The 60,948-nt window shown below is 38.1% G+C and overlaps 5 protein-coding genes across 5 annotated transcripts; all 5 read left to right on the forward strand.

Annotated features, from left to right (window-relative positions):
- The first annotated feature begins 16,503 nt into the window (after positions 1-16,503).
- LOC116204133 lies at positions 16,504-17,499 on the forward strand. The gene has a single exon (XM_031536211.1). It carries the CDS (start codon positions 16,504-16,506, stop codon positions 17,497-17,499), a length of 996 nt encoding a protein of 331 aa, XP_031392071.1.
- Positions 17,500-40,716: 23,217 nt separating this feature from the next.
- Positions 40,717-42,823, forward strand: LOC116205888 (50S ribosomal protein L18). Its single transcript, XM_031538581.1, has 2 exons — positions 40,717-41,152; positions 42,312-42,823. Exons 1-2 carry the CDS (start codon positions 40,982-40,984, stop codon positions 42,705-42,707), a joined length of 567 nt encoding a protein of 188 aa, XP_031394441.1. The 5' UTR covers positions 40,717-40,981; the 3' UTR covers positions 42,708-42,823.
- A 150-nt stretch (positions 42,824-42,973) lies between these two features.
- Positions 42,974-43,641, forward strand: LOC116205889 (succinate dehydrogenase assembly factor 1, mitochondrial). The gene has a single exon (XM_031538582.1). It carries the CDS (start codon positions 43,183-43,185, stop codon positions 43,462-43,464), a length of 282 nt encoding a protein of 93 aa, XP_031394442.1. The 5' UTR covers positions 42,974-43,182; the 3' UTR covers positions 43,465-43,641.
- A 1,983-nt stretch (positions 43,642-45,624) lies between these two features.
- Positions 45,625-51,958, forward strand: LOC116203742 (O-fucosyltransferase 9). Its single transcript, XM_031535637.1, has 11 exons — positions 45,625-45,821; positions 45,946-46,424; positions 46,860-46,932; positions 47,628-47,704; positions 48,165-48,253; positions 49,042-49,239; positions 49,761-49,965; positions 50,080-50,247; positions 50,387-50,554; positions 50,683-50,873; positions 51,587-51,958. The coding sequence occupies exons 2-11, from the start codon at positions 46,041-46,043 to the stop codon at positions 51,753-51,755; spliced, it is 1,722 nt and encodes a 573-aa protein (XP_031391497.1). The 5' UTR covers positions 45,625-45,821; positions 45,946-46,040; the 3' UTR covers positions 51,756-51,958.
- A 3,314-nt stretch (positions 51,959-55,272) lies between these two features.
- Positions 55,273-57,001, forward strand: LOC116203744 (transcription repressor MYB6-like). The gene is made up of 3 exons (XM_031535638.1): positions 55,273-55,718; positions 55,825-55,954; positions 56,060-57,001. Exons 1-3 carry the CDS (start codon positions 55,586-55,588, stop codon positions 56,652-56,654), a joined length of 858 nt encoding a protein of 285 aa, XP_031391498.1. The 5' UTR covers positions 55,273-55,585; the 3' UTR covers positions 56,655-57,001.
- Positions 57,002-60,948: the final 3,947 nt, after the last annotated feature.

Consider the following 60,948-nt stretch of genomic DNA (forward strand, 5'->3'; position numbering starts at 1 on the left):
AGGACAAGATCAAGACGACGTTCATTACAATGTGGGGCACTTTCTGTTATCGAGTCATGCCTTTCGACCTCAAAAATGCCGGGGCAACATACCAAAGGGCCATGGTCACGTTATTCCACGATATGATGCATAAAGAGATCGAGGTCTACGTCGACGACATGATTGCTAAATCAAAAGAAGGAGAGGATCACCTCGTTAATCTAAAACGCCTCTTCGACCGACTCAAGAAATACAAGCTTCGACTTAACCCGGCAAAGTGCACATTCGGCGCCAAGTCAAGGAAACTGTTAGGATTCGTGGTCAGCGAACGAGGTATCGAGGTCGATCCCGACAAGGTGAAGGCAATCAGGGAGTTACCTCCACCATCGACAGTCCGCGAAGTACGAGGCTTCCTGGGACGGCTGAACTACATTGCGCGTTTCATTGCAAACCTGACAAACAAATGTCAACCACTCTTCCGCTTGCTTCGCAAAAATGCAGCGATTAAGTGGGACGAAGAATGTCAGAAGGCCTTCGACACTATCAAGGCATACTTGGTTCAACCCCCGGTATTGGTCCCGCCTACTCCAGATCGCCCTCTTATTCTCTATCTGACAGTGCGCCGGCAATCCCTAGGATGCATGTTAGGGCAGGAAGACGAGTTCACGCACGCAGAACACGCCATTTACTATTTAAGCAAGAAGTTCACCGAAGGGGAGTCCAACTACCCAGAGATTGAGAAGATGTGCTGTGCGCTAGTGTGGGTCATGCAGAGGCTCCGGCAGTACACTCTCTATCATACTATCCGCTTATTGTCAAAAGCGAATCCCCTGAAGTACTTGCTCAATAGTCCATCTTCCATGAAGAACATTTCAAAGTGGCAATGTCAGCTGACGGAATACGACATTGAATATGTGCCCCGCACGTCGATCAAGGGGCAAGCAATTGCGGATCACTTAGCGGAGTTCCCAATCGAAGACGATACGCCGATCAACTCTGACTTCCCGGATGAAGGGATTCTCCAAGTGGACAGTGAGGAAACAAATTCGCATGGAAGATGAATTTCGACGGCGCAGTAAATTCCACTGGGTCCGGCATTGGCGCAGTGCTGATATCCCCTGACGGGCGCTACTATCCGGTTGCAGCAAAGGTTGATTTCCCCTGCACTAATAACGTGGCCGAATACGAAGCGTGCATCCTCGGCCTGCAAGCGGCGATCGACTTCAAGGTGAAAGAACTGGAAGTGTTTGGCGATTCTATGCTTACAATTTTCCAGACGTTGGGGCAATGGAAGACGAAGGACGCGAAGCTAGTGCCATATCACGAGTATATCGAGGAGTTAGCGGAGAACTTCGAGAAAATCTCATTCACATACACGCCGCACATCAAGAACCAATTTGCAGATGCACTTGCAACGCTTGCATCCATGGTGAGCATCACGAAAGAAAACCTCATTGAGCCACTCGAAATCGAGATTGCCAAGGGCCCTGCTCACTGCGACGCAATCGAGGCAACTGACGAACAGCCGTGGTATGAAGACATCAAACATTTTCTGCAAACCGGCCAATACCCGACATTCGCCAACCGGCGCGACAGAAAAACACTTCGGCGACTCGCAGCACATTACTTCCTGAGTGGAGAGGTTCTTTATCGTCGTTCCTTCGATGCCACACTACTCGGGTGTGTCGATGAAATTGAGGCACAAAGCCTTATGGAAGAGATACACGAGGGAAGTTGCGGACCCCACATGAGCGGGCTCATGCTCGCTAAGAAACTTATGCGTTTGGGTTACTTCTGGTCCACCATGGAGACCGACTGTGCCAAACACGTCAGACACTGCCACTTGTGCCAAGTCTACGCCAACCAGATCAAAGCACCCCCCAATGAGCTACATCCAATGGCGGCCCCGTGGCCCTTTTCAATGTGGGGCATAGATGTGATCGGCCCTATCAATCCCAAAGGATCCAACGGACACCTTTTCATTTTGGTGGCAATCGACTACTTCACCAAGTGGATCGAGGCCATAATGCTTGCTTTGGTCACCGCAAAGGCCGTGGCACGCTTCCTCAAGTGCAACATCATCGCCCGATACAGAGTCCCCGCGACAATCATCACTGACAACGCTAAGAACTTGAACAACAAGATCATCGATGAGCTCTGCGAGCAATTCAAAGTGCAGCATCGTAACTCCACACCGTACCGTCCCCAAATGAACGGTGCGGTGGAAGCTGCGAACAAGAACATCAAGAAGATCATCGAAAAAATGACGGTGACCTATAAGGATTGGCACGAGATGCTCCCTTTTGCTCTCTTAGCATACCGAACATCTATCCGCACTTCAACCGGGGCAACTCCGTACTCTTTGATCTACGGCATGGAAGCCGTCCTCCCAATCGAGGTGGAGATTCCATCCATGAGGGTCCTTGCTGAGTCTGAGCTCGAAGAAGCAGAATGGGCGAAACAGCGCTACGAACAGCTCAATCTCATCGACGAGAAGCGGCTAACAGCGTTATGCCACCGCCAATGCTACCAACAAAGAATGGCTCGAGCGTTCAATGCAAGGGTCCGTCACCGCGAGTTCAACCCTAGTGACCTTGTCCTGCGAAAGGTTCTTCACATTACACCTGACTCTCGGGGCAAGTTCGCATACAAATATGACGGGCCCTTCGTCGTCAGAGAAACCTTCTCTGGAGGGGCAATTATCTTAAGCGACATGGACGGGACCGAAAACGCGCTCTCAGTCAACGCCGACACCCTCAAGAAATACTATCCCTGATAGCCTTCTTCGTCATTCCGCAGCCTCTTTATGTCCTCGCCAGTTGCAAACCACATTTCCGACCTTTGTCTTCTTCTGTATTCTTCAGACTCCATGCTCATACCGCTTCAGCGCATCCTGTCATCAGTACTTGTACTCTTTTCATCTAAGATCACCTTTGAGAGAAAAGAATAAATTTCCCGCTAGGTTGAAAACCTCCTCGAGGCGACCTAGGCAAAAGTTAGGGAACGAGGGGCACGGCTTAAAATCCCGTAAAGGGGAGCCGTGGCAAAAGGAGAGCATAAATCATATCCTTGCTAGGCTGAAAACCCGTAAAGGGCAGTCTAGGCAAAAGTTAGAGGAATCGAGAGATGCGATCGAACCTTATCTTGGGCGGTCGTAGTAAAAGGAGAGCATTCATGAGAGGAAAGTCAAAATAAAATACCCCGTCAGGTCGTCACGTGTTTTGCGGCCTGGGCAAAAATTAGGGGCAATTGTCGGTTCGACCACAAAAGAACAGCAGCACCCCGCGTGAAGCTACAACTAGTAGTGGTTCGGCAGTTCTCAACGCAAACAAACTCTCCTCGACTCTCAAGGCTCGAGACGCGCCTCGAAATGGGGTCGAATCGTCGTATCCTTGATTTGGAGGATCCTAAAGATCCTTCCCTTTACCCTTATTCAAAGTTCCGTGGGCCATGCCCTCATTTTGCGAAAAGCCTTTCTTTTGGTCAAACATGAATTCGGGACACGGCCACCCCTTAAATGGTCACCAAGTTCAGATCCCCGAAGCATCATTACATAGATTTCCTTTGCACATCGTAATTCCAGCAGTTTCACGCGACTGACAACGGCCGTTAGCTGTCACCCTCCTATGCAGGTACGGGCATGTGGATCCTAAGAGGCGTCTCTCCCTGATGGACTCATGTCTGCCTCATGCGACAAGATCGTCATCTCAAACCCGAGCAAAGGGCCCTCAAGGAGACACCTAGCACCATCATCTGACAAATCCGTTGGCATTATCGGACCCAAGTCAACTCTCTCGCGTTCTCAGGCCATCCTCGATGACCGAACCCACTTTTACTGCTTTGGGTTTGGACACCCGCCGTTTACTGCTTTGGGTTTGGACACCCGCCTTTTACTGCTTTGGGTTTGGACACCCGCCTTTTTCTGCTTTGGGTTTGGACACCCACTTTTACTACTTTGGGTTTGGACACCCACATTTTACTGCTTTGGGTTTGGACACCCACCTTTACTGCTTTGGGTTTGGACACCCACATTTACTGCATAGGTTTGGACACCCACCTTTTACCGCTTTGGGTTTGGACACCCACATTTACTGCTCTAGGTTTGGACACCCATCCTTTACCGCTTTGGGTTTGGACACCCACATTTACTGCTTTGGGTTTTGACACCCACCTTTTTACTTTCTTTGGGCCCGTAAACCCATCTTTACTGCTTTCAGGGCCATAAGCCCATCTTTATTGCTTTCGGATCCATAAGTCACATTTTCACTTGTTTTCAAGTACATACATTTATCCAACTCCCTCCCATTTATCCAAAACCAGAGAGAACAAGTGGCTATGGGGAAAGATGCCGGAACGGTCGCCGAGATCAGACGGGGTGCTTCTCATGGTCTTTGGCTGCATCCTCTATCTGAGCACGCAACCAAAGAGGGGCAAGCTGTAAGCACCCTATTTCGGTCCACCGGCTCCAAAACGACAAAATCTTCACTTTGTCACCCTGTATGAGGGAAGTATTTCTAACAAATTGCCCGAGCATTCATGGCCTTTGAAAAAGTGACATTTTTCTAATTTAACATCAATTTTATAAAATATTTTACAGGGTGTCTTTGAATTTTGCGCGCGTCGACGTCAATTTTCAAATCCGGGAGAAAACTCAAGGCCGAAAAATATGTTATTATATAATAGTGATCCGTAAATTTTTCTGAGCACAATGCCGGTCCTGGATCATTTTTTGGACATCCAATTGTAAAGACGTGAATTTTAATTTCGACGCGCGTCAAATTAAAAAAAAAAAAAAAGTCAGGTCGGTCAGAAACTGGTCTGACCGACGTGACGGATGGGTCAGGGTCGGTCAGACCGCTAACCCAAAAAAAAAAAAAGGGTCAAAGGCAACGGTCAACTGACCGTTGCCTTTTCTTCTTTCTCCCCCCGATTTTTTGTTTTTTTCTGCTTTCTTCTTCTTCCTTCCTTCCTTCTTCTTCTTCTTCCTGAGCCAAAAAAAAAAACCGAGAAGGAAATAAAATTTCGAATTCGATCTTTCCTCTTCTTAGCTGATTCTCCGCGATTTCCAGCTAGCCCCTCCCTCACATTCGAAAACCCTAGCCGCGCTCCTCATCATCCTTCCGTTATTTTCCGTTCTCGGTTAAAATGGAAATGAAAGGAAAATATGGAAGGAGAGAACAAATAAAGAAAAAATCCGAACGGCATGGGCGACGATCTCGGCATTCTCGGATCGGACGCACAAAAAAAAAAAACCTAGCATCGACTCCCTCAAAAAGGAGAATCCCTAGCTCGTAGAAAAAAAAAAAGGAGGAGAGGACGGCAGCTCAAAAAAAAACCCGAAGCTCCTCCCACAGCTCGGGCTCGCCGGAAAAAAAAAAAAAAAAACCCACAGCTCGTCTTCTCGACCTCTCCCTTAGCTCGGAACTAGCCTCCACCTTCACGGATTGATTTGATTTTCCCTCAACGCCCACGGCCGACTCCTCAGCCGAATCCCGTCCTTCCTCGGACCTCCTCGTCTTCCATCTCGCATCATTCCCCGACTCGACGACCGGACGACCTTCGACTCCAACGACCGCCTTCCTCGCGCCAAGGGTCACGTGCGATCGTGTCACACCACTCGAGCCACCCAGACCGCGTAGCCTCCCCTCAGTTCCATTTTTGTTCTAACCGGGTCGATTTATTTTTCGGGTCATACAGGCATCGCCCGTGAGCAGCCAGGACGGACGCACGACGACCCAGCTTGTGCCCAGGAGCCCAACTTGGCCCAATCCAGTCCAACAGCCAACGGCCCGTTCGGCCCAGCAGCCCACTCGACCCAATCCGGATGGCAAAGGCTCAGTTCGGCCCGCGTCCCAGTTTGGCCCAGTTCGTCCCCGTCGGCCTGGTCCAGCCCTTCGGCCCAGTTCGGCCCACTTCCCAGCAGCCCAAGTTGTCTGACGAAATTTTTCTTTATTTACAGATCTGCCTCTATTCTTCTCAAACAAGGTAAATTCCCAACTTAGCGGCATGTTTAGGGCTCCATTTTTGAATACTAATGATTGCTTGATGGATATAATGTGAAATGAGTGTTCTTGGGTTGCGTGGGTGATCGGATTTATCCCGAACTCGATTTTACGAACTTTACGTTTTGTCACATTTCTGTCCAGAGGACGCATTTCATTTTTTTCAGATCTGCCCCGAATTTCAAAATTTCTTTTCAATCAAGTCCCGGTCATTTTACTATTTTCCAATCAGTCCTTGGATTTTTTCAGAATTTTTCAAGCACCCCAAGGAACTTTTCAAGTTGTTTCAGTTTAGTCCCGGGGCCATTTTTCACCTTTTTCAGATCTGCCCCCGAATTTCAAAATTTCTTTTCAATCAAGTCCCAGTCATTTTACTATTTTCCAATCAGTCCTTGGATTTTTTAAGAATTCTTCAAGCATCCCAAGGAACTTTCTAAGTTGTTTCAATTTAGTCTTGTGGCCATTTTTTTTTTTCGTTTCCAGATCAGTCCAGATTTTCAAATTCGTTTCAAACAAATCCTGGGACATTTTCAGTAATTTTTACACAGTCCCCAATTTTTCATAATTTTCAAATTGGTCCCCAGACTTTATCCGAATTTGCAAATCAGTCCCTAATCTTTTAAAATCGTTCAATTCAGTCCCCTGGACATTTTCTAAAAAATATCCGACCCTTTCCTACTTGGATCACCCACCGATAATGTATGTGTCCCATTTAAATATTTTATTTTTGTAATTATATGTGATAATGTCGGAAATTAAAGTTTATCGGGCGGTCAACCAAATGGCTATCTCGACGACTCGAAACCCGTAAATCAAAGCATTCGGTAAATTTCTAATTAACCTAAAATTCTACATACGGGGTAATCGGGACGTTGAATTTGGCTAAATTAAATCACTTGACTCTTTTAAATAAATGGTACGAATTGATTAATAATCTGTAATCACGTCGCCAGTTCAAGAACTGTTAGCCATGCCCTTTTCAAATTCACAATTTCAAAAGTACCGAGATACGTGCAACGTAATCTTGATTTTCATACACACACATATTTACAGATTCAAGGGCATGATTACCGGTTTTTGTCCTGCCGTCACTCTAGTGTGGGTTTGTGTTTAGAACGGGTTAAAACATGAAAAAACGGATTAATCACAAACTCGGCATAATCAACATGGGTAAATAGTCAAGTAGAGGGCTAGGTTTTGGGTTTTAGGTGAAAACACTTTTAATCTATAAAAGTCATATTGTCACGATACAGAATAATCTAAAAATAACCCACATTCGAGACTCGACCACAGACGTCATGTCTATCGGGTCCGTTTTAGATAATGCAGATTGCTACATACCCTATCCATCATCCTTTTGTTTGTTTTTTTAAGGTAGGATTTGTATGCCAAGATATCCCGGATAATAATTGATTAACTCACGTAAATTCGGCAACAACAAAATCTCATTGTTTGTTTATTTGCGCTTACTTGTTACATTTTTTTTGTTATGCGGGTCGAGCCCGATCCTTTAGGATACGATTCACATGGGGTCCAACGCCCCAATCGTAGATTACGGGATCTAATCCCCTAAACACCGAGTGCGCACCTTAATTTCAATTTCAGTCTTTTCAAACCACACGGTGAGCATGAGTTGGATAATGACCGAACGCGAACCGACCGGGATTCAGTTGTTGTAATTTGTATTTTATTTATTTGAGAGAACAATGTAAGGATTTATGTTGTACGTTTATTCATGTAAGAACCCCGGTCGGAGAGCGGACAGTCGGAGTGTTTATTCGAATTTACGGTGTCAAAACGCGTAAGATGAGCGGAACTTAATTAAGCGGTAATTAAATAAAAATGGCAAGCCTAGACAAGCTAGAGTACCGATAGGGCATGCGAGATATAGGCTCGCATGTAACAGAACCCCCGAATTCGGAACCTCGGGTTTCGCAAACCATATGCCTTAGCAATTAGGTGTACCCCGTACCCCTAGACCGGGCAACTCACCGGCCCTCGACCTTCGGGTCGTAAACAAGTAGTGGCGACTCCTTCTCACGTGCGTCCGTCGCGCGTCCCCGGAAAGGTGGACACTCCCAAGCCGCGTTGCATTTAGGTGCGCGCATGCGTGCCCCGACGAGACGAAATTCAGGTGCGCACAACATCAATCTATGAAAATTGTACGGCAAAAAACTGGCTCGCAAGTGTTTCTTCATCTCCTCCCACGTTACAATTTTTGGCTTGCCCAATCTGCCTCTGGTTAAAATGACCTGCTGCCACCATGCCGTGGCCCTGTCTCGCAATCTAATTGCCACCAAAGGTACATGTTTATCTTCGGGCACTCCTTTAAATTCCAAGATCTCCTCGACTGTGGCCAGTCAATCAAGAAACTCCTCGGGCTTAAAGCTGCCATGAAATTCTGGAATTTCAGTCCACATCCTAGACTCCCAGCGCCTCCTGTCATCCTCGATAAGACGCCTCATGTCATCATCAATAGGACCCCTTTGTTGCCTACATGGGATTTTCGCAAAATAATTCTCTTCCTCCGAATCCTCACTAGACTCCTCTTGATCAGGGTTAGGGTTAGGGTTAGGGTTGGGGTTCGGATTAGGGTTTTCTCAATTTTGGTTCCTGATAAGTGCAACCATCCTCTGCGTTAGCTACTCCATCATACGATCCATCCTCTGATCAACGATTTGCTCCAACCTCTATTCTAGGTGTCGCAGGTTGTCATGGTCAAGAACATCGCCCGCGTGATCCCTTCTCTTGGGTGGCATGGTTGTCCAAGATCAAACCGTAAGCTCTGATACCAACTGACGTAACGTACACGCGAGCAACTGTCACAGATCCGTTTATTCCGCATAATACCGAAACTATGACCATCAATCTCCTATTGATTCTTCGAATTCCTAGAAAACCAACATCAAACTCGAATCGAATCCGAGAATGGGCGAAAGAGCACGGTAGCTCCAAAACTTTATTGATAATCCAAAAACTGTCTTAGCCCTAAGTCTTACATTGTTTAAATAGAGAAAACGAAAATATAACAAAAAAATAAAATATTCTTTAAAATAAATTATTTCCTAAAATAGCAAAAAACGCCCTAAATAATATAAAATTCCTTGTTTGAGGTCCTAAACGATGGAATTCGGCCTAAATCTCGTCTTTTCATCGCCTAAGGCGATGAGTTATGTTCCGAAGGCCGTTTCCCTCGAAACGGGGTAATTAGAACCTGTTTTTTTCAAGGTACCGATTTACCGTTTTTTCTGCCGCATCATTGATCAAGTTGCAAAAGTTTATATGCTTGAAAAGGACGGCAGCTCTAGGCGAACAGACCCAATAAAACTACATGTCACATAATATTTCGTTGATATGAAGTTTCTTTTCTCTCGTCAACGATTATCAAAATAAAAACTTATTACGTTATAAGAAGTACAATAAAATAGAAACATAATTCATTGAGATAACCTTAAAGTAACTGAAGCTCATAAAAAGGGGAGAGGGAAGATTCAAGTTCTGCAAACAAGGTCAAGTGGTCAACAAATTGGTGTTCCACTAAGTGATTGAACTTGAACCAACTCCTCCCCAGTTCGAATCTACGGCAGATAAAGTGGTAGCAATTGCAAGTTGGATTGGTTTTTCCACAAAGGGGTCTTCCACTAACTAATAGGTGGATTGGTTTCAACTCAGCAGCACCACTCAAGCTTCCCGTTTCAATACGGCTTTTCCTCTTCCCCCTCCCCTCGAACTTGTACATTTTCCTCTCCTTTCTCCTCTCGAACTTGTACATTTTCCTCTCCTTGGTTCCTCTGCTACACCCAGAGTTGACACCGCCTCTTTCACTGACTATAAATTTGTTTGCCAATTTATGTTTAAATTAATCTTCGATCTGATAAAAACATAATATGTTTTGTTTTCACCTAAGTATGTGTCCAAAATGGATGACCTTTTTTTTTCGCGATTGCAGCATGTAGTAATCAATCACAAGGACAACATGCACTGTTGTTAGTGCCATGACTATTGTTGTGCTCAGAAGGCTTTGCAAGTCTTGATGGTCATAAAATCATGACTAATACGAAATTATTGGGGGTCTCCCTTGTTTGTGCATGTCCCCTGCGCACCAGATATGGAGTGAAGATGCAGAGAGGCCGCCAGTGAAAATCTAGCAGCAGGACTACTCCCACCGGAAAGCTGGAACTCCATTTGATAAGTATAGACGAATTGCGAATATTGGGTTATTGAGAGTGTGGTTGTTGCTTGTTGAGTATAGATCAAGCTGCAAAAGTCGGTATGCTTGAAAAGGAAGGCAGTTCTATTAACTGGTCCCTTCTGGTAGTGACTTCACTTTCCTGTATCTCTTATTGTGCTTGGAAGATCTCAGTATTTGTAGCTACCTCATATTAAACTAGTTATTTGCCTGTGCTTTGCACAGGTTGATTAGATAACATTTGTTTCACATGATCAAATTAATATTGAAAATTAATTCTTATTTTTGTACTTTTTAGCTAAATGCATCCAGAAAGGTGAATATAGTACATATTTTTCTGAATGCATTTAACTAAAAGAAAACAAGTTAAAAGGAAGTCGTATGTAATATATTAGGGTTCATAATCAACTAATTATAATTTTATGTCAATTAGCCAATTTAATACCCCACATTCAACAAATCAAAATTTTTTTCTAAAAGAGGAAGGTTGACGTAATTATTAGTTATAAATCATATTTTTTATGAGTTAAAATCAAAATGAAAATAAATAATTTACTATATATACCAACCCAATAAAGAAGAGGATAAAAATAAATAATCACAAACTGAGCACCTACTAACTATAACAAAAAAAAGAGGACAATCTTATTTTTGAATCAGTCACCCTTATTAAAAATAAGATCATTACGTTTATTTCTTCAATGCTAAATAAATATTACATAAGTTCACTTTTTTATTAGTTGTCATATGTCCAAAATGTAAATTGATGCAAGTAATAATCCAATTCTCGTGGTATATGTTATATAACTCAACAGCCAAAAGATAAACTTATTTAGCGAGGTGGGATATAACTTTATTTACTATCCTAATCCTATCTAATAGGGTGGGATACAAATTTATATATATACACATATTATAATCATAGTAAATGTGTATGAGCATAAGTGTATAAAATAAAAAAATTATATTATGTTTTGAAAGCGTAAAGTAAATAAAGAAATACAAATTTCAATAATCTATTATATAAATAAATCTATAATGGATTTTCATTTTTTTATTATCTTTATTTTTCTTTAAATTTCTATCAAAAGTTTTCCACAAATAGTATTTTTTATTTTTAAAAATTATATATGTGGAACAATATATGTAAACCTTTTCAATCTTACATTATTTTAGTATTTACCTTTATAACCCCATTTATTGCATTGGATAGAACAAAAAAATCCATATTATATTTCGGTAGCATAATGTAAGTAAAGAAATACAAAATTTATCATCATTTCATTATTTATTTTCTTTGAAAGTTCTATCAAACTTTTTATACAAATAGTATGTACTAAAGATATAATGCATTTACCTTTTTAACCTTACATTATATAGATATTTACCTTTGAAGTCATATTTATTGCATTCTTTCTCTATATATATATATATATATATATATTATACATACTAGATTTTTTATTACATGCATTGCGCGGATTCGTTTTTATATATCTCTATATCATTTATTATGGTAATTATTTACCTTTTCAAACACCAATTTTTTTATTAAATAATAATAACTGTGAATTATTAATTTTAATTTACAAATAATAACATTCAATAATTTTTATGTTATAAATTAGTCTAAGTTAACTATTACAATAATACTTTAAAACTAATTATTTCAATGATTATGTCTCATATTTTAAATAAACTGTTAACATAGATCTATTGCATATAGTAAGTTTTGTAATTATGATAAAAATTTGTTTTGTCATTTTGTTAAACATTGTTTAAGAGATCCTTAGTTTCAAGATTAACCTTTATGATCTTTTATTATTTAGAAAATTATCATATTTATTATGCGGGTTACAACATTATGTGTTTGTGCATGTGTATGTGTTTTGGGGGTCTGAAAATGACTGATATATACAGAAGTATTGGTAGCTACATCAGATTAAATGTTCAGTTTCTTTTGTCAAAGCAAAATGAGAAATCTGCAATGAAAAACTCAGATAAACAAAGATGCAAATTTTTTGCCACCTTTTATAAAATTTATGAGATGAGAATTGAAAGACCTTTGTTAAGACACCTCTTGAAAACTTATGGGGGAGCCAGTATATAAATAACATAAAATTCATAAAATGTAAAAAATAGAAACTAAAAATGCCCTCATAAAAAAGTTAAAATGCAATCGAAAAATTAAATAAAAGGCAAAAATTTCAAATAATAAAAAATAAAAAATAAAAATATTAGAAAGTTCGAACTGAACCAAAAACAAAATTTAGATATAACTGGAAATTTTTGCAATATTAAAAATTTTATATTGATATAATATAAATGAAAATTAACAAGACAAATGAGACAAAATTAAAAAAAAATAAAAGAAAATTTGTACAAATCAAGGCTCATACTTTCCTCAATTATCGAGTAGTTGTAACTTTTAAGGGTTTTCTAATATTTTTATTTTTGATGTTTTGTTTATGCCGTTTTATTTTATTTTTCAAACAGCATTTTATATGTTTTGAACTTTTTTTGCTTTATATTCTTTTACATTTTCTGAATTTTATGTTAATGTTCTTCTAATTCTTTATATATTTTTAAAAAAAATTATGAATTTCCAATGATATCTTTTATTTAATATTAAGATATATTTTTTATATTAATATGTTACTTTTATGACTTTTGCATAAATTTTCTGAATAATATTTCATTTAAATTTTTAACTATTCTTTAAAATTTTATTATTGTTGTTTTGTTTTTCAAGTATATTTAGATTTTAATTTGATACTTTTATGATTCCGAATAAGTCTTTGATTTGTTACTCCATGGAAAAGAGAAGAAAAAGAGAGAAAGAGGAATCTCATCTCATGTATGTGTCCATATACACTCAAGGAAAATATAGGCCTTACCCAGCAAAAAAGAAAAAAGAAAAAAGAAGGAAAATATGGGTCATTGATCTTTACTAGGGCACGTATCAACTCTTGGTCAAAGGGACAAGAGACGGAGAGAGGTAATGGGGACAAAGGATTTGAGTGGGGAGGGAAGGGAGAATTAAGAGAAAAAATAGGAGAGTAGGCGGAAAATAAGAGTTAGTGGGTAGCTATTATTACGAAATTTACTATCTTAACAAGGTCAATTTAGGAAAAATAAAAGTTACACCAAATGATCTTTAAGTAATGTCTTAGATTCAAGTTCTGTGAATTAAAAAAATCTGAGTTAGGAGAGTTTATTCCTTATTGGATCGACTCATTTCAAACTAAATTAGTCGAGACCCATTGAACTTCAAGATACGAGAGTACAAACAGGAAAAAAAAAAAGATACAGAGGTAGTGATTAGTCGTTGTAATTTTACAATTTTATCCTTAATTTAATGGTTGTTATTATTAGAGTAATGCAGTGTAGGGTTAATATAGGGAATGGAAACTGAGACAGAAGTCCCACCTCTAGCTTTATATTTAGTATAAATATGTACATATGACTAACCACGCCAACTGCAAGTGCAAATCCACATTACATCAACTAGGCCACCATACTGTAAATAAATATATATATATATATATATATATATATATATATAATCTCTTTCAGCCTAATTCATATTTTTTTATTCAATATTGTTCTCAACGTGACGCAAAGTTCACTTTAGTCTTGCCGTTTGAACTTACCTCCAATCTCCATTGACATATGTATTGCTCATGAATGAAAAATATTTTCTGGTAAAGTGAGAAATTTTAAGATAAAACAGTGGTCGTAGCTATTCCATCCAAGATCACCGACGGTTTATTAAAGCCTTCAGTTATCCAGGGCAAATGTGCCGATTGACAAGGCCCAACCCCTTAACATTGATGTTCCAAATTGGAATCTCTATATACGTCTTAGGGATTGTGGCCTCATTTGCGGCCACACCACCACCCCAGATTATTAGATGACAGTGGAATTGAACTTCGTCGGGAGATGGTAACCAGTTGTTGCGGAACCACGCTTTCCCATATAAATTTGCTAAGATGAGCTTTTTTGTAAAATAAAAAGAATCAGGTTTTAAAAATTAATAGAGGAAAAATTCCATCATAAAGCACAATTATTATCCCTTTTTTTTCACAGGACAATAAAATTTACTTTAATATTACGCCATAGCACGAAAATTTTGAACTTTTCACCATATCAAACAACGTCTACTTTTCACAAAAAATATTATGAAAAGCTTACGTGGCACCACACGTGTGTATGAGGTGGACAACTCCAATGCCACGTTTATTTGGAAAATTACGTCAGATGGTACGGATTTTACCCTTTTTGCATGGTTAACATGATGTTTGAAAAATTAATATCATCATGAGTTTATCTTTCACGTATGCACGATTGTCCAAAAAAAATGATACCCTATTAGCTTTCTTTCACATTTTCTTATGAAAAGTTGATGTCGTACTATATTGTAAAAAAATTCAAAATTTTCATGCTATTCCATAAAATCAAAAGAAACTGCAAGGCATAATTAAAAGAGGCAAAAAATTGATCTATATTTTCCAATTAATAAATGAAAGAAGGAGAAGTAAGAAAAGGAGTGGCGGGCTACCACCAAGAAGAAGTCGCGGGAAACCCTATCTGGTGGCCGTGATCATGGGCTGGTTTTAATCTTCTACCTATATTACAAGTTGGGGAGGTAAGACAGTTGTGATAACTTTCCTCTCCCAAAAGTACTCTTCACAAAATAATATTAATCACTTATAATAGCTATTAAATTATTGCCTGTCAAAAAAAATAGTTTGTTAACTATTTTTTAATTTATTCCATCAACGAAATGTACAAAATTCACCACTAATCATCAGAAATTCTAAATTTTGGTAAATTTAAACTTTTACTAACCACAAAAAATTCCTCTCATCTCCCATTAATTTCTCTCTTCTCACTTCCCTTATCATTCCCTCCCTTCGCTCTGTCCCTTCTCAACAATTTATTTTTATTAATTTTATTTTGTAATATTAAAATTAATAAAAATATATTCTTTTAACCTTTACGGAGATTGTAAACGAATGACAAAAGGAACACAAACCATGCTTAACGAGGGTACGTGGTCCACTTATTTAAGATGACATACTGCATACCATGAACATTGTTGTATGTATATCAAGGCCCAATTTTGAAGCATATCGTGGGACTCGGTCGAACCTTAATTCTGTAAAGCCCAGCTTCTGAAAAATGCCTCGCATAAAGCCCAATAAAAATTCCAGTCCCAATAATCTAACTATTTGCAAAGCCCAATAATTATCTTTTGACTCCATATAATATAATTAAATAGACCTCCCGTCCAAAGACTCATCCGCACTAGCACCAATGATCATGACTTGTGGTATCGAGCCCTTGGCTTGACGAGTTTACATCGACAAGTGGTCGTTTTAATATAACATGATAACCCAATGACGTTGATGCGTCTCGAATCATTGAATAGAGTTTAAGTGACTCCAGATCTAATATTACAGTTAGTTTCAATATGATAATTTTGAATTGTGATTGGTTCATCATCATATGCATTGTACATAGGTTGAAAATGGATGTTGATGGTATGGAAACCTTCAAATAAACTCGACCGGTCTTTCGCGGCCAAAATGGAAAAATTAAATGCCTTTCCGAGGATATATTAATATTAATATTTGTAATTGGAAATGGGCGTGTTGACTGGGAGGGACGCCGTGGGTCGCCCAAAGAACGTTGACTTCCCCAGATGCTCTGACCCAGTCATCACGGCCATTTCGCAAAAATAAAATGGGAATTATGATTTCAAACAAGATGTGGAAAAAAAAATCAAATATTATATTAAAAAATTGCAACTAGCTTAGTATATTGTCTATATGACATTGTCTATTGTTGACCTCTCCTATACGTTCTTAGTACATGTTCCAATCATCAAAAAGAAGTGGATCAATTTCATATAGTGACACTCGAAATCAGTAAATCGTCTAGGTCTGCTCTAATCGAGATCCTGTATTTTATTGATGGCAAGAGCGTAGCTCACCCAATCCTTTTTTTTTTCCATCCCTGTTTGATCGAAATAACAAATAGCTAGTGGGTTTAGTGCAGGAGAAGTCGGGCAGAAATGGGCCATTGACTTCTTCAAATTTTATAATTCATCGTATATTGATTTTTTTTTTTGGGGGGGGGTGTGTGTGTGTGAATATCATACATTGAATTTTCAACATTAATGAATTGCCTCGATGTTTCACTGATAAGGACGCGACTGGTTTAATTGCTTCCATAGGAACTGAATCTCATCGCCTATCCAGAAATCAAAGAAGTTCACTCCGATTGGCGAAGAAGAAGAAGAAGGAAGAATTAAGGAAAGAAGAAGCAATGGACAGAGAGCATGAAGAGATGCAGTTTCTGGGCCTCTTTGGCATCTTCAATGAGTCCTTCAAGCTAATTCACTCATGGAGGAAAATCTTTACCCAGATCTCCCTCATTTTAATCATCCCTCTCGCCTTCGTCTTCCTCCTCCACATGGACGTGTCGGACGTCCTCTTCTCAAAGATCATCACCAACGAGCGGGCCCTGGATCGGAGCATCGGGACACCGTCATACGGGAAGCTGTCCGACGTCCTCTCTAAGGAGTGGACCGTGTTCCTCCTCTTCAAGGCGGCCTACTTCACCTTCCTCCTAGTCCTCTCCCTCCTCTCCACATCCGCCGTGGTCTACACCATCGCTTGCGTCTACACCGCTCGGGAGGTCACCTTCCGGAAGGTCCTCAGTGTCGTCCCCCGGGTCTGGAGGCGGCTCATGGTCACGTTCCTGTGCATATTCGTGGCCATGTTTCTCTACAACACCTTTGCCATTGCACTGCTCGTTGCGTTCATACTGATGTTGGGAGACACCGCCATCGGAGCAGTAGTCATGGTCATCCTGGCAATCCTCTACCTGGTAGGGCTCGTGTACATGAGCATCGTATGGCAGTTAGCCAGTGTTGTGTCAGTGCTTGAGGAGGATTACGGCATTAGAGCCATGGCCAAAAGCAAAAATCTGATCAAGGGGAAGACAGGTATATCGGTGGTCGCCTTCGTTGTGTTGAATTTCCTCGAATGGGTAGTACTGGTACTATTCAAGAAGTTTGTCGTCCATGGAGGCATGCTTAGGATCCCAGCAAAGCTCGGGTTGGGGATCCTGTCCCTCGCGGTGCTATCGGGTCTCTTCCTATTTGGTCTCACTATGCAAACTGTGATTTACTTCGTCTGCAAGTCCTACCACCATGAGAACATTGACAAGTCTGCCTTATCGGATCATCTCGAAGTTTATCTTGGAGAGTACGTTCCTCTCACGGCCAAGGACGTCCAGCTCGAACAGTACCATGTTTAAATCTTTCCTTACTGGCAAGCTAGCCATGTCAATCGATTCTAATTCTCATGTTCTCTCTTCTGCAATATTACGAGCCTATGAATTATTATTGTTATTATTAGTATTATTAGGATTGTTCTGCTGTTATTAGTTTGTTTTCATTACAAGGGGTTCAAACTTGTCGTCTGACTAATTTTCACTGCTCACATGACTTGTCAATCCGGTCGCATAATCAATGCTAGGTGGTTCGATATATCTAGTAATAATACCCGTGCCTCTTTAGTTATTTAGGATTTCTCTTTTATTGTATTAGGTATTGGATTACTAGACCAACTTTATTGGGTTACCAGGGATTAATCGATTGATCAATCCGGCCACTGGCCGTGTAGGGTGGTTCAACCACATGAATTTAATTAGGATGACTCGAACTTCAATTTCCATCAAAGACTTTGCGTCCTTTGACCACCGAGCAAGTTTATTGGGTTACTATGGATTAATGAATTTTATCAGCTTATATTAAACGTGAGTAATTACATTGATAAAATACAAGATCATGTCTTGAGCCCAGACAAAGTCCGGAAACCATCTTCCTGTCCGAATCACCCACACTTATTTAAGAGCATAGCGAATCTCTCGGGCTATATTTCGGTATTTCACTTCCATCGAGTTGATCTTTTCCTCCCTGCAACGGGAACAAGATTGTACGTACCTTCACTATCATTGACCATTAAAGATAACTTCGTGTGAAAATATCGCAAATCACACTATTGACGTGTACATACCCTTGAGTCACTTCCGAGCGGTGCTTTTGTAGCCCGTGGCAAAGATTATCACCTCGAATTAGCCAGTTGTGCGAGCCACATATCCAATAAACCTAAGTGCAGTGCTTGGTGCATTGATATGTTATTCTTTCTGAAGAAATGATTCATTGAAATAATGAGTCATCATTGGATGCTGCTGATTCTACATGGCATTACCTGTACAAATCAATTTAAATCGATAAGGGTCATTGCCCGACTGCAGGGGGATACGATGGATTGAGCACACGCTCGTTTACCTCGAAACGGTTTTCTTAAAACGAAAGACAAAAAGATGATCAGGACGATGAATAATTAAGCACATCTTGATCTCTCTCTTCACGATCTGGTCCATGGTTCCAACATCAATGGTGAGTGACCGTCAGGTGAGGTGGCTGCTTTGAGATATAATGGGCCTTTAGAGCATGTCCATGGCGGCACCGGCACCCGCACGCCCGCAGAACATGCTCCAGCATGGCACAACTGCCCTTGGCACTGCCAAGACTGCCCCGGCACTCCCAGGGGAGGGGAGTGCCGAGCCAATGGGAGCAGGCCAGGTTGCTTGCTTTGGGACAATGCAACCTCCTGCTTTTTATTTTATTTTTTTAATTTAGGTCGAAGAGCCCACGGCTCTTTAACCTGTTTTATTTTTTATTTTTTCAAAAAAGAAAAAAGAAGAAATTTAATAAAAATAATTATGTAATTAATTTAAAACTTGTAATAATAAATAATGTCATTCATTTATTTGAATTTTGTTTATTAGTTTTTTAATTAACATAATTAGTTTTTAAAGATTAATTAACTACTTAATTTAACTAATTAAAAATTATATTACACAAAATACATAATTATTCTTATATATAAAATATAAATAGTGTGTGGTCCCATTGGCACCCAAAGTAAATGTCACCATTGGAGTGAACTTGTGTATGGGAATGTGAGTCCCTTGCCTTTTAACGAGGCGCCAATGTGGCACGTGCAGGACCCGTATGGACACCCATGATAGCGCTAGCCATTGGACTTGCTCTTAGTTCACGTTCGAGGCCCATATCTCAAGAACTCTTCATAGGTTGTTTGAGGATTTCCTTTAACTTTGTCCACCAATTGAAATGGAAGATCATAATTCAACATGAACATTGTCAATACCTGTTATAAAATTATAAAGGTAATTATGAATTTAAGAGGAATACATACAGAGTGATTTCCAGAAATATTTGAAATTAATTGTCGATAAAATACTTTGAGTCAGGAGTCCAACACTACTAAAAATACAAGGATTACCGAGGGAAAAATCTGTCAGTAAAATTTCCTCAGTATTCCCTCGAGAAAGTTAATGAGGTACTTCAGAGAAATTACTAAGGGATTTTTCCTAGGTAATTACCGAGGGAAAATCACTCGGTAAAACCAAAAAATATTTAAAATAATTTTTTATTTGATACTGAGGGAATAATCATTTGGTAAATTATTGAGAGATTATTCCCTTGTTAAGATATAAAAACTTTAAAAAATTAATTTTATAAATAAATTACCGAAGGAAAATCCCTTGGTAAAATAAAATCCTTCGGTAAAATAAAAAGTATCAAATGAGAAAAAGTATTTATTTTACAATAATAATTGTAGAGATATATATCATGTATAAATTATATTTTTTGAAGAGAATATTATATTGCGAGTTAAATATAAAATTAATTTAAGTTAGGATTGAAAGTGTTAAATATTTATATTAAATATGAAAGTAATTAATTTGAATATTTAAAAAAAAATTCAGTTTTTCAAAAAATATATATAGATATAAGTATATAAATATAATTAGGTTAGATAATGGACATGCTAATTTCATCTCGTAGTTAATAAACAATAGCTTTTGTACTGAAATTAATTAAGATAATGTTTACGCTCGGAACGCTAGTCATAAATAGATACATTTTATAGTTACTTACCTTTTAATATTATACATGAAAATTTAATAAAAAATAATGATTGAAATAAACAGTATTAGAAATAAAATCTCAAAAATTAATACGGGTTACTTATATTGTATAAATACAACATAAGTCCAATTATACAGTAAATAATAAAAATTAATTTTAATTTTGTTAGAAAAAGCTTTTAAGAAATTTATGTTGACATAAAAAATTTGATATTAAGTAGAAGCAATTGCATCAAAGAGATACAAAGAGAACCGTAGCTTGGTGGGAGCACGCTTGCCAACGGAGGGACTCCCCTTGTGCACGCTGGAACAGTTATTTGGAGGAGGGGGGAAGGGGGAGGTGGGGTGCAATGCGCTTGGAAGAACGGACTGGCTACCCTAAGAAAAAAACTCCGTCGGTAAATTTAAAACATAAAAATAAAATACCGAGGGATTTTTCCCTCGGTAATCCTTTTTACCGAGGGATTATCGAGGAAAAACCAAGGAAATGCTTCGTCGGTAATTCCAGGTATTTCAACAGTGCAATGTTTTCAACCGAATGGCAATCGAAGTTCATATGGAAAAAGCTATAGTCGGCTAAAAAATGTTGCTCAACTAATAGAGAACCTAGTGCTGCGACACCGAATTTCAGCCCATTAAAAGCAGCTCGTACCATGGACCAAACTGACGCATGAACGGGATGAGTCAACGATTGAGAATATATGTGAGCGACATTAGAGTCTTTTACTATTCATTTATTTTTTCGAACCCAAATTACTATTCACTAATTTTGAGAGAAAAATTATAAAATATACAATAAAACTCACCCGCAAGGTGCCGCGAGGTAATAAATTAAAAACACTGCCAACAAAATTATACTAGCATACAAAACGAACGAGAGTATCAATTGAAATCTCAATTTATATATTCAAATAGAGTGCTATCCGAATAATACAAACATATCTTTAAGTTCTACTTTGCAATATTACCAAAAAAATTAAAAACAATTTAGAAGGAATTTTCAATGATAATTGCTTTTTAACTGGTAATAGTATATGTCACCTGGCGCCCCCATTCCGTAATTTTGATTGTGAGAGCTTGTTGTTTAGGTCCTCGAATCCAAATATGGATTCTATTCCAGGAAAAAAAAATTCAAGACAGAAATGCCGATAGTATCTTGATTTATTTTTACTTCTTGGTAAAGACCTGATAGACCGATATATCTAAACCTTGTTCTGGTAATACCTGACGTCTTGGATTCAAGTTAAATAAAGCCATGTAATTTTGGTCATTTTGTGGCCACTTCATAGGCATACTTTTGATATATGGGTACAGTTCTGAATCTAACAATGACATTGATTACCATTCCTATGCACTTTTAAGTGAAAAATTATTCTTCTCGTCAGGCTGGGAGTCGGTGGATGTCGTTAATAATAGATTTGAGGTCCGCCCCACACCATATAGTCACAAATCTTCGCCCAACCATTTGCCCCATATACGTTCTCTTCTAAAAACTTGTTCTCATTTTTCACGAAAACTGTTCTAGTTTTCGAGGAAATCTTATCCATTAATTGCCCACCATCTTTATTCATCGGCCATTTGCATTACGATTGACAATCAATGATACATGAAAAAGTAATTCTGCATGAAATATTCATGGCATACAACTATTTAATGTTAGATTATTCAAACAAGAGTCAATAAAATAAAAGCACAAAGAATACCATATAAATCCACTTTTATTTTTTTTCCTAGGATACTAATTAAATGTGCCAACAATAAGAGGACACAACGATAATCTTGGTTGTCATGGTTTTCGTGATTTAGCTAATAAAGGTATATTAGATATCGAATTGATTATAGGGTGATCGATGAGCAGTCTATCACACCCTGCATTTCAAAAGGCTAATGATTAAGTACTGTCAAATAGTTGCAAAATATCTCTAATCATGATAGAAGTTTAACAATTATGAATGGAGCAAGAGAGAAAATTAGATGATTCTTAACTATATGCAACGTACAATCATGTCTGACAATTAATGCCCTTCTCATATATGAGAAGAGGTATTTAAATTGAAATTCTTTGCTATTTTTGGTATTGTAATGTCGACCTTCAACTTCTCTATAAATACCACATTTCCTAAGACTTTTCATGTCAAACAATCAAACCCCTCTCGTGATCATGAATTTTCCGTGCCTCTGTTCTTGCTCTGCTTCAAATCACCAGTTCAAAATTTCTACGTGCCTTTTAGAACGTTTATATGTATATTACTTCAAATCCATGCCTTCCATCAGTGGCCACAATATGCTGCGAATGTTTGAGAGCATTACACCATCGGTTCAATGATATACCAGAGTTTCTGAATGTCAGGGTATGAGCCAGTCCCTCATCATGTAACAATCATGATTTGCAAGTGCAAAATAGTAAAAGCTTCTTTTTTTATGAATTGCATTCTCATGATCTCAGATCAATTCCGTTATGCTAACAATCTCGTTTCCCTCCTTCGCCTTTCGATGTTTCAGATTCTGCTGCTTTTCCTCTCATGTAGCTTTACAAGTTTGGATCTGCAAGTGGAGTTTAGTGACATTCCAAGAAGAAAATCAAGGGAAAAATCATTTTTATACATCTCTTGATGACCACACCGGACGAGGTTCGAGTTTAGCTGGAAGACCGTTGTATGATTATATTAAGAAGCTCTACAAAATGCAACGGGTATTCCCTTGCTCCGGTTTCATTTTCATCTTCAGATTGACCAAAGCAAGAGAATGAGAATGTCTCAATTATTGAGACGCACGACTGTCAGGATCAGAAATTAAGGCGATAATATAGCCATGGACCATATTAGACATATGTCCAATATAAGGGCATATGAGCAGCTCCTACCCTTGCAAATAAACTCTAGGCCTGCAGCTTGATGCCCATCATATGAAATTTTGTTGTACTTTCCGACAGACTATCAAAAGTTTAATGAGGGCCAAGGCTGAATTAGGGAAGAAGTTAAAGAGTTTACTTTTTAATGACCCCTGTAATTCAGAATTCGTTGTATCTAATGATAGCCAATTGTAGAAAAATATTTGGTACAAAAGAATGGGATGGAATTTGCATGCCATATAAATATTACATGGCATTTTTATTCCATTCCATTTACCGTACTAGATGAAGTTTTTGGAACTTGGGAGATGAATGTGCAATATTGTAATTTCGAAAAAAAAGGTGACAATTCCTAATATTATTTCACTTATTTGTTAATGTGTCGTTATGTTTGTTTAGATAATTTAAATCAATTTATCTTTTAGCATCTTTTATAACCGAAAAAAAAATAGGTATTTCTTTATTTATCTTCTTTTTTTTTGATGAATTTGTTTATTTTTGTTTTGATCTAATTACCTGTTCTCGGTCTTCCATTCTTATCAAACTCGCTGTATTTCTCCTTTACCATGCAAATAAATTAGGCTTCACATATCTATCGGGATAAGCTGAAGAAAATACATGATTTTAGATATATCAAATGAAAAAAAAAATAGCACAACTGAAAATTTTTTGTTCACTATATTTTCGGTGTGCACTCTAATATGCGGAATCCCAATGCTCCAACTAATCCAGTTCCGGCCTGATCCTCGAAACTGAAACCTTATTTAGGGAACAAATATCGAAATACTTGAATTAATTCACATTGGTTTTGTCCACTATATCAGATATATTTTTTCTTCTTCCCTTAGAAATTACCATACCAAAGGGAAAGAGATGTCTCCAGTTTTCGAAGATGTTAAATTTAATTACTTGATGCACCGAAAAAAGATCGACTATTAGTAATTTATTTAGTACATATCGACTGCTTAATCTTAATGCATGGAAGTCTCTCTCGCTCTCGCCATACCATGTCCTGCCAAAATCCCAAATACATATGGGAAAATTGGGCCGTTTGAATTCAGAGTTAAAGTTACTTTGATTTTGATTTTGATTTTGATTGTGGAAAAGGACAAATGAGATGTGATTATAAATTTAACTTGGGAAACGTGTGTTTTTGTTGTGTAGTGTGTTGAGTTAAAGTTAAAGTTAAAGTTAAAATCAAATTTCCTTCAATCCAAACATGGCAGTGGCACGTTGCACAGCGTCGTTAGGAAATGTAAAATCATATGCTGGTTCATTTTATTCAGAAAATCAACTATCACTATCATCTTACGATAGTTCAGAAAATTCGTGTATTCTATTTTGGAGAAAATTTTCAGTGCCTGGTCATCTGGAAAGTTTTGAATAGTTTTATTAATTATTCCTTTCCGCGCTCACCTTCCATTTGCTTCCAGATATAAAAATTTATTTATGCTGCATGAAATTATTTGGCATGAAATATTCATGAGATACAACTACTATGTTAGCTCATTTAAGCTCGCGAATAAATTTGACAATTAAATCTTTTCTTTTTTTAACCAAAAAAAATATATATGTCCAGTTTTTCATTTATTACCATATATAAATCTTCGGATTATTAAAGTCTCTTAAACAAGAGAAGAGAAATTCTTACTCCCTCTCCACGTTGATATGAGTAATAAGAATTCATATCAGCATATCCGATTTGGTAAGACAATTATTAACCTACTCGGACAACGGAAAATATATATTTAAATGGAAGATATATATTTGGTAATTAGTACTTTGCCCATGAGGGTTCTCATATCATACTATACTAGATGAAAACCCGTGCATTGCGCGAACGCTTTTATTGATTAAATATATAATTATTTTTATTTTTTATTTTGAAATATTATTTACGTGAATATCAAATTAATTATGTCTGCATATGGATTTGTATGATTTGTTCTTCGTCCATATCAATTATTGTTGCTTTGGTTGTCACTCTTTTCTCCCAAAAAAAGTGATTTGTTAAATTTAAAAATTTATAAATGTCACATATCATATATGAGATTAGTTACTTTCTTACCTACCTGATTTCTTTAGACTTTGTTAATGTTTTTCTATTGAATAATATGAGTAAAAATTGATACTGAAGAAGAAAAATTAAAAATTGGCTATAAACAAAAATTCTAATAATATAAATGATAGCATGCAAAATATTATTTCAATGACAAATATATATAATTACGGCAAATCAATCTAAGATATATAAGAACAATATTTAAGAGTTTAAGAAATCAAAGATATATAAGAATATATATATATATATATGTATATATGCATATATACATCCAAACAAAATGTCATAATATGTAATGTGAGAGAAATTAATAAGGAATATATATATTAGGTAGAAAATATATCCCTTTAAATAAACATATATTTGTTATACATAGATATTGTTATATTATTAGGCAACTTGTTTAGAATATATTACATATTAGAAAATCGTCTAATATATATTATGAATAAATTGTATAAAATTACATATTTAAGGAAAAAGAAATCATAGAATATGCAGGAAGTGATACTGTGATACTATAAGATGCAATATGATATAGTCCTAACATAAATCCATCGCCTTGGAATTTTACAAGTTATTTAGCCAATATATATATACCTAAAGGACGTATTACGTGAGAGTTATCACATATAGGGCATACTAATATTTTGACAATATTACTAATTACTAATTGAAAGGAAATAATTAATGGAAATAAATCAAAGAAAAATTGGAGAACAAATCTTCAATGATAAAAATTATTGTTTCCTCGATAATACATTACCTTTTCAATAGTTGTTTTGTTTTCAGAATTTGTGGAGTGGTGTACACTTTGGTGCCCTTAAAAGTTGAAATATCTATCGTACATCTTTTCAATGAAGAGGTAACTTCAAAGAAAAAATATGGAGGATGTAATAATTTATTTAAACTAGTTTATTGAACATATTTTTACATCAATGAGATTTCAACTTTTAACATGAAATTTTAAAAATTATATCATGAATATAAATCACAGATTAATTTTAAAAAATTAAGTAAAATTTATACTCAAAGAGTAATAGCTCAATATCTAGTTTATGGGTAAGGTAGTTGTAGCTTTAACTTTTTCATTATCTCCAGTAGCGCAAAGTTTTTTAATCACACATGTAGAAAAATATACATGTATAAGTTATAATGAAAATAAAGCAAATTCAAACTGTAAAAATACCCGCAAAAGTATTGATTTATCTCAGTATTTATTGGGTGATACTTCAAGGCTTTGTTGACGGCATATAGCCTTCTTACTCTATAGAAAAGATCAAAGTTACTTGTACTCACTCACACTGTGCTCCAAATTGTTGTTCTACTTTAAAAGATCCCTGCACTATATTTGTATGCATATATATAATGTAAAAGGTACGTTTACATTACAATATATTTATTATAAATTTATAATCTATATACATGTAAACGGGATCTACATCTATATTATGAACGACATGTATATTTATCTATATTATAACCATTGGGTATATTTCATTATATATAATATATATTTGGTGATGTATATTTTATGTTAGGTTATATATGAATATAATCCTTATATTTTACTAAATATGTATATATTCCTTTGCACTATGTGGATATAATTTATATAATCTACTATATAATTAAATAAGAAAATATCATGAATATGTTCAATCAAAATAATTTATATGGGAATATTTTGTTGATAAAAAAATATAAAAATTTTCTCAATACATAAGTGATGAAATGGCAAAACGAAAGAGTTCCGTTGTTTATTTTTAATGATGTAGCGGCATGAGAATTGAGTTCATCATTCGTTTTCATGTGTGTGTATATATATATATATATATAGATCGTGCTTAATCGCATTTCCTCCTTCCTCTCTCCTGCGATCAATTGAAATTTCTCTATAATGTTGTCCTTGTTCTGAGGCAAAAAAAAAAAAAAAAACAGCCTCTGGATGAGATTTTCATCCGCTTGAATTTCTATACCTATTTATCAATTCTAAATTATATATTACAAAATCCAATCAAAATTCATGTACGTATCTCCTAGATATGGAAATGTTGTAACTGTTACTCTATCGGTTCATATACGTCTCTCCTCAATCTGGAAATGTGTTAAGAACCAATCCTTTGATTGCTCCCCATGAATTCAATCATATCCGAACGGCTAGTAACTGACCATATCTTTCAATTTCCCACGTTTTTTTTTTTTAGAAAACTATCAAAATGGTGATCGAAAGATTTTAAAACTAACAAAATACTACTTCAAAGTTATTTTTAAACAAAATGATTATTGAAATATCAGAATCCATAACATTTTGGTACCACCGTCAAGATTCCGTAAGTGCCATTACGAGAAAATGACGTGGACGCTTACGTGGTATCTAGTAGGCAAACGGCCCCGACTAACGGTACACGTCATCTAGTACGACGTCGTTTTTTGTCACCCCAATAAAAAAAAAAAAGTTTGACCCAAAGTCGTCGTCACCTTCTCGCCCGCCCCCATTTGCAGTCAATTAGGGCAAACAAAAAACACAGCGCTCAACAAGGGAGTCTGGGCAAGCAGAAATCAGGGAAATTAGGGCAAGCAGTGGACTCACACCAGACGAGATGCACGGGCTAGAGTTCGACCATGGCACGGGCGCCGCAGCAACTGCTGTTCAAACCAAACGGACTCGTCAAGCTCGGGTTCAACCAGACGGAGTCATCGAGCTTGAGTTCGACCACCGCACGGGCGCTGCATTCAGACCAGACGGACTCGTCTAGCTTGAGTTCGACCACCGCACGGCCACCTCTCTCATCACCCATATCTCTGCGGGTTTCTTTGCTCGTGCGACCGCGAATTGAAACAGAGATGGGAGAAGATTGACGAAGGGCGAGAAGAGAGACGACTGACCAGTTGTTGTTGAGGAAGGAAGGGAGAGCAGATTGAGGAAGGTAGGAAGGAAGGAAGGAAGCCGCGCTGTTATACATGAGCAAAGGGAAAAGAAGAAATCAGATTGGTTCTTTTCCACGCGCATAGGGACACCAGGATTGGTTTGTCTGCTTCAAGGTTAGTCGATTTTATATTGATTTGTTGATGAATGGTAAGTTTGATCGGTTGTTGTTGCTCAAAGTTGTGGTCCCCTGTCTCTGCGAGTCCGGTTTGTCTGTTCCTTTTACTATCTGTCGAAGTTGTGGTCCCTAACTCTGAAAATAGTTTTGGTATCTTGTGCTCTTGTGCTTTAACAAGTTGTTGTCAATTTAACAAATAAGTATTTCCTTTTGTTGCTGCCCTTTTCTCCTTTGTTGTCTCTTGCTTTTACCGTAGGATGCTTTATCTGTACGTTCGATTGAAAAATGCTTTTTTTAATGTTTTAATGCAGCTTGTGGGCTCATGGATGATCTGTACACCATTGTCTTACACCATGGGGGCAAATTTGTGTCAGAACCCCACTTAAAGTACGTTGGGGGAGAGACCGATGCATGGGAGATGGTGGACATTGACAAACTGTCCATTACAGAGCTACAATACTACTTTCAGCAGCATGGTTATAATATTGAGTCCTACAAGAAGGTTTATTGGTTGGAGTATGGGTTCAATTTAGAAGATGGGTTGAGAGTTCTTGAGACAGATGAAGACATTCATAGGCTTTATGCTTCTGCGAAAGCTGCAAACAATAATGAACTTGAGTTTTACTTTGATCAGCACTTACTGGATGATACAAATGGTGAGGCTAGACCGGTGGATGGTAGAAGAGATGATAACACAGTTTGTGGTGTTGATATTGATATCATTGAGGTTGAAAAAGCAATTAAAGACCTTACACTTGATGTTTCTGAAGAGGATGATGACAGTAAACGGCTTAGTGATGATGATGATGATGAACCTGCTGATGATGATGACGATGAAAGGTTATATGGAAGTTATTCAAATGGTTCTTGGAAATCAGGACCAGAAGATGCCTTTACTTGTACTTGTTTATTTTGCTGCCTTTATTGGCTCTGCTGAATTGTTTAAATTTGTGTTGAGTTCGCTTCCTCTATTGCCTCTGTCTTTACTGCCTCTGCTGAATTGTTCGAATTTGTATTGAGTTTACTTCCTCTATTGCCTCTGCTGTTTTGTTCAAGTTTGCTGCCTCTTTACTTGTTGAATTTGCTGCCTTTACTAACTCTGCTGTCTTGTTCGAATTTGTGTTGAATTTGCTTCCAATGGTACCATTCCAATGGTTATGTCCTCTGCCAACTTTGCTTTTTTTTTTCTTTACTCAAATGAAAAAGAGAATAAGGGAAGTCACTGATATAGCTGGGCCCTCAAGCTCAAATGTTCGAAAGGTAAGAGTTAGTTGTTTGCTCTGAACTAGTTTGCATCTATTTCTCTCCTGAATTGTGTATGTTTAATGCATTATGTAGGGGAGGAAGGGAGCATAAAAAACTATTGAAACTGCTGCTCCTGAAGATTCAAACCCTCAACTGCATAGGAGGAAGAGAGCAAGGACAACTCGAGCAAGTACTGCCACTGATATAGCTAGGCCCTCAAGCTCAAATGTTCGAAAGGTAGGAGTTAGTTGTTTGCTCTGAACTTGTTTGCATATGTTCCTCTCCTGAATTGTGTATGTTTAATGCATTATGTAGGGGAGAAAGGGAGCAGAAAAAGCTGCTGAAACTGCTGCTTCTGAAGATTCAAACGCTCATTGCATAGGAGGAAGAGAGCAAGGACAACTAGTACGAGTATTGCCACTGAAATTCAACTATATGGGCCTCAGTCATCTCTGTCGCAGAAGAAGTGCAGGAAGAAGTGTACATGAGGCTTTCTGTTGGCTGCATTTGATGGTTTTTGTATAGAGAATGCAGCAGTGGTTTAAGTGCAATTGTATAGATGAGCTGCTATTAGGATTTGTATAGGTCATACGCTCAATGAAATTATTAGGATGATTAATTTTTTTGGGAATGACTATGAGAAGTTGGTATTTTGGTAATTTGGTTTGGTCCAAAGTTGAGGCATAAATTGAAGCTTCCTGTACTGGTATGAGCTTCGAGACAGCATTGAATGCTAAACAATTTGCTTTAACAGCATATACTCTTTGGTGTTTCTTTTTGTTCTTTCATGTTATTATTTCGTTTCTGTTTACTTTCATCCATTCATTGGAGAGGTAAGATGCCATTGGAATTATAATCTGCCTAATCCACTATGTGTTCATAGCCTGTATCCCGGGTATGGGTGAATTCAAAGGAATGATTTTATCCCCGATATGAATTGTCTGTCACTCAGTACAAGAAGTGATATCTCTATTTGAGCATAGAATTTAGTACCAAATCCAACCAAATTCATAACAGAGGAATTCAACCAAATTCATTTGCATTTGCATTGCAACCACAAATCATTCATTAACTAGAGGAATTACATCAATCACCAGACAAAGAGCAACTCCCTAACAGACCACGTAGACAAATTACATAGACAATCATACTCCATTTCATCATAACCAAGCATCCTAAGACAACCACTGTCATAGCTAAAACGAAAGATAAATGCCTCTATCTCTTTAGCTGCATCTCTCTCATCTCTAAATTCTTCCTTAACTTACTTATTATCTTCTGTTCTTGGGACAAGCTTCTACTGATATACAACTCATCCTCCCACTGAAAATACTTGCACTTCCTTGCATAATCATTCCAAAAAGGGCACCTGTAAAATGAACGCCCTGGATTTACTTTTGTGTTTGATATCATCCTCACTGCTGGCATTCTGCAATAACATAAGATGCTTCCACCTCTATCCATGGTTGAATCACCCTTGTCCATGCTCAAACAACTATACTTGGAGGTTGTTGAGGCTTGATCAGGGCTCATAGGGAAACTATCATACACACCGTGGCATTTGCAGCAATGGGTGTGCGAGCGATGGGAATGCGAGCTCATCGTGAAGGTGATACCTTGTTCGACTTTCTTCTGCACCCTCAACTTCTCTGCTCATTCCCTATTCTCATCATCCTCTCCCTACCCCATCGAAATGTTACTGCAATCAAAATTAGGGTAGACCGACAGTAAAAGCAAGACACAAGAATGCAATTGGGGACAACGACAGAGAGAATAATGCAACATCCTCACGAAGGACCATCAACATGTTGAGATTTGCCTGTCAACGACGGAGAGAATAATGCACATCGCCTCAACAGTTGTGCTCTATCTAGATTCAAAATGTATCATATTCAAATAGTAGTGTAAATTTTTAGGAGCACTAGTGAAAATCAACCGGTTTCTTATTCATGTTCGACTTCAAGCAACACCAACCGTTTAAATCTACCATTCATCACCAAATCAAGTGAAAATCTACTAACCTCGAGAGGGATGAACTCGTCTGGATTGCAATGGAGGTTGCAAATGAACTGCAGCTAGGATTGTAGGAAAGACCAAATTGGTGGTCGAACCCAAGCTCGAGAAGTTCATCTAGCCTGAGTGCGGCGCCCGTGCGTTGGTCGACCAGCGCCGCCGACTCTTCTGAGGGGAGGCGACGTCGGGTTCCTCTGGTGTGAGTCCGCCGCTTACCCCAATTTCCCTTATTTCCGCTTGCCCAAACTCTCCTGTTGAGCTCTCTGTATTTTGTTTGCCCTAATTGACTGCAGATGGGGGTGGGAGGGAAGGTGACGACGACTTTAGGTAAAACCTTTTTTTTTTTACTGGGGTGACAAAAACGATGTTGTACATGATGACGTGTACCGTTAATCGGGGCCGTTTGCCTACTAGATACCACATAAGCGTCCACGTTATTTTCTCGTAACGGCACTTACGGAATCTTGACGGTGGTACCAAAATGTTATAGATTCTGATCTTTCAATGATCATTTTGTTTAAAAATAACTTTCAAGTAGTATTTTGTTAGTTTTAAAATCTTTTGATCACTATTTTGATAGTTTTCTCTCTTTTTTTTCACGCTGTTTTAGCTTCAGGAGCTTGCGTATGTATCTAGTTAACTCTCCCAGGGCCACTTTATCTACATTCAGAGGAAAATCAAGGAAAGAACTATGGAATATCCTCTTATAGGCGTATACCCATCAAACGGTCGTAAAGCTACTAAGCTCCTGCAAGAACATCTCTTGAACTGCAGCTTGTTGAGTGTCCTATAGCTAACTTCGACGTACGGTTCTGCAAACTAACCATGATCAAATGAAGGCATGGCCTAGGGAAGAGGGGAAGAAGTTGAAGATCTAATGTACATTGTATTTTTCGATGCTCTGAGTCCATAGTTATATAACAAAATGTTTTTCCTTTTTATCGTTTACAGTTATATTTTTCGGTTGCATGTAAGAAAATATTTAGTATGAATGAGAAATGGAACTGAATTTTGCGCCGTAATTGGGACTCTTTTACATAGAAATGTTCCATTCAACATCTATTTCATCGTGCAAAAAATAAACAAGCCAAGTTCTGGGAGATTTGGAAGATGCATGAAATTTGCCTGAATGTGATATCTGGAAAAGATACCAATCAATATGTTAATCCACTTATTTGTTGCATATGTAATGTGTCATTCAGTTTTGGGAAAAGTATAATTTTAGTCCTGTACAAAATCGGGGTGGGGAAGAAGAAGGGAGCTTTTCTGACTGGATTCCATGTCAGCAAATTGGGCATCTAATGGGATTTCATGTCAGCAAATTTAATAATAAAATTAACAGAAGAATGAAAATAGAAAAGCAGCAAAAGATAAAGGATAAAAATAGAAATAGGATGAATATAGAAAAGTCACTAAACTTACATGACTGAAAGTATATTTTTCCCTTCAATTTTTCTAGATTAGTAAAATGTATTTTTGTTTATGCTCACTGAAAAAATGTGTCCCTATATGATATTTTTTTTGGCCTAACTCGTTGTGTGTCTTGGAAGAGGAGATGGATCTTATTCCGTTGGCATTCATGTTCAACTCAATTAATTCTACTCAATTAGAGTGGAGTCGGCAGACAAAATGTTTAATTATAGGAATGAAACACGTCTCTTATCGGATAGTCAAGAATCCTTGCCCGACCATTTTGCCCATAATTTTATCCCTTTCCAGTGTAGAACTTAGCTCGTAACCAACCAAGGTCTATCCACATCTCACATACCAAACCTTCCCACTTGCATAGTCTGCTTTATACAACAAATTAAAAAGTTTGTTGAACTACTGTCACTATTATATCTCATGTCAATCTATATAATTAGGCTGTTCTGTTCTGAAGAAGTTCCTCGTTTTTTGTTCATTAGGAAAATTTTGAAAATTAATATGGTTTTCCCTGGAAAACTGTTCTCATTTTCCAGGAAATATGTTCTCGTTTAATTAAATCGTATTCATTATTTGCACTCCAAACATCTTTATTCACCTTCCATTTGCATCTGGATATCACAATAAATGATGCATGAAAAATTAATTTTGGCACGAAATACTCATGGCATAGTCATCCAACTATGCATTTTTTTGGTATATTTTTCAAACTAGAGTCAAGTAATTAAATGTGCCAACTGCTTTCCGCCGGGAAAAAAAAGGTGCCAACTGTAGTACCATACAACAATAATCCTAGCCAGCATGGCATACTTTTCATGCTTTAGCTAATAAAGATGTATTAGGTATCTCATCGATTATCGAGACATCAAAGCACCGTCTTTTGCGCAACTTGCATCCAATAACTACTAATTAAGCCGATTGCTCTATCAAATTGTTGCAGAAGATTTTTAATCTTGGCAGAACATTGAATTAATTTAAAGTTTTTTTCCCTCCTAAAACGCTTAGGGCCTGTTTGGTTTCAAGATTTTATTTTAGAATCACAATTCTAACTTAACTATACCCACTACAAAACAAAATAATTCATACAAAGTCAAAGAGTGGACCCCATTTATATCAATTTTTTCCACAACAAAACAACATAACTCATACAAAATCAAAGGGTGGGCCCCATTTATTCCACTCAAAATCAAAATCAAAATCAAAATCTGATTTTAAAATTCTACTATGAAACCAAACGCAACCTTACTCTTTGCGGGACATGAAGCAAGACAGAAAATAAGGTAATTCTTACTCTCAACGTGGATAGAATAACAACTAAATACTAATTAAATGCAACGTCTAGTCGTGTCTGACAAAACATTTACTGGCACATTACTGTAATGGCATTCTTTTTCTCGTTAAATAGAGCACATTTTCTCCAATGCTTCTCTTGTCAAACTGCTCATACTCCTACTCTCTCTCAGTGATTATCAGTATTCACTAACTCCCCGTTCTAAAGCAAATTACCAAGCTTTAAATATAGATTTTCTCCTGTTCAGATTTTCGATGTGCCTTTAACACCTCCTAGTTGTAAATCTCTTAGATACATATGTTCCATCAATGGCTCTAATGATGTTCTGCGAATCTTCGAGAGTATTACTCTATCGGTTCAATGATATACCAGAAGTTCCGGATGTCATAGAGCATGACTTGGTAACCATCCTCATCTATATTACTGTTCTGCCATTGTTTTTTCCTGCCTTTTTTTAGATCAGTGACCTCATCTGAGGGACTATGGTCGCATTTGGCTCATCATAATTCGGATTCCATAAAATTAATACCTCATCATTGTAACAATCATTGTAAGAGCAAAATAGTAGGAGCACATTATATTAATTGCGTTCTCATGATCTTATGTGAATTCTATCATGCTGGCAATATTGTTACCCTCCTTTTCGGTGTTTCAGGCTCCGCTGCCTTGTTATCATGTGCCCTGACAAGGCTGTATCTGCAACCAGAGTATTGTGACTTTCAAAGAAGGAAATTGAAGGTATAGTCATACTACTGGCAACTCGGAGGACAAATTCTCCAGGTCCTACGATAAGTCCCTCAACGGATGACCACCGTTGAGTTAACGTTGGTTGGAGATGGCCACAGCTTCATTACATTCTGAGACTCTGTGGAATGTTGCAGATGTTCCCTCGCTCCAATTTCAGTTTCATCCTCAGATGACTGGAGCAAAAGAGCAGCCCGAAATGTCTTAATTACTGAGACACGTGATCAATCGCAGTAGTCTAGCGTGGCCTGCCTGACAAGTTGCTCCAAATGACAAAACGATGCACACGGTGCATGGAATACTATTCCGCTGGTTGACCTTAAAGACCAGCCGGGGAAAAAGCGTTAGGAATATTTTGGCTACTGGATGATACAGCCGTGGACTATATTAGACACATATATCCAATATAAGAGCATTTCAGCAATGGTCCCCCAGACTATGCGAGGTATGATGAGGCCAAGTACAACTGAGGAAGAAGTTGAAGAGTTTAACGTTAAAAAGTCCTTTGTAATTCAATATGCATTGTGTCCATTGATAATCAATACAATAGGAAAATATTTATGGTGCATTTGGTTTCAAAGTTAAAATAACTTTGATTTTAATTGTGAAAAATGACAAATGATTGTGTAGTGTGTTGAGTTAAAGTTAAAGTTAAAATTTTTTACCTGAAAAATGTATATTTTTGTTATGTAGTGTGTTGAGTTAAAGTTACAATTAAATTTTTTGTGATTTTAATTGCGAAACCAAACAGAGCATTAGTATTTGTATTAGGCCTATGGCCTATAGGCCTCCATTGTAATCGGGAAAAAATATATATATCTTGTACGAAAGAATGAAATAGAATTGCCTTACAAATTTTGTATAGCATTTTTATTCCATTTCCAGTCGTCGACACAAATGGATAAAGTCTTGGGATGGAATTTCAAAGATGAAATGTGCTACTTACTGTACTTTCCGGGGAGTTACATTTTCTACGTTTTTCAATTTATTTTGTTACATGTTTTGTACTTCTAGTTTTCTGAATAAGTTGAAATAATTACATTTTTCGTTTAATTTGTTTTTGGCTTATTATTTTTCGTCAAGTTCGTTCTTATTCCCGCTTATCATGCAAATAAATTAGGCATGAGAATCTATCAGGATGAGTAGAAAAAAAATTATTTTATGAGGAAAAAAAAGCAATATGAGATGAGAAGGAAATATTTCCCAAAAAATACACCTCAAAAAACTAATTATTACCATTCACTAGAGTTCTGATGTATTAAACTCAACTGGGATAATAAGGATGAAGTTGATCCCAGCCAAAACTTTTTACTTTTTGTTATTATTCGAAAATAACAATAATGGCAAAGCTGACCACCCAAAAAATAAAGGGTTTAGGATGAAAATGAAAAAGTGATGTAAGGTTGAGGACCAAATTAGCTATTTGCAATTCTACCCTTCTAACGCGGAGTCAGGGGTCAAAATGGTAAATAACAAAAACAAAACGCGCCCCACATCGGACATTTATAAAACCGAGCCTGGTCATTTGCTCTATATAAGTTAGATAAATAAACCCTTTCCGGGAGTGGAACTTGTATGCATGGACGAGTAAGGTCGGCCTTATTTTTACGAACCAAACCACCTCGCTGATGGAACCATATGCTCTATACAGCAAAAATGGTAGCCGTCCCACATCAGTTATCTGCAAGGAGTAGCTTCTTCTATTTGTACATGGGTGATCAAGGTAGTTGATTTTCGTTGATTGTGTTTCTTATCAATCATTTATCCATGTTATTAATTTTTATTTAAGAATAATAAATCAATTACGCATTATCTATTTAGGAGTCGTTCTTTCTGGGGAAATTCTCCAGTTTCTGCTGGTCATCTAAAAGTTTTTAAATTGTTGCCGTTTTCCAGTTAATTCGTAGCTACTGATCATTTTCAAGCGTACTAGAGAAATTTGAAATAATATGCTAGTTCCGTAAATTTTATTTGGAAACTGTTCTACCATCACTATTGTCATACAACGTTCGGAGAAATTCGTATATTTTAATAGGAAGAAGTTCTCTGGTTTCTGACCATTCGGAAATTTTGAAAATTGTTCCTGTTTTCCAAGAAATTTAATTGATTACTACTCTCCGAGCATCTTAATTCACCTTCCATTTGCTTCTGGATATATATATTCAATGCTGCGTGAAAAAAATTGGCTGGAAAATATTCATGACATATTGCTATTTATGGTAGTTTATTTAAAACTAGAGAGCTTTGACAAATAATGAATCCATCCATATATATCATAAATATAAGTACAAATAAATGTTCTCGCATTAATAGAAAAAAGTTATTGAAATAATATATTAAAAAATAAGAGAATATCATGATATACATAATTTCTAAAAATATCATGATCCTATAAAAAATTTATAACAAAAGGCTATTAGTTGATAAAAATAAAAATAAAATTTAAAGATAAGGATGTTATAAATAATATTTTAGAAAAAAAAAGTTTATATTATAATTACAGAACTCAATATATATGATAAATTTATATTAATAGTTAATTTAAAAATATATATGATGCATATTAATTGAAATAGAAATTGTTATTATAATAAGTTTTATTAAAAAATTACTGAAGATTATTATTTGAATAGCAAATAGGTCCTCTGGTTCGCGGACTGTTAGATTACTGTAGATGTTAGGATTACTTAAAAAATTGGCCTATTTATCAATTTCTCGAGAATGTCGGTCGGTGTATAGATCGTTGTGTTTGGTAAAAAAAATTGGATTATTGGGAAAGTGAATAGTATCAATCTGTTCTGCGTTACATTTATAACCGTATCATTCTAGGAATTATCGAAGCCTTTGAATCAAGAGATGGAGACAGATGTGATTGGGACAAACTTGGCAGGTCAATTACTGACCTTCTCAGAAAAGGGAATGGATACATTTAAACCAGAAATCTCTGTTGTAATGGCAATGACTTTAATGTTTAATCCTCTATAAATAGAGCATTTTCTCTGGCAATTTCATATCAAATCACATTTTCTCCTTCCTCTCTCTTGTAATGATGAAATTTCTCGACTACGTAGGATGGCCATTGTTCCAAGGCAAAACCCTAGGCCTCCTTTGGATTAGATTTTCACCCATTCATCATATATTCCTATGCCTTTTATCAATTCTAGAATTATATATCACTAAAACCATCCAAAATTCATATATGTCTTCAAGCTATATGGACAAGCTACAAAATGCGATTGTTACTCTATCGGTTCAGTGACATACCAGATTTCACGAGCATCAAACGGTATGAACTAATCACTAAATCCCTTCTCAATTTAGTTTACAAGAGCAATACGTTGAAAGTACTCTTTGTTGCATTCTCATGATAGCTCACATTAATTCTGTCACGCTGACTGGTTGTAACTAACGACCCTTTTTTTTCCCGCATTTTTCTTACATTTTTTTTTTCAGCTCCATGGCTTCCTCCCCGTGTGCAAGTACAAGGTCAAATCTCCTGGGGTCGTCTACAGACATTCAAAAGGAAATCACGGGAAAGGTCGATATCTCGTGGTCACTGGGAGCCCAATTCCCCAGCTGCTATGATATATCTCCTGATGAACTAAAGCTGTTCAGGTTGATATTCAGTACGAGATCCACCACTCCTTGATTACCCTCTGAATGTCCATGGAATATCCTTGTATGGGCATATACCCGGTGAAGGGGCATAGGAGCTACACAGCTCTTATGAACGCATCTTGGCCTTGCAGCTTGGGTTGCCTATTTTATGAGATAACATTGTACATTCGCACAAAGTCTTCATGCTCGAGAAAGGACTTGGGGTAGGGGCAAGAAGCTCAAAATGTGTTACGGTTTATATACTTAGGAGTTTGATGCTCGTAATGCATGCTTATATATATTGTAAGAAAATATGTGGTGCGAAGGAATGGAATGGAATCGCATACTGTAATGCAGACTGTTTTATGTAGAATTTCCATTGCATTCCATTTCACTTCCACTGTACCAAAATATAGGTGAAATTCCGGGAGGAATTCCGAAGATGATTGAGACTGTTGTATGTAGCGTTTCGAATGCATTACATTTCTATTCTACTGTACCAAAATATAGGTGAAATTCTGGGAGAAATCCGGAAGATGATATGTGCGTGATTGTAATTTCTGAAAAAGATTCCATTTTATACATTATTGCACTTATTTTTTGCATAAGGGGTGTCCCTATTTTTGTGTAAGTTAATTGAGATTTTCCTCTACTATTTACAATACTCAGTTTAAAACACGAGTTTCGATAGATAATTAACTAAATCTTCTTTTTAGAGCACCAATTAAAAGTGCCAACGCTTCTCTGTCCGAGTAATGATCTTGGCTGGCTTGGGAAGTCTTGGAGAAAGGGCACACCCCTAATTGAGCCACCCTACTCCACACTCTCTAAGGCTCTCTTCTGCTCAGGTGAACCGGGCTAGATCTAATGATTCCTTACGATGGCCATTCCTTGCGGGAGAGTTGTAGGCGATTTCTGGGGTCTTTTCTTGAGCAAGATTATCAACTTATAAGCGTGGCGGAAGGCAGTAAAACTCTGCACAGAATCATCTTGGCTGAAGGCAAGCAACTTATGCTCCGGGCTTTTCTGGTTTGCTTCTGCTGGCATTAACATCAGCTATGGGTGGCTACGCGGAGATCTCAGAGCATCTCAAAGCTCCTGAAGTGCAAAGTTCTCCTCCCTCAAGGAGAAACCGAACTTGGAATATCTTATTATTGTGATAGCAAGCTTTCCTAGGATACCAGCTGAACGAGCTTTTTATTTCCTGCATATTCGTTTTCATTGTAAAAGAGGGAAGATCAAGAATTTGAATCATGAATAGACTAAATTTATTTATATTGCTATAGGGTTTGTAAGTGTACTCCACCTGAATTTCTGGGTAATACAACATGCGAGAGAGATTCGATGCATGAGATATATTAATATAATCTTATTCCTTTCTTGAGGTACTCCTTACATGGGTGTCAAAAACTCAAACTACCGAGCACTGGTTCCCATCTCGCGAAATTTGCCTGCGCAAGAGAGGGGACCTCGGTGAAAACTATCTTTCTTACCGTGTAACTCGTTAGTACCCGCTAAAAAGCTATCTTGAATTCCTATCAGCTAGAATAAAGTGCTAGAATAACTATCCGATCAACAAAAAACTTCTGGTTATGCAAATATATATATATATATATATATATATGTACTTCTCTTCCAGCAAAAATCTCCGTCTAAGCATTAGGAATATGTTTGCAAAAGAACGACTCTGCGAGTTTTAATATTGGGGAAAGAGACATTTTTTGTCTCATAAGTTTGGCCTTAAGTCAATTAATAGAATTCATGTTCATATCAAACATGACAAATAGACCGTCGACCGTCTCATCTCTTTCAGACGGCTTGGACAAGAATTGCAAGCCCGAACAAAAATCCAAACCAGACTACAATTATTTTTTAAATTACTAACTGCCTCTCATAATTTTAGCATCAGGATTTTAATGTTAGTCTCCACGGAACGTCTTTATTTCTTAAAAATGAAATAAAGAATTATTTCAAAAAATAAGATATATTTAGTTCAGAATTATAACAAGAAAAATCTTTCGAATTTAGGAATGAATTAATTGAAAACCTAGTAAATGGGTCATTATAAATACGATTGGACCCCGATTAGATGGTGTCACTTTCTACCTAAAAAATGGCGAACTAAAATCAATCAACGCCCAAGCAAAAATACTGGATCTTCATTCAAATACTTTTCCAAAAAAAAAAAAAAGGTTTTAACTGAATCGGGCCGATATTTGAAGCCCGTACACACTCTATCCTTTGAAAGCCCGCCCGTTTTCCCCGTCTTTCTTCTCTCTCGCTCCCAGGCCGGTAGTCACTTCAACGACGACCTCCGCAGCTTCAACTCCTCCATTGCCAGCCGCTGGTGTTATCGCCGGTCGAAGGCGCAAAGAGGTCACATCATTCAGGCTAGTTCACCCACACCGTCTCCTTTACTGCTGACAGACCTCAGCAATCACGTCCATCCCCTAAGCTGGAGGTTCTGTCAGGAAGCTGAAACGGAGAAGGCGGGGACACATATGGCTCTCGCAATTACCACCCTTCGAGCTCCGCCGGCAAGGACTCGTTCGCCTGTCGTGTCCGACTCCGTGCCGACTCGCTCGGTGAGACCCACTTCCCTCTCGTGGGCCTCTGCATTTCCCGCCATCAACATCTCAATCGCCAGACCCACGAGCCCTCCTCTCAACAAGGTATTGCATCTTTGCTTTTCATCCGACAAAAATTAGGTGTCTTGAATTCTGCGGTTGGTTTCCGAAGAGAATTTCCCGCGAAAAGAATGGAGGAATTGTCTTGCTTTATGTTTCAATTAGATAACGGGTGAAGTATGTCTCTCAGCTTCGGCAAGGCATTTCTGGGTTTTGAGGTTGAGTAGTCTCAGACTACAGAGGAGAGGAAAGGAGTGAACTTTGCTTTGTGGTTTCATAGTGTCCTGATATTACTGAACTGAACATATGCCTGCCATTAGTAATTGCCCAGGCATAATGAGTACGGTCATCTCGGTCTCATGGTTGATGACATTGAGGTGTTTGAAAGCTTTTGTTGAACTCACCTTCATGTTCCTCCTGTTGAAGGGCACGAGTAGGATTGGATTCACTCCTTAGCACATTTCTCGGAAGAATTTGTACACTCACTTTGTTTGCTCCAAGAATGAGCTAGCTGTTTGTAATAGATACAAGTTGAGTTGTTGGGCGATTTGTTTGTCATGTCTGTTATGTGATTACGATTTCTGTAGTGTTTGAATACAGCCCTCAATCGTATTAATCAGAGATGGAGTGAGTAAATAGACAGAAGTAGGGGGGGTTCGCAAGGCTCGGAACTATGACCACTGTTTCAATGCCATGTTTAGTAGCGCCGTCTTAAGCCGATGGTAAAGTCTGCCGACAATGTATTGCTAACCGTATCTGAAGAATTGCTTGTGATTTGTAACCCTTATATATCTGTTCTTGTGGAAGATGACTTAATGCAGAGCTTCCACATTCGAAGAGAAGGATTCTTTGCTTTCATTTACCCAATACACGATGCATTTGCTAAGAACTGGAAGAGCTCTTCAGCTGTGCCGCCAAGGAATTTTTTGAACTTCTGATCACGTAGCTCGTGCATTCAATCACGTTGTCCTCTTTGTGCTTGATCATATTGCCATACCTAGTCTGTGATTATCTGTCCATACCGAGAGTCCTTGCCGCAATTAAACTCCTTTTTCTGGGACTTTTTGAGTAGTCTATTGCAGATTGTATTTCTCTTGATAGTAGTGTACCCACGAATTGGCATAAGACGACGTGAATTAATTTCAGCTTCAGCAGAACAGTCTTGATTTTGATCTGTCTTTCCACCTCCGGTATGCATTTCTAGGAATCATTCATTCGGTCTGCTTGGACCCGAAGATCCCGCAGTGAGGCCGCAAAGAAGCCCAACAGGAAGTCCTGGAAGCAGAGGACAGACCAGTACATGAGACCGTTCTTGCTGAATGTGTTCTTCTCGAAGAGATTCATCCATGCGAAAGTCATGCACAGGGGAACGAGCAAGGTCATCTCTGTGGCTACAACGAATGCCAAGGACCTCAGGACCAGTCTGCCATCTCTCACGGACAACAACGCTTGCAGAGTTATTGGGAAGCTCATCGCCGAGCGGTCGAAGGAGGCTGATGTTTATGCAATAGCCTATGAACCGAGGAAGGACGAGAGGATCGAAGGCAAGCTCGGGATCGTGATCGATACCATCAAGGAGAATGGTATCATTTTCGTCTGAGATAGTGACGTGTTTGTGAAGCCGGTCATTATGCCGATGAATATTGTACCTGTATAAATAATCATTGTGCCTATTTTAACCTATTTTTGGGACGAATGGAAGTTATTTTCTTTTTATTTTTTAACTTTTAACAAAACTAATAAAAGAAATTACTGTTGCCAATGTTACCAACAAATATTATAAATAAATCGAGAAATCTAGATGTTAAAAAAAGTGAAATGAAATATTATAAGAAAATAAAAATTATAAGAATAGGCAAAAAAAAAAAAGGACATTAAATTAGTTGGGAAATTGGGTTTTTCATTCTCTTCCATTTTCCAGTTTGGGCCCGCGACTGGCCGCGAAAAGCTGCTCGCTGTTCCTCGACCCCCAACTTTCCGAGCGGTCGGCGCCGTCTTCCGCCGCCGAATCTACCCTTCTCCTCAGGTCTATAGTCTCTTGGGCCACAGCGTCGTCGCACCCCGAATGAACAGCTATGGGTTCGCCGAGGCTTTCCGGCATGCAAAAGCAGGTGCTCAGCCTCTACCGTGGCTTCCTCCGGGCTGCTCGCTCCAAGTCCACGGAAGACCGCCGCCGCATCGAGTCGATCGTCGTCGCCGAGTTTCGACGCAATGCAAAGGAGGTGGATCGGAAGAATTTCCTCTACATCGAGTACTTGCTCCGCCGCGGCAAGAAGCAGCTGGATCAGCTCAGGAACCCTGACACCACGGGTTTGTCGTCCTTCGGCCTTGATTCCTCTCGGAATAGAGAACCTTAGAAGTAACCCTAGCCTGTTTGTTCATCCAAAAATTCATTGTGCTCGAGGTTTTGCTGTAAGTTCAATGTGTTTGAAATGAATAAGCGTTTCTTATTTCGATGGTAATATATAAGTCACATTGAATGTGAACACAATCTATACATATATATCAAAATGTCATCTTGTTCATGGAGCATAGCGGGGCCTGATCCTTTGTCGGAAGATCTCTGATTTCTCTGCTGATCAAATTTGATGTTTTTACTGGCAAGTGTGGATGCTTTGGGTTAAAGGATATGTTTGGTTCTGCATATGTGGTTGTGATGCTGCACTGAGTGTGAGTGTGGCTGAGTTTGATTTTGAAGAATTGTCCGCTTCTCTGTTTCCTGTCATGGGAAAACATATTTCGAGCCATTTTCGCAGGAACAAGTTTCCAAAACTTGACCTAGATGTTATCAGGTTCTCGATTTTGTTTGCCAGGGAAGAGGGAAACAAAATCTTCTGATAGTATTCTCATATTAGGGAAGTCCTTTGGAGTTTCTCATAGTGTCCGAGGAAGAATCGGTGTATGGAGTAAGGCAGCATTGTTTGTGTTGCCGTCCGTATTGATGCCTTAAGTCCATTAGTGCTTTAACTGTCTTGAACTAGCACTTGATTGCGGAGCTCGTGAAAGCGACTGCAAATATTGCTGGAGTTGAGAGACTGCATTTGAAATACAATGGACAGATTCTCGGAAGGCCGCCGAAACATGCTTTTTGTTTGGTGTTTTGGTCTTTTGGTTTGAATTTGGTCGCATCCTGAGGAGCTCTCAGTTTTGTAAGAGATGGTTCTTGTAGTTTTCTACCCTCTGTATGATCAACTTGAAGGGAGCTAAGTTCAGTTTTCTCAAGCTGCATCTTTGCAATATTCGACGAGGAATGATCTCGGGAGCCAATTCATAGTGATTGAACTTCTCTTTGCGGCTCCTCAGATGATGACTGAACTTCTTGATGCATACCTCTCCAAAGTAGACCCTGCGATGAATTCGCAGCAGTCAATCTGAGCTACTGAGGTCAAGGTTTGCCACTTATACACTTGTCTAGTTATTAATTCTTACGAATAACTTGCTACTGGCTAGTCTTTGCGAAGTCCCGGGAACTGTCCCTTCTCGCTTCCGGAGATTACATTACACTCTGAGTGCTCATGACTATCAAGTATAGATGCGCTTGTGTCGACCATTCTGGATATTGAAAACTAGCTTATCAAATTTACTTGCTTTTTGTTCAGCAAGGTATGTTGCTTGCGGCTGTGCTAGCAGTGTGCAGAGCTTCGAGTGGTTGAGAAAATACTATGACTAACACCTTAATTAAGGTGGCCCGGGTAAGTTCCAATCAAAAGTGAATAGTAAAACAAGTGGATAATCATAAACTGTAAATATTATATAAAATGCATCATAAAGTTTCCATTTAACAAATAGTCCATTCATGTTATATTATACTATTTCTTATATAATAAAAGTCGGGCGGAAAAAGAAAGAGCAAAGAGAGATTGGTGGAGGAAGTCTTCGATGCGTGATTCCATTCAATCAGTGTCGGTGGACTGGTTGGGTTAACTTAGCTTGGGGCCTTGCTAAGCCTCTACCGTGCAAACTTGTGGGCCATCATAATTTCACTGTATATTTTCTCAAAATAAATATATGGAGATGCCGTTGGGTAAGATAAGCGTGGAAGTCCGATAAAATGAGTTGCACGTGCGAGGACAAGTACGTGATATCACATTCTTCGTTGCAATTCCTCGTCATACGTCCTAATGTGCCAATTGTATGTTTCTTCCATGGACAAGAGACGTTACGCGAAAATAACGAAAAATGAATGTAGCATTTCGCGATTATCACCAACCACTTAATTCGAATAATCATTATTTTTATTTTCTAAAATGAAAACACATAGGTTGAAGATAATTGTCAAAATCCGGTATAGTCCAGTCTGGACCCCCCCGGTCGAAAACGACAACCCTGTCACGCACAGCTTCCTCTTTGACTGGGTGGCTTCAAGCTGATCCGGGTGCACGAGCTGTCCTCGCACCATTGAGGTGGGACCCACGGGGATCGAGGGCAAAAGGTGCATGCGCCGGCTTTATGGAACTGTCTCGCCCCCTATGTCCATTAACTCCACTCTCTCTCTCTCTCTCTCACTAAATGGACTGGGAGCTATTAACTCCCTCCCTCCGCACTTCCACGATCGATCGAGCAATCCCAAAACAGCACCGACGCCATTGATATCCTTCTCGCAGATCGATGGATCTGAGTAGTTGATTCCTCACTCATTCGTTCGTGTCGTGACTGACGGCATTTTCCGTTTGTTCCTGGAGATAATACATCTGAACGGCACCCACATCTGCACGTAACCATCCGCTGTCCATCCACACTATACCACTTCATTGAATCAATTCCTCCCCTGTTCCTGTTCATCGAAGAGACAACACGGAATTGAATTGGGTCCTCATTAATCAGTCCGTTTCCTGCAGCTGCGGTTTCAGCTGAGAACATGCTAAGCTCTCCAGCTCCACTCTGCCTTCCACCTTTCAGCTGCTGAGTCCCCCAGCAGGAGCCTCTGTGCTCAATGCAACACGGGTACAGCCGCCTCGGCGCCGTCCGGTCCAACGGGGGGTCGCCTCCGCCCTCCCCGCGATTCCGGCAAGGCCGGAACAAGAGCCTCAGTGTCGGCGGGAGCGGGAGAGGTGCGAGGCAGAATTTGGTGGAGAAGCTGGTGGTTCTTGTTATATCCACTGTGTTCAGGAGGAGAGGGGTGCTCCTGTTCGCGCCGCTGCTGTACTTTTCCGGGATGCTTCTGTATATGGGGTCGTTAGGTTTTGACGTTAGTTTTAAGAGAATCGGCCACGGTGGCGGTGGGCCGAAGCCTCCCGGTTCCGTGTACAGGAGTCCTCAGGTGTTTGAGAGTCTACGGCCTTTCATGGAAGCTGATAGCAACGAGACCCATAACGCGGTAACTCCGTCTTCCCTAATTTCATATAGTACTCTGTCTTGTTTTAGAAGCTTTTGGGTTTGGCTATGGTCATTACTCTTGTGGCTGTCTTGTGTTAGAAGTATTTGGCTATGTTCAATTACTCTTTCACAGAAAGTTTTGCAGACAAAATGCGGTCAATGATTTAGAGTGATGCACTCGATTTCATGGTTGTAGTAGCTTCTCATGATTCGGAACAATCGCTATCAGACTGATGTTATGCCAGATTCTGTAGGATTTATTTTTCCCATATGAATATTGAGTTGCATATGTAATTGGCGAAATAAAATCAGATTGTGCATGTAGAAATCTTTGCTACTTTTGGCGTTGCATGGTTCATTCTGCATTTGTGTGTTAGTTTGTCTTATCTCTAGAGTTGTTTTGACTGATCTCCCTATGAAAGTGAAATTTTTACAGCTGATGAGGGCATGGAAACCGAACATACGGCAAGTTTGGAAGCCTTGTATCAGCCCGACAATTTCCCAAGCAGGTAATTCATATTTCAGTGTTTATTGTCCTCTGAGATGAATGTGAGACACTTGTTACAGCCTTTTAGCCACTGACTTTGTTTCTCCTGGAGTGCCGTTCTGCCTTTTCTGGTTCTGACTTTGGTGCTTAATTGTGTTTCCTTTTTTTTTTCTTTTTTTTTCCCCTAATAACAAGGGTTATGGGCTTCGCCCAACCAATCCCCCAGCACACATGAACAGACTGCATCCATTATGGATATGTATATGCCTTTGCTGGGACAGACTGTAATATTGTACTTTCAATCCATCAGATGAGTCCTGGGCGCTGCAGACATTTGGTGCGAATATCATTATGTTTAGAGCAAAGGCTGTGCTAGAACTATCAAATGGTCCCATTAACCGGTTCCTCTGATGCATAAGCACACCCTTCTTACTGATAAGAGAAAAGGTGTTCTATGGAGGCACGAGTTTGCCTGTTTACAGGATTTTATTTGCATATTGGTTTTCCTTATGGCAGGTTATTTATTAATGCCATATTTCCTTATCATTATTTGAACAATACAAACAATAAAGGGCTAATAATTAAATGAAGTGGAGTTGTTCTTGGACTTGGGTTTCATATGCAGCCAATCGGCTTATTCCTTTTCATTTATACAATGTACTTGTATAATTTACCAAAGCTGGTTGTCTTCTTCCTTTTTTTTTTTTTTACCTCTAGGATCCCGGGAGTTGCCAGAATCTAACGGTTTCCTCATAATTGAAGCAAATGGTGGATTGAATCAGCAACGCTTATCGGTATGTTCTCTAAAACCGATGATGTATCATGTTTATGCATATTCTTTTGCAAGAGTTCTGCCATATTTGCTTATTTCATCAACTAGAGTGCTGAAGGAGAATTGTCGTGGTATGAGATCAGAGCCCTTTCCTTTGCTTTTCGGGATTTGATTAGCTAAGACGGATACGAGCACTTTCATATTAGAAGGAAAATTTTTATTAGCCAATAGATTTTATTGCAATTACTTTTCACTATATTAAAAACCAAATTACCAGTTCATGCATCTTACCCTTTTATAGTTATTACATATGTTTATACACTATAGTAATTATCAATACACATTCGTGACCCTCGGTAGCATAGTTTTAGTGTTTTAATGGTGGAGGCTTCTGTCACCAGAAATGTCACTTTTCTAAGGTGCAATTTTATTAGTTTTGTTTCTCATTGCATTTTCTTTTGATTTTCAATTGTTTAAAACAGATATGTGATGCAGTCGCAGTTGCTGGACTCTTGAATGCTACCCTTGTGATTCCAATATTTCATTTGAACAGTGTTTGGCAAGATTCTAGGTGAGCCGTGTTTCTTTTTAGATGATTAATGGTGTGTATGTGAAACACATAACTCTGTCATGTTGTAATATTGTTCAGCGGGGGAGGGATAAGACACCTCGTTAGTGGACGCTTGATTGTTCCAAGTAAAGCCCATGCTTACTATGACATGGATAAGCCCACCCCTAGACAGCTTTAGATGGTGTTCTTCAACATTAGTCAGAGTTCATTCATGGAAATGTGCTTTCAGCAAAGGAGCTTACGGCAGCTGTTCTTCACATTCTGATATTTAATTAGAAAAAGTAAGGAAAATTTGATGTGCCCCAGTGATATCAGAGAAGTTTGATAATGTTGCATGTAATTTGTCAATTAAAGAGCCTAGGTTTAGATAATCAGCGACTGAGTAAATCATTCTTAGAATGGTTTGCTTGAGGGTAGGCACTTCGTTGATGTAGTTATTATATCCAACTTAAAAGGAGGGCAATTGAGATCATTTGAGAATTGGACATGGAAGGAAAAGGACCTAAAACCTACAAGTCATAGTTTGACTTGCGAATGTATATCTCAAATGCCTGTTGGGATTTACTTGCCATTTTTCTCAATGATGAATATCAGTGTTAGAACAACCGTTTAGTGCAATAAGACTCCTGTCTCTATGAAGCACCATACTGATGTGAATGTTCCGAAGTTTGTTGTCAATGCCTTAGTAAGTAGACCATTTAATCAACTAGGATCGATACTGATGCTCAATGTGTAGTTGCTCAGTCATTTAATATCTTACTCCTTTTGTTCATCTACAATGGCTTCAGCAAATTTTCAGACATTTTTGACGAAGATTTCTTCATAGATGCACTCAAGAACAATGTAAAAGTAGTGAGACAGCTCCCAGAGGATGTACTTCAGCGATACAATTACAATATAAGCAGCATAGTGAATCTCAGAGTAAAAGGTTGGTCAACTCCGGCTCATTATCTTCAAAAGGTTCTCCCAAAGATGAAAAAACTGGGGTATGCACTTTGTCTTTCCTTTGTGAAGTTCGTGCATTTAGTTTTGAGGAGTTCACTTGCTGAATATTTGAGCTCTGCTCTCTATCTCCTATGATTGGAAGATTCATATGATTTGCATTATGCACATGCAAAGATTTACTTGGAAAATAGGAAGTAATATTTGGTTACATCTAACTTGCCGTTTTTGCTAGTCTTAAGCTATGTAGGTGGAGACTCTTTGCAAATGATCAATTATAAGGTTTTTGTTTTTCAATTTATATATTTTATTGTATAATGGATATCTAAGAATGCATGAGGAGAAAGATGGATATAGTAAATAGTAGAAAAACCAGTCGGTTGAGAATTAGATATACATGCAGACATGGGTGTGTTGTCTCATATAAAATAGTAAAGATGATTATCTCTATATTGGGATCCTGCTTATCAGCTTTGTGCATTATCTTTAAGTGAAAGTCAGCCCATTAGACCTTTTTATAGCAAGCACCGGCATATGACGAAGACATGGAATATTCTTGTTACAGAGCTGTACGAATTGCACCCTTCTCCAACAGATTGACTCAAGCAGCTCCTTCGTATATTCAAGGGCTAAGATGCTTTGCAAACTTTGAAGTGCTGAGGTTTGCCGAACCTATCAGACTACTTGCAGAGCAGATGGTTCAGAGGATGATCAAGAGAAGCTTCGCTGCTGGTGGAAGATACGTGTCAGTGCATCTTCGCTTTGAGAAGGTGCTTTCTTTGTTCTGCTGTCTCTCACCCATGTCCATATATATCGACCTTTTTTTTGCTGTGCATATACATTTCGACCTATTGTCTCATATCTCCCCTACTTTCTTTGAACAGGATATGGTTGCATTTTCATGCTGCGAATATGATGGAGGAGAGGAAGAGAAATGGGAAATGGATGCTGCCCGAGAAAAGGGTTGGAGAGGAAAATTTAGGAGAAAAGGTAGAGTTATAAAACCAGGAGCTAATCGTATGGATGGGAAATGTCCACTCACTCCACTGGAGGTATAAGCTGCACTGACCTTTCTGTTGTTGAGCCTGATTTCATCTGGTTCCAGATTTGCACTTCTTCATCAGTTGCATGCAGTATTAGGCGCTCCTTAGGCTAGTTGTTTGATGAATTAGTAAGTTTTCGGTTTTACAGGTTGGAATGATGTTAAGCGGCATGGGTTTCGATAACACAACTTCAGTTTATGTAGCTGCTGGGAAAATTTACAAAGCAGAAAAATATATGGCCCCTCTTAAGCTGATGTTTCCTCACCTTGAGACGAAGGACACTATTGCTACTCCGGAAGAACTTGCTCCATTCAAGGTACTGTGCTGTTTGTCTGTGGTAAGCTGTTTCGCTTATCATTTTGTCAACAACTCAACCAAACAGAGGACCGTCCGACAAGTGGACATTTCTTGAATATTATTACAGAAAACCTTCTGATATTGCAGGGCCACTCGTCTAGGTTGGCGGCTCTCGATTATACCGTTTGTCTTCACAGCGAGGTTTTTGTCACAACCCAAGGGGGCAATTTTCCTCACTTCTTGATTGGACACAGGCGGTATTTATATGGAGGACATGCTAAGACCATCAAACCTGATAAGAGGAAGATGGCACTGTTATTTGATAGCCCCAGAATCAGGTTCACATCTCTCTATTCTTTTCCAGTTTCTCCTTTCACTTTTTCCCGTAATTTAAGATACTTTGATAAACTAGAAGATATGCGACTGAAGGGAAGTGTATCCCATCTAGAAACTGAAAACGGTGTTGAATATTATCTGGAGGCTGGAGGGGGTTATGCTTGTGAATTTGACTTGACCGCGATAAAACTCGAGGGCTGCACTTCTGTGCTCTCACAAATCACAAGAAAAACAAGAAACAGAATGTAACGCACAGAGAGAATGAGGGAATGCAATTCTTCATTCATAATAGTTCTGTCTTTCAGACTTTCGAGTGCTTAAAACAAAGTACAGGCACAAAGTGGTATAACTGCCATTCACACAGAAAGATAACTGCCATATTACACCTGTCTTGCTTCCCTAAAAATTAGGAACTTAAACTAAACATAAAAGGATGCATAACACATAATAGAACAAGAAATAACTGTCATCTTGTCTGATCCAATCCACATCAGCACAGCACATCAACACATCTGCTCAGCAGCTCTGATAGAATCTCCAGCAGACCGATATGACTCAAGGACTCCTAACAATTTAGCGGGTATAGTTTAGTCATAAAAGAGCACCTCACATGGACTCCTAACAATTTCCTTGACGATGATTACGTTACTTATGACAAATTTTTGCCATGTATTTGGCACCAATTATTGTTCTTCACACGTCACACTTCCTGCAGATGGGAACACTTCAAGCGACAGATGAAAGATATGCTCCGCCACAGCGACGGCAAGGGAATCGAGCTAAAAAAGCCGAGCAGTTCCCTCTACATGTTTCCGGTGCCTGATTGTATGTGTAAGGAAGAAGGAAGAGAATTAGAGTACAGTAACACAACAACACTCGTTTGAAACTTTACTGTTCTGAGTCCCCTCAGGGAAGCTTACTTCAGCTGTATCTTATATATAGTGCGATATTCCATTGATTTGTAAATTCGATTCTTTCACTCGAGATAAGAGGGTGCGAGGCTTTGATTCTTCCTTTCGCTCTTTGTAATTGTTAGTTCGGGATGATGCGAAGTCAATGATATACTTGACATTATCTTGTGGCTGAAGGTTCCTTAGTAGAGAGAATCCGTTATCGGTTGTCGAAAGTCATTTTCTATACAGTTAATAGGATAAACCAAGGTAAAGGTGACATGCTTCGGTTCGCATCAGTGCTGGTCATAGAAGCGAAACCGAGAAAAACCTCGACGCTATAGTCAGCCAAAACTTTTTATTCAAAATGCCTTTAGAACCGATGGCCCCGTACTTTCCACGGTGCAACTACTAAGTTATTAAGCACCCCAGAATATATTCCTGCACATAGAAAGGAATTATTAAGGGAAGCTAGTTGGAGGTCTCTCGTGCTTAGTAAGAGAGAGAGAAGGGAAGCCGCCGTGTAAAAATTGTTTAATTTATCTATCTGAAGTAATAGATGACATTTTTCGAGTTGTTACTTGCCACTTCTTCCAATTCTTTTCTTCTCATCCTCCAATTGTTTTTTAAATTTTTAAACAGATAACTAATTTACCGGAAAAGGATAAATAAATTAATTACAATGAGGGGACTCGAATACTTGTATTTGTGGGCGCCCCCCATTTTTCTCTCTCTAACTCTAACATGAGAAAAATTACGAAGAGAAAGTCATAAAGGAAAAACACCAAGATCCGGCAACCCGGCGGTAATGACTTGAGTTGGTCATTCGGGTATCCCGAGCCGCACACCTCCGCAACTTTTCTAAGTCTACAATACTATGCATTGCCTACTATAATGATTATGGTTAACTTGATCAGAATCTCAATTAGCACCCTATGGATATATATTGCAAAAGTGCCTTGATGGTCGATGTCTCGCGAGCATAGCCGCGTCGGTGCCTATCGAGCTGGTAATTACACGCGAATGAACCCCGTAGAAAGAACTAAACCTTTCAAACTAAAAGAGAGGGGAAAAAAGAGAGAGAGAGAGAGAGAGAATAAACTTAGAATAACAAATCCATATATGCAAAATACATGTAAATGTATATTTCTATTTTGGATAATGAACGACTTTATCAAAAAGGATTATGAAGGGGGGGCCCTTTCGTGTCTTTTCCCGGGTCCACTTTTAATGTAATTTTTCTGCTTTAATATTTTCGTAATTAACTTGCAAAGATTGGGATGGTCATTTTTTTTTCGCTTTGAAAGGGTCGTATATATTTTTTGGGATGAAATTGAATGTATTATTTTTCAATTTGGGTATTCATCGCTATCTAACAGATGGATGAATTTATGATTTTATGATATGTAGTTGCACTTGGACCGATTGAAAATTTTAATTATTACTTAATAATTTATATACAATAAATTATAAGAAAGGAGAAAAGAGGGGGTATTAGGAGTCAACCAGAAGCCCACAGAATATTCCACGTGGCTAAGTCTGTGATGTGATATCAGCTTTAATATATGCCACCCCCAATACGTTATGGTTATCTTCTTCTTCGAAGATCAAAAGCGATGTCAATGATTTTTATTACGCAACAAAAGAATTTGGTTTATTCAACAAAAACAAACTAATTTGGTTGCACTGCGGATATTTACAAGATATATATTTTTTTTAAAGCGAATTACCAATAAAAAAAAAGAAAAATAAGAATTTGTTCTAGAAATGATTTTTGGTAAGGTGAAGATTTTGAAACTCAAAGTATTTTAAGAGCACGCGTCTGACGTCTCCAAGTTTGAAAAATTTATTGGTGTTTGTTATCAAGAAGCCATGTGCGTGCTTAGTACATCACCATATATCTATGGGAGAAAAATGATTAAATTTGCTATTGATAAGAACTTCAAATACTTGCAAGAAATAAAAACCACTTTAATTTCTGGATGAGCAGATATATCAGTTGATATCGTGAAATATTACATTAGGTTATGATTTTTTTTCAATCATAAAAAAAATTCACGGTCCAACACACTGATAGAAAATAAAGTAAAATAAATGAACATATAAATTCTACTGGTGAGTATTAAACGCAAGATCTCTTAATTTTGAGTCGTCATCTCATATTGCTATACACTAAGATCCCTTCATTTTCAGGTTATGCACATGTAGTATTTACTACTACCTCCTAACACAATCGGCGATCTTAATTTGTCACATGAGTATGAGGAAGAATTGATTAAAATACAGTAAAGTTGTAAATGGAGCGTTAATCGCATAGAAAATTATCATAATTTTTGCTAAATCGCAAGAATCCTATTGAGCTTGTGTCACCACATCATTTGACTTATTCATTTAAGAATTTCTCTAATAAATATAAAACTTACCCAATGATCATTTTTAGAAAATGTTTAGTACACATGAATGAAAAGCCAAGGAATGAAATGGATATACTATCATTCTATTCAACTTACTTATATAGTGTCATTTTTATGAGTTACAAAATAGTATTTCATTTGAAGGATGTCTTTTTATCTTCTCTTCAAAAAACTTAATTGACATTCCTTTCATGATTTCCTCTATGTTTTGCAGATATCATATATTTTTATTTAATTTCTTATATCTAAATATGTAATAGCGATATCTTGATAAATAAATTTATTTGCTTGAACACGTTCTTTCATGTTTTCAAATTTAACCTAAAGATAACTATTTTATTCTAATACAATCACATTTTACTGTTTGAAATCAAACGTAACGTCACTGATGATTACTTGCACCTTCATAGTTCTTAGTAGTTAGTCTTAGATTAGCTCTTGTGGCGGGTGGGCTCCATGGTCACTTATAAGCCGATCTGACACCCAAAAATTTGAGAAGAAGATAGGATCGATTCAATTTGAATAATTTCGAAATCATGAAATCAGGTAAAAGAATATATATTATTTATAATATAGAAAAGGCAATAAGGAAAAAAAAGAGCTCCCGCATGATGGCCGGTTGAGTAGGGTTCCATAAATGAAAGGGAGGGGTTGACGCAAGAGACTGGAGCTAACCTTACCTACCATTACCAATCTCCATCCCCATCTTCTTTCTCCCCCCCCCCCCCCCCCCCCTCCTACCTTATCCCGTGACTCCCCCGCCCATCCCTATCTTTTTTCTTTTTTTCTTTTTTTTAGTTATAGAATAAACTCATGCATCTAATATAAGAATAAAAAAATGAAACAACAAAAAAAAGAGAAAAATTAGCTTATAAAAATCCGACTCAAGACCTCTTAATTTTGAATCGATAACTTATAACACTGTATAATTTTGAACCCAATAACTTATCCTATCCTCTCCTCTCCTCCATCGAGACTTCTTTTTCCTTCCTCTGACCAATCAATGGACTAATAAATAAATCAACCAACCTGGTGAAAATCTCTCTCTCTCTCTCTCTCTGTTTTCAGCATCTCATATATATATATATATATAAAGAAGAAGATAGAGAGAGAGTCACTACGATTTCCATTTTCAATACAAAGAACAGAATCCTCCCCTTCCCCTCACTCCTCCTCTTCTTCTTCTTCTTCTTCCCAAACATACAGAAGAACAACCCCACGACAGAACATACAGACAGAGACCAAGAGACACGCTCATACAGAGGAAGACAGCCTGAGCCATCCCTCACTCTCTTTTCTGGAACGCTCTGGTCTAAGAAGAAGAAGAAGAAAAAGAAAGCAACCGGAAGAAGGTTGTAAGTAAGAGAATAGCTCATATCCCATAATATATATAGGGAGTAGAGAAAGATCATGGGAAGATCACCTTGCTGTGAGAAGGCTCACACCAACAAAGGGGCTTGGACCAAAGAAGAGGACCAGCGCCTCATCGACTACATCCGCCGCCACGGCGAGGGCTGCTGGCGCTCTCTCCCCAAAGCCGCCGGTACCTTACTTGTTACTCATCCAAATATCCCAATACATAGCTAGCGCTTGTAGCCTTGCCTTCCACATCGTTCAGTTTGGTTTATAGGTTGCTAATGATCCTGCAGGGCTGCTTCGATGCGGGAAGAGTTGCAGGCTGAGGTGGATAAACTACCTGCGGCCCGACCTCAAGCGCGGCAATTTCACCGAAGAAGAAGACGAGCTCATCATCAAGCTCCACAGCTTGCTCGGCAACAAGTATGTACTAGCTAGTACAACCTTCTTTCACAAACTTACTCTTCTTATAGTCCATGATCTTTCTTTTATCATACTAAAATTCAAGCTTTTTGCTCTGATTCGCAGATGGTCACTGATCGCGGGAAGGCTACCCGGCCGGACCGACAACGAGATCAAGAACTACTGGAACACCCACATCAAACGCAAGCTCATCAGCCGCGGGATCGACCCCCAAACCCATCGACCCCTCGAATCCACCCCTGCAGCCACCGCTCCAACCGCCGCTCCTACACCTGCCCCCGCCACTACTAACATCGACTTCCGGAGCTCCCCGGCTCCCCTGCCCGTGGCGGAGATCGCCCTGATGTCGTCCACCCTCGACTACGGCTTCAAGGGCCTCAACGGCATCGTCAAGACCAAATGCGACTCAGTCGAGGACAACAACTGCACGACCAGCGGCATGACCACGGACGAGGAGAGCCAGGAGGAGCTCAACCTCGATCTCTCGATCGGTCTAGTCCGCAACAACAACAACGACAACCACCACTCCAAGAAATCCACTCAAGCGTTAATCTTCAACGGGGCGGAGTCGAAGCTACAGCAGGCTCCTGGGGTGTGCCTGTGCTGCCAACTGGGGTTCCAGAGCAGTGATGGGTTCTGCAGGAACTGCCAAAACAGAGACGGGTTCTTCAGATTTTACAGACAGATAGATTCATCATAGGTCAATTCCCCTGTTCTTCTTGCCTGTTAGATCTTTTTTTTTTTTTTTTTTGGGATTGATCAGGTAATATTTTTGATGGGATACATAGGAATTGAATGCTCACTTAATGGCCTTCTGTCACCAACCATCTGCCCTGCCCCTCCCCCCAATATTGTAAAATCCAAACCCAAACGTATTTGGCTGGATATGTCCTTGTTATCATATGTCATGTCATGACATATATCCTCCATAGTCTGATCGAGGAGGAGGAGGAGGAGGAGAAAATATCAATAGATATCCACTCCCCCATGCCATTGGGATTAAATGCCCTGTGTTGTTAATGTTGAACTTTTGCTGCTTCTCTTCTCTCTCTGCCTCTGTTCCTTCTGTCATCATCCAATCTCTTCAATTCAATAAGCTCCCAACAAATTTCAAAGTTGTCTCTTTGCTATGGAAGAGCAAGTCAAAATTTTCCAACACATAAGTCTGTGGTCTTCCATTTGATGTTCGAGGAATAATCTGCAGGTCGATCGAGAAGATTTTCAATGTTTTCTGTTAAAGAATTTTTCAAATAACGGTTGAATTTCTGAATTTGACAAGGATCTATTGCCCGAAATGATTAATACGATGAAACACTGAGGTCTTGCGCACGACGATGATAAATGTTCTTTTCTTTATGGCGCAAAGATATCAAAACCCGAGCATCTCATAATCAAAATCGATTCCACGCCTTAATTTCAGTTAATAGTTTGAGAATATCTTGTGATCTCACATTGAAAAAAAAAAATTAATAGCTAATTCTCTTCTATGCTATCTGGTATATATATAGGCACATAATCTTGAGTATCATAAGCGTGTTCATATATATGTTTGTTGTGATCTTATCAATGTTTTTCCATGCTAAGTAGCGAGGTCGTATTGCCGAAGAACTCGTAAAACGTCTCATTAATCATTAACGAAGGCTAAGGTGATAAGGGGATATCATTATTAAAAGAATTGTCGAGTCCAAAAAAAAGAAAAAGACAAATCAAACTAATTTTAGTAATGCTTCACATCAAGCCTATATATTGTTGTCTCACCACCCAACTCTCAGTACTGAACCTAACCCAAATTTAAGTACATTAGTTCTAGGACATAAATGGGTAACTATCATAATCAAAGAGTATCAATACCAAAATTTTTATGGAGTTATTTAGCAAAAACGAAAAAATTGGTGGACTTGGTAGCATTTTTACCAATACATTCCCAACATACGAAAAAAAAGAGATCAAATAGAAAAGAGAATAAAAAGAAAATCAGACCTAATATTCCGAACGGGCAGAATTATTTATTCTGTCAATGTGCTTAAGACACGATGCTTGTTTTCAGCACTAACAAGTGAAAGTGTCAATTTTGAAATTGTCTATATATTGGTCTTAAGAGTAAGACTGACTAAGAAATTTATAGAATAGTGTTTGGTGAGATCAGTTGATAATAACACTATTTTCTCAGCTATTTCCTTAAGCGCTCTTCGAAATAAGAGAGTCCTCCTTCATTTATTTTGTTGATGACAAAGTAATATATAGATACGAAATCAAAATTTTCTGTTATTCTATATAAATTTTATGAATCGGAAAAAAGAAAAAGAAAATATTCTGTTTAAAATTTTTGTAAACAATGCAATATTTTATTATGATATCCGTTTGAGAAAGAGGGTATAATATAATAATACACGTTCTTGCATAGTAATCAATTAGAGGCTTCATATTTGATTCTCGCCGTGGGCTATCCATGCCACTTTATTTAGTTTTATATTTTCATTCCCTTATCTCACTCGTAACCGAAAAAGAATAATACTCATTTTCCTCTAAAAGATTAGGGAGGGAAAAAAAAAAGATAAACTATATGTAATCACTTATCACTACTATCATATCTCGTGATTGTATTGCATAATTTTTTTTTAAATAAGTAATTGGCTGACTTCCTATTAATGCATCTTCGCTTCATCCTATATTTATAAAAAAAAAAGAATCATTTGCGCCGATTTTCTCTTTTTTTTTCCCTAATTTTGATTGTAAATCACATGAGAAATAGCTTTCTTGATTCTTTGGATCCCTCGAAAAGCAAGAAATATAGTTGCGTTCAGATTTCATTTAAAGACTATTAAGGTTTTGCAGTATTTTAATATATCCACCGCAATTCGGTCGTAGAAAAAAGTGGTTTTAAAGATGATAATAAAGAAAATAAGTGAAGCCCATAATCTTTTTCTTTTTTTTAATGTCCATAAGTTAGATTAGGGTTCTTCACAGACCCATGGTTTGTGTGTAATTTTTCCGCGCGCATCACTTAATATTTAGAAGTCAAATAGATTTCAATAAATCCATATTTGAGCATAATCGGTCTATTAACGAATAAAGTTCTCTTAATTATGAATTTTTTTTATTCACAACACTCACACCTAAAATCTTAATTAAAAGAAATAAGCATTAAACTATTTGAATCATTTAATGCTGGTAAATTTAGTGTAAGTTTAGTTATAAGCCTTCTAGAACCTTTGGTTTAGTTTAATTTGTTTAGTTAGCCAGAAAAGGAGAGAGAGGGATGCAATAAAGTATTAAGTTCGACCTACCGACCAATAATTAATCGGATAGCCAATAATTTTAATTTTTAAATTCGCAAACCACGTGTACGCTGGAATCTGATAAAAGGAAAAAATGTTCCATAGATCTATATAATAATGTATATTTTATGTTTATATTCCCACCTACACATACCAACTCTTTTCTTTTCACCAATGCAACAGCTGATTGTGTGGGATTAAAGCTGTTAACGATTGAGTGTTGATTTAGGCAGTGGAATTGACCAGCTTGTATTTTGATACAAAACTATAGATACGGTTTTCTTTTTTCTTTTTTTAACTTGAACGGTCCGCATCTTATTGAAAATGGTACATCATCGAATCTTTGAATGGACAGAAGAGCACGGCGTATATATATGCCAAATGACTCTTTACGAGTATTACATGCTATTTCCCCATGTATGATCTCTATGTTGTCAGATTCTTCTAATTTAGACACGAGACCAACTTTGAACCCAACTTCTCTTCTCATATGTATTTAGTCTTCATTCACAGATCAGTATAAACTTTTGGATCATATCTACGTGATCGTAATATATGCAGGATATGGAATTTTGGGATGTGTTTGATTGTAGAAAGAATAAGGGGGTGGGGGAGAGAGAGAGGGGAGGACATGTGAGATGTTTGGGGGGTAGGTAGCCGAATCTCATGAGGAAATAATAAAAGAAGTTGGGCTGGGGTTGGGGAGGGATAAGAAAGAAAAAGGATGGAAGAAAGAAACAGTTTGGTTAGTTAAAGGTTTGGTGGTGATGTGTTGTTTGGTTCTCATCTCATCTCATGTCTGTCAGAATATTGAATTTGAAATTGAAAGATAGAGAGAAAAAGAGTGTTGTGTAATAGCAAATATCATCGGCTGTTAATCATTAAATTATTTATATTTTTTTATTAATTATTAGGATATATTTAAATTTATATTTTATTATATTAAATTCATAAATCTTTTCTTAAAAAAAAAAAGGCCGGAGAGAGAAAAACAAGAGAAAGTGATATATATGGAGGGGCGTTGGTCTAATGTCATGTGCAATTACAGAGGGGTCTGGTGTGGTATGGGATTCCCACATTAATGGGAATTTTGGAATTTCTCTTCAGCCAACCAAACCAGACAATTGATCAGAGATATCCCTTTTCCTATTCCAAGGATAAAGTCTCGCAACATGGAATACCAAAAAACATCCATATCACTAATCCTTCACCTCACCACCAGCTCTTCTTGCTGTTGCTAGCTAAGCTTCGCCTCCAATATATATTCTATCTCAACTCCTCGGCGAAACCGATAAGTTTAATCCGAGAAAGTGATGGAATCTGTTAATATGATATCTTAGAACATCCAGATTTCAGTTATAGGTTTCAATAGCCGTATCTTTAGTTTGTTTTCGACTTTAGCTCTATACTGAATCATATATGATCGTGAAACTCGACTTGCATGTAGTCCTAACTTTTAAATCGCTAAAAAGATCAATGTGACTTATGAGACCATACTCTTCTATGTAGTTCGTCCATGGGAACCCTATCGACTCTATATATAATATATATGCTAACCTTCTATTAAAGCATGAAAAATAGTTCTTTTTTTTCACAAAGCATGAAAAATAGTTAAAACCGCCCAACCACACACATCATATTAGTCAGATTTGCAAGCTCCCACATGGGATTCATCGACTATTCCGTGCGGGTAAAACCGACACATATCTTATTATA

This window comes from Punica granatum, chromosome 4, assembly GCF_007655135.1.
Source record: "Punica granatum isolate Tunisia-2019 chromosome 4, ASM765513v2, whole genome shotgun sequence".
NCBI classification, from domain to species: domain Eukaryota; kingdom Viridiplantae; phylum Streptophyta; class Magnoliopsida; order Myrtales; family Lythraceae; genus Punica; species Punica granatum.

Coding starts and splice junctions, on each gene's coding strand:
- LOC116204133 (XM_031536211.1), top strand. CDS start 16,504: ATGGACAGAGAGCATGAAGAGATGCAGTTTCTGGGCCTCTTTGGCATC.
- LOC116205888 (XM_031538581.1), top strand. CDS start 40,982: ATGGCTCTCGCAATTACCACCCTTCGAGCTCCGCCGGCAAGGACTCGT. Junction 41,153..42,311: donor CGAGCCCTCCTCTCAACAAG/GTATTGCATCTT, acceptor ATGCATTTCTAG/GAATCATTCATTCGGTCTGC.
- LOC116205889 (XM_031538582.1), top strand. CDS start 43,183: ATGGGTTCGCCGAGGCTTTCCGGCATGCAAAAGCAGGTGCTCAGCCTC.
- LOC116203742 (XM_031535637.1), top strand. CDS start 46,041: ATGCAACACGGGTACAGCCGCCTCGGCGCCGTCCGGTCCAACGGGGGG. Junction 49,966..50,079: donor TGCATCTTCGCTTTGAGAAG/GTGCTTTCTTTG, acceptor TTCTTTGAACAG/GATATGGTTGCATTTTCATG. Junction 50,248..50,386: donor GTCCACTCACTCCACTGGAG/GTATAAGCTGCA, acceptor TCGGTTTTACAG/GTTGGAATGATGTTAAGCGG.
- LOC116203744 (XM_031535638.1), top strand. CDS start 55,586: ATGGGAAGATCACCTTGCTGTGAGAAGGCTCACACCAACAAAGGGGCT. Junction 55,719..55,824: donor CTCTCTCCCCAAAGCCGCCG/GTACCTTACTTG, acceptor ATGATCCTGCAG/GGCTGCTTCGATGCGGGAAG. Junction 55,955..56,059: donor CACAGCTTGCTCGGCAACAA/GTATGTACTAGC, acceptor TCTGATTCGCAG/ATGGTCACTGATCGCGGGAA.